The sequence below is a fragment of the Anopheles coustani genome, chromosome X (assembly GCF_943734705.1).
Source record: "Anopheles coustani chromosome X, idAnoCousDA_361_x.2, whole genome shotgun sequence".
Taxonomy (NCBI): domain Eukaryota; kingdom Metazoa; phylum Arthropoda; class Insecta; order Diptera; family Culicidae; genus Anopheles; species Anopheles coustani.
This window is the reverse complement of record NC_071290.1, coordinates 12,966,584-13,038,672: the sequence shown is the minus strand read 5'-3', so window position 1 is coordinate 13,038,672 and position 72,089 is coordinate 12,966,584. Positions and strand designations below refer to the sequence as shown.

Below are 72,089 nucleotides of genomic sequence, written 5' to 3'. Positions count from 1 at the left end.
TCATGAAACTCAAAAATTCACATTTATATCAAAGGAACCATGAGGGTTCATTAGAAAAGATTCGAAAGATTCGTCAAAGTTAGAGTAGTACCTCATGACCTTTTGTTCATTTTGGTGAGATTCATTGATATGAACCATTCGTTCAAGGTTAATTCAAATTGATTCTTGAATCCTTAAGGATTCGAATCTCAAAACATTGAAGAATCTTCAATGATCGTTGATGAATCTTTAATGAATCTTCTTGACTCTTTGATGTGTCCATACACATGTTTGCAAAAAAAAGGAGAGGGGAGGGGGGGTGTTGCGGATATTAATCAATCTATTATACGAAGAATTATTAAACTTTGTGATTCATTAATCTCTCATTCAGAGATGCATAAACTCGAAATCGAAGTAACGAGTCATTCAGACTCATGAATCTGAGTGTCAATTATTCTCACTTTGAATCTCTCTAATCAAAGGCTTGGCATTAAAATTTTCAAACAATTTTGAATCAATGCGAATGAATCTTACGTAAAACATTTATAAGAATTAGGCACACTAAAAGATTCATGAGACATAACTCTAGCAAAAAGGGCTTTTTCTATAAAATATATTAGAGTATTTTATAATATGAAACGAAATATCCTGTGTACACACCAAACAAACACACACACACAGTTAGCATCGGAAATGTGTAGCAGACGAGGTGTCCGCCGAACGCGCACGTGATTGATGATCAATTTGCATCTGAAAGCGCGTCTAGAATCAAAGTGAATAATCTACCCTACCGCGAGGTGGTTCGCGTCTTTCCCCCTTCGCCACCTCTCAGACCTGTTTTTTTCATTCAAATTTTTCCATTCGAACGACGCGACTCCGTGTGTCGCGCCCCTGCGGGCCCTTGAGACGCCCGGAGGGTTTGGAGGGATTGGAAAAACAAATCGCAATTTAGGATTTCCCGAAAGTAGAACGATGCGAGCGCAACGCGAGCGGCGGAAAAAAAGGAAAACAAAATGATGCGGGACACGAGACGAACAATACCAAAAAAAAGTGAACAATCGACAGGGTGGGAACAAGCAGCATTTCCCGCTCTTGTCGACGCCGATCCGATACCGGTCGGATCTGTGCGTGTGTGTGTGTATGTACTCATGTAATTACAATATCAAATTCAATGGTTGACAAGTTTATCGATTACGAATCCTTTTATTTAGGCACCGAGCGGGTGTGTGCTTTTGCGTTTTCTATTCCTTTCCCGAATGGAATGCTTTCCACCCCTCGAGAGCAATTGAGAAGGGGTGGGAAAAACGCGGTTCAGAAGTCAATTGCATCTCGTTTCGGAGTGTGGATCCGTCACGGGTTTCGGGTTCGATTAATATATTTAAATGTTTAAACATGATATCGAGTGCATAATTTGACATGGGAATTAATCAAGAGAACAAATCTGTAAAAGAAAATTTTACCAAAATTATAATAAAATTTAAATGCAAAAGTTTGTGGTTAGCAAAACTAATCACAGGCATGGAATACAAGGTGTTATTATCTTATGTTTTTCGGAAGTTTTCTTTTCAGAAATCACGTTCGTTTGCTTTTCTATAATAGTTGTTTTTTAAAAGAACAGATATTTGTAAATTTGACTAGCAAACGTTATGTTTTCGATATGCATGCACTTTTTTTTTGCTTATTAAAAATCATTGATTTTTTTAGTTGGGTTCTGCTTTGTGAACAATAATTATTGTTAATAGTTGTTTTTTATAAATTTAAAATAAATATTTGTTTTCAAAATGAACGACAACAATTAATTTTAACTGTTATTTTATTTACATAGCAATATATTGTTATTAATTTTATACAGAAAAATATAAATATTATGCTTGCATTAAATCAATTGACCAATACGTATTTTGGTTTTGTTTTTAAATCTCAAGTAGAAATACTGTATCAGTAATTTCTCATTTATACAAGTTAATGTGGAGAAAATTGATAAATATTAAATTAGCGAACTTTGAATTCGGCAATTTAACACGTTGACTGATTTATAATATTTTTTAATGTAACTGATTAATCAAACGATTTTAGAAAGCAAAGCAAAGTAAAAGCTCCTTAAAGAATATATTTTTGTAATAACTATAGCTTGCTAATAAATTGCACTTATACATCAGAATTAAATGCTGATGAGGATTTTTTGGTTATTGTTTTATCCTCTTCTCTTCTATCTTTTTATGTTTTGTTAAAAGCAAATTAAACCAGTTTTCAACTGTGTTTATTAATTCGGTTTCGAAGTTTAACGTTGCCTAAATAGTGCCCCAGTCAGGTTTAACGATTCTTTTCGAAATTTATGGGAAACACGACATGTTAAAGTTTGGTCTATGATTTGTGTTAAACATACTAAATATTAAATTAGTATTATTAAATGTCGTTGTTTATTTCTTCGTTCGTTCGTTTATTTCTTAACTGACCTCAACTGTGTCATTTTTTAAAAAGAAAAAAAGCAAAGTTCACGATTCAATGTTTTACTTCTTCTTGTACTCGGTGTTGTGAACTCATTGATTTTCCAGCGTTTTAAAAACCAACCAAAGCTGCTTATGATCCATGGTCCCGGGTGTCCATCAGCTCGGATTGAAAAGAAACACTGGTTGATAAACACATTGCTAAAGATAAATGCAGCCCTTTAAAGGGTTCTCACAGGGTGGCATTTTCGTGCTATTTGTGTACACACTTTCGCGCACAAAAGAACCTTTCCCTTCACCGTTTGATCTCCCACCGTGCGTGCGTTTCACCCGTTTCGTTCGCCCGCCGGCGTAAATCGTTATCCTTTTATTCCGGAAAAATCACGATCGAACCGCCGCCTGATTGCTACGGCCGATTGTGTTATGGCCGTGCGTGTTTTGTTGCACCGGTTTTTGTCGTTTTGGTTGCGTTTTTGTTGTTTTCCCCGAAACGCACCCTCCTTTCATCTTGAGGGAGCTTAATATTCGACGGAGACCGATGACCGATGGAGGATGGTTTTTGCCACCCGCCCGGATCGATGGGATGGGTGTGTGTGTCGAGTGGGCAGCGTCGTGGAAAATGGGACCCCCGCCAGCGTGAGCTCATTTTCTTCGGAAGGCAAAAAAAAGGGTAGCTTGAATGCTTGAACAAAGCAGAAGCGGAACAAGAAAAAGAGAAAGGACACACTCCTCACGGGGCGGGAAAATGCAGCAAAACCACCGTTTGACTTCGGTCACCCGAAAATAGGGAAAAAAGGACACACACACACACAAGGCAAGGGCCGCTCTGCCCGGGGAAGTTGTTGTACATTTATGCTGGTTATTAAAATTCAATTCTGCCACTCGTACTCGCACCGAACACGTGCAGTTCATCACGCCTCACTACCTCACTATCTCGCGCGTCCATCTCGCTCATCTCGCCCTTCCAAACCCCTTCTACCCCTCCCGTGTTGTGCGAGTTGGTTTTTCCGGTTTCCTTTTTTTTCCCAGCCCGTTCGTCTTCTGCCTTTTGGGAACTTATTTCAAATTAAAGAGTCATTAACATCGAGCCGCACAACAAACGTGGGGGAAGGAGAGGGGGAGGAGAGGGTGGAAAAACGGCGAAAGGATGGTATCGGTTTTCATTGTTCTTGGAGGCCCTGTGTCCACCACGTTGGCACAAAAGGGTCCTTGAACGCTTTTCGTCGCGCCGAACTATGATTAGTGTGTGTGCGTGTGTGTGGGTGTGTGGGTCGGGAAAAGTGTCTCTCCCGTCGTGCAATAAAGCAATCGCTTTTCTTCGGCGTCAAGTGGCTGGCATTAGTGTAATTGCTTACCCCGAACAGCGCGAAAGAAATGGAAAGCGAGAAATAAGAGTGGAAAGCTTAAGTGAGTGCAATCCGGAGCAGATTTTCTTTGGAGGAGGCAAGGATTGCCGCTACCGGTTCATGCGGGCGGGAGTGGCTTTGCGAAGGACTTTGCTAGCCTTGCCTTTGTGTGCCTGGTGTGTCCTTGCGGTGACCTTTCGGGTGGGGGAGCTTAAGAGGAAGCCCGTCCAAGCGGGAAAACACTCGCTTCGGCGGTCCGATTCCGTCATCCTCGCCATCGGGCATAAAGCTGAATCTCCTTTGCATCCTTGAAACCGGCCAAGTGCGCCGTGTGCAGCAAGAAAAAAGCCGAAGGGCAATAAGGGAGGAAAACTGCAACGGTGCAAAGCTGTTTGGAAAAACCGTCCTACCACCCGTACATCGCTCGAGAGCAGGAAATCCGCACCGGGCTCTAACAATGGAACTGGAAGCTGGCCGAAGCCGTCCGCTTTTCCGCCACGGGGAAAGCTGCTGAAAATCAAATTGAAATAAAGTACGATGGTTATAAATAAACTAAAGTGCCAACCCGGTTGCAGTTTTCCACCAACTGGATGGGGAGCCGGTTGTTTTTCTTTATTTCTTTCTTTTTTCGATCCCCATGACTCACGCTGGTGTAAGGTTTTTTTTTGTATCTGGCATCAAATGAGTACCCTGAAGGCGTTCGGGAATAACGGGAAAATCGGGAAAATCGGGAGCTCTGGCCGTTAAAGAGTCTGGGGCTTGCATCCGGGGTTTTCCAGCAGCAAACGATCCCGTCGCTTCCGGGTTTTGACGAACGGGTTGACACGCTTCAAAGTGACTCGGGTTTTAGCTCGAGGAACATCAAACGGACACCTGGGAGATATCAAACGCAGCGGCAGAAGCTCAAAAGACGTGCGTACCACGGACGCCACGAACAGCGTATTGGAGGCCTTCCCTCCCCCGAGGGACCTGACGAGTGTTGCGTGTGACATCGATAGGCTTGCTGTCTGCCACCTTTCCCCGCACTATGCCCCGGGCGGAGTTGCCTTTACGTTTGTACTCAACGTTGACCAAGGTTTTGGTAAGGCTTCTGCTGCATCTGCTGTCACCCCGGGAGATATTCCAGTCCTTTTGAGTCACAGCATCTGCTCGAAGCCCGTGATGACATTCAGTTGGGGATCAATTAAAATTCTACGAATCACATCAAAAACATATGCAACTGCAGAGAACCAGGGAGCGATGGGATAAGAGGAATTAGAAATGGCACCTAATTAGTTCGGCAAAGAAAAGCATGAACTAGGCGTGGAATACTTATACTCACTTAGAATAAGTCTTGTCAGCCTCATATCCAAGACTCCAATTTCAAATCTAAGCCAAACCTAATTTGACTAACCTAAAAAGAGTCTTAGAGTATAGTTCTAGTGCGTATAATACCGACCACTAAAACGGAATATTAAAGCAAGATATGGTTTTATGGTTAGATCGGTCTCTAGAGTATAGACATTCGCGTTTTGATATTTGTACAATCAAAACAAATTTAACAACAACTCATGAATTAGATTGTAAAAGCAAAAGATTTATAGCACTTCAAATATTTATAGGTCAAGTGAGTATCTTGGATGTATTTCAAGCCTGATGGATCTCACGTGTCAATATGTCAAAGCGTACAGACGTTCGTATACTCGAATAGCAAAGCAAGGGGATTATAGTTGTTAAAATATTTAAGATCAGATTAATCTCTTGAATAAGTTTCATACTCGATGAATCTCACGACTCAAATTTCAGATTAGAGAAACTCATGACTTGGATTAAGTATTAGTTCCTTCGAGTATGTTTATTTTTTGGTTTTCTGGACGGAGATACGCTAATTAGAGTAAGGTTTTGGATACGGAGAAAGAGTTGTGAATCAGTGCATCTCTAGTCCGTAAGTTTCAGTACATGTTCTATTCTTTTCCTGCAGGATATTGGGACTGAATTCATGGAGAATCCAGTATGAAAGGCTAAATTGAATTTAGGACATATTGGGGGAGTGCAGGCGTGGACCGGATCATTCTTTTCCGGGTGGTACGGTGGATGGCTGACCGGAAGGAAGTGCATTGAAATCTAGCCCGTGTAATTTGTGCCCCTTTTGCGTGCACGTCGCTCAACTCAGCTCCAGTTCGGGGCACTCATTTCTTACGCCCGTCAAAAGGATCAAAGAACAAAGCCTTGCGGACGGTGGAGTTTCTGACGTGTAGGGTGGAACTGCAGGAGAACTACGGAGAGAGTTACGGAGATCAAATAATGATAATGATGGTCACGTCATCGCTTCTTCCCCTCAACACTCCTTCTCTTCTATCCTCTTTAAAGGTCAGTTCCTTCGTCGGCAGACGAAGGGCCCTTACGCCCCGGAAACCGAGGCGAGCGAACGCGGGGCAATTATCATTATCCGCACAATTGTTTCACCGGAACACCACCTCGTTTCCATGGGGTTTTCCTCTTGTTGCTCCCACTCCTTTGCCCCTCTTCTACAGTCGCGGTTGGCTTGAACTTTATTCGTCGTTACGATGACATCCTGAAGAATTCGGACTTCTGGACAACCGTACACCTCGGGAGTTCGCCGGTAGGGTCCGGTGACTCTCTTCTCCCTCTCCCACTTGCCTTCGTGAACTGATAGCGTGAGCTTAAAAGGTCGAAGAACCGTTTTTAAAACCGGCATGGCGTCGGAAAACTCCAGCGCAGCGGTCAAGCGTTAATGGTGTTGTTTGATCTCGTTCTGGAAATGTCAAACAAAAGACAGACTCGCACACACACACCGGAAACACCCTTACGTGACTTTTGATGTTCTGTGCGTGTGTCTTTTTCTTTTTGTAAAGTAATTTACGTTCCGTTAATCCAGTTTGAAAGAAAAGTCCATAGCAGCGAGGTCCTTGCTCGTCCCAAGCGGAAATATAAACCCTTCTCATCGTTGTTGGGTGTGGATTAGGGTAAGGGACCACCTGTTTGGGGTTATAGAAAGTGACTGGTAATGGTAGTAACGGATCCACACATCCTTCCCCGCCCCCCAAAAGCAATCCATCTCCATTTGGCTCGCTTCGAACGTTCGATTGTGTCGATGTCGTTAATGACTGTGTGCTTCACCGCACACGATGGTAGAAGGGGCATGGTGGTGAGGGGGATATGGGCATCATATATCATTTCCCGTTCGTTTGGCCTTTTCCGCCGCGCGCAAGGTTTATTGATCCGGAGGCCAATAAATGTCGATATTTTTCCGACAATGGAGTGCGTCTCCGAGTGGAGTGCGAGAGGTGGGGGGGAGGGGGGGGGGGGAAATAAAGGAAAAACATTCCATGTCGTGCGCCTGCGAGACTCCACCGTTGGCAAATGGGAAAGTGGTGAGTGTTCATCATCGGAAAGACGGCGAAAGGAAGACGCGGTAGACAAGCGATAGACAAAAAGTAATAACACACATCGAGACGTATCAATACATGCATTATCCGGCCACGAGTGGCCATCGGGGTGGGGTAGGGGGGAGGACTAAAAAAATGTGCTTCTTCCGATCCGGGCTTTTCCGGGGAGGTTTTTCCCCATTTTTCACTGGCACTGGGGCGGCTCCACGGCCAGCTTGTGCGTGCGAACCTGGACGCTCGAGTGGCTCGACCCCCTCCCCATGCCCCTCCCCTTCCTCCTCCCTAAGAGTGGCGTGTGGCGAAGATGGCGGCGCCAATGAATGGCGCTATTTTTCAAACAAAATTACCCAATAACTGTCAGTCGGGCCACGGCAAGGAAGTGTGCCAGAAAGCGTTGCATTTGCACATACACACACACCGGGGTACCTCCTCGTTTTTTTCCCTACACCCTTGGTACCACATTAAACCATGAATTTGCTTTTTTATGCGCCGTCCGCTCGCCAACGGTCTATTCGAATGCGAAGATGCTGGGAAAAAAAAAAAGGCTTTCCCAAATTTACGATTAGCGCCCGAACGGCGCTCCTTCCGGCGCGGGGATTGGGGGTTCAACCCAGGTGCCTAAGCCCGGGTTCACTCGCCGTTTTCACTTCCGGGGACGGTCCGATTGCTTCAGTTAATTCGAATCATGGTTCGTTGTCGTTACAACTTCACGTCGCTACGCTACATTGCTTTTATCAATCGGGAAAGGGTACGAATTTCCCGCCCACTCGAAGCGTCCATCAAACGGGTTGGAATGTCGTGGAACTATTTAAGGATGCAACGAATGGAAGACAATGTGTCGAATGAGTCAACTCCGGAAAACGCCATTGCCGTTTATAATTGCAATCGCAGGCAACGAAGGCAGTAAAGCAATTCCTTCGTTTATTGCATCCAACAGCGGGGAAAACTCCACCACACATCACGAAAAACTTCACCAGCGCACACGCCGAACTTCAACATCGGGATGCAAACCGTACCGGAGCAAACGCTTTGTGAACTGTTCACAATCATCATTGTTACTGGTAGTTTGGTTTTTATTTAATGTGAAAAGTTGTGCCGGGAAAGAGCTCGTAGAGTTTTCCTCGCTCGTACAACCGCCACACACGGCCTCGATCTGCCAAGTTTCCTCACATCAGTAACAAGTTACTTGTAAATTCAACAATGCAGCAAAAAGAAGCAAACAAAGATGGTCAAAAGTGTTGGATTTTGTTATGGAAACGAATTGATTTCCATCAGTTTAGATAAAAGTAATGTTTTTTTTACGTCATACCTGCTTGTTGTGGCTTACTTTAATAACATACATGTACCTACGTAAGTAAAAAAAAGAATCTGAATTGAGGCGGAAAAGTGATCAAAACAAAAAAGCAAATTTAAGACAAAAAATAGGAGGGTAAATTCTGACCAAAATAAAAAGGGAAAAAGCTACCAAAACGAACTTAAAAGGGTTTTGAAGGGTATTTGAAATTTGTTTTCATTTCAATCATTCTAAACAATATTTAAACATTCTAAACGTTATTTGAAAATCATACTAAACATTATTTAAACAAAAATTATGAAGTCAAGAATACAAAAACAAATGTAATAAAATAAACCTGCGTTAAAAGTACCGTATTTTAGCGTGTATAACGACCCTCCTGAAAAAGGATTCAATGTTTATGAAAAAAAGTTTAATTTCTAATTTATTTCTTTCTATTATTAAACTAATGTTAACAGTTTAATTGTTACATTTCATAATTAACGTTACACGATTCTTAGTATACTTCCATTTTGTCCTCACTGGTGATTTCTTGTGCAAGTTTTGTGCAAGTGCAAGTTCTCGTGATTTCGACGGGGCCCAGCGTAGCCCGGCAGGCGATAAAAACACCACCACCACCACGAGTGTATGCGCTGTTGTCGATGTTTCTATCCTGCTGATAGATCGTGTACTTATCGTCGCTGAATAGGCTCGTAGGAATGCTGCTATCAAGCCATATCTCGGTGAAAGCAATGATATCAAACTCATCCTCCGAAAAAGCCAGTGTCCGCTCGGTTAGCTTCGGGCGCAGACCCCGTACGTTCGGGTAATATACATTCAGTGAAGCTCGATCATCCGGCTAGGGACAGGGCGGGGTCGGGATAGTAGGAGAGGCGAGCATTACACAAACAGACGCGGGACAATCAGTGCGTGTAGTTGATCGATATTCAGGAACAGGATCGGTAGCAGGTGAACGTGTGGCAGTCTCAGTCCAGGCGTGATCCGCTCGAGTTCTCTTCTTGGAAGCCGCTAGACTTTCAGGTGGTGTGCGCATTTGGTTCGCTTTCAGTTGGCAGAAGAGACAGCGGGCAGCGTAGTGGTCTCGATTGGGGAAGGAGTAACGGGGTCGCGGTGCGTAGAAGAACACGCGGACAGCGAGCCCGATCCCGGTACAGCAGGTAAATGACTCGTTACGGTATCTTCGAGCGAGACCGTGGCCACGGGGGGTTGACGTTCCCGGAAGATAAATTCGCGTCCCGTTTCGTGGCAGGCACCGCGACGTTGAAAGAAGTAAAGTGTAGCGTGTTAGTGTCAGTGTCCCGTTACACGAGCCTTCGTACCGTAATTTCTTCCCTTTTCAACGACAAACGCGTCGAGACCATGGTGATTACGTGGTCTTTTGTTACGGTGGACACAAAGCGGGATAAGAACAGGCAAATGCGCGGTGTATTAGTCGGAATGATCATTGGATCATTATCAGTGCTGTGCTTTTCTACGCCATTCCGTAGTAGTGGTAGTATCCCGGCCGGAGTGCGTGGTGTGCTGTGAGTGAGAAGGCTCAGGTGGATGCTGAGAAGAGTGCGAGACCAGGTGAGTGAGAGACGGCTCAGGCTCGAAGCGAGCCATGGTGACATCAGAGTACCGGCCGTGTCTGTTTATGCGTGAGTTGGGAGAGAATTTCCACTCTCAAGGAGGAGATGGCGGCCATTAAGGAGGTCTCGACGCCATTCAACGCTTTCCGAAGCAGTGCTTCCAATTCCCACCATTCCGCACTTCAATGCACTCGTTGCACATCCATAGGAGGCCGCTGCCTAATTCCAGCTCGTTCAGGCAGCTGTAGACATGATCGAACAATGATAAACGCACGGAACGAAGCAGTAGCCAGAAATGAACGTTGGGTCCCTTCAGGAAAACGGAACTCGTGTGAAATGATAGATAGTAGTGTTAACTGAAGCGCGCAAGAAAAGCAGTACAAAAGACCGACAACTCGAGAACAGAACAGATACGACCGTTGTGGTTGATTGGCAACTGTCAACTTTTCTTTGGGAACACTCCTTCCATTTTCCAGTATCATCTGTATGGAGGCCCATGTACCGGACTATCTCTGTTTTTCTGTCTAGTTGTGCAGTCTTTTCTCCAGATTTGGCCAATCGGTTAGCTTCCTTCTCGTTTTCTCCACTCCATAATTATAGTTCTGCCTGGAGGTGATCCAAAATGTTTCACTTCCGGATGATTTCCATTTGCTTTTGCGTATTCAATCACTTCCATCTTGAAACTGGGCGGATATGATTATTTTTGTTTGAATGCCTCAAACATGCCGTTGCTTAAGTAGCACGATTTGGAAGACCAATACCAAAAGTCACTAACCAATCAATCAGTTATCAACAAATTAATCCGGTGTCAAAAAAAAATTTAGTCATTAAAAAAGTCTCGAAACATGTGAATTTAAATTAACGATTTAAACGGTAATTTTTTAACTAGAGTTGAAAAGTTACTACCCGTGAATAATCTGACTTTGGTCATTTTTCAACTTAAAGGGGGTCGTTATACGGTAATTAAAATCAAATTTTGTTCTTTGCAGTTGAGAACCACACAGCAATTTATTAAATAACAATTTTATCATTGCTTAATACGTAAAATGAGTTAAGCTAAGTAATTCAATGGTAAGCTATTTTGTTCTTAGCTGCGCTTTTCAAATTGTTGGTCACTAGACTGATAACAAGGTTGTTTATATACAGCCAAACCGAGACGAGGCAGCAAGTGTTTTGCTTTCCGAAGCAGATTGCAAATGGAAGCCACATGTTTCCACGCCAAAGATCAACCGAGCGTGAAGGGAAAGTCGCCGCCGGGACGACGTTGACCTCGAACGCTGGATGTAAACCGTGCGCCACGGTACACGAGCACACGAGCAGACGCTCGTACGTATGCAAAATTATGAACAACTCTCACAGGGCGCCCCGCAAACCGTAGGACTATCCGTTGCGTTTTCCGAGCTTTAACGATTCGTTCGTTCTCGCCAATCGCTTTTCACGCTAGATAAATTCCAACCCTGGCCACATTTGTCACCCAGTTTGTTGCGTCCATCGACCACCACCACCACCAACTCCACACGCGAATGCTGCTCCATGTTTTGTGCATGCATTTTCCTTCTTTAATATTGCAAAAAAAAAGAAACATGAAAACTGTTCGTTTTGGCGGAATTAAAAGCTTTTAAAACCGTTAACCTCAGCCGCGTTTTGCGCTTCCGTTCCAACCCCCCACCCCTCACCACCCCTCCATTTTCCTCTCCCGAAACGTTCGACAGCGCCCGTCAAGCGGGGCATGATTTGTCGCGTGCAATGCGTGCGTGTGTGCCCGCGCCGAGTTTTCAATCGGTGGTAAAAGTCTATAAATTTTGCCATTTTTTTAATGGATTTTACATGCCCCCACACTGTGGGTGAGCGGGTGTGGCTGAAAGGAGAGGGGGTTGTTTAAAACGAACTGGGCAAATGATGTTTTCGTAAAAGAACAAAATTAAAAAAAAGAAAAAAAACAGGAAAACTCATCCGAAAAGCCTGGGAAAAGGTAACGCGAGAGGATGCGGAAGGAGTTCACGTTGAAAGCGGAAAAGCATTAACAAAAACAGGAGCAATGAAGTACGAAAAAAGAAAACGGTAAAAACGAATGGAAACAGCGAGTGGAACCTATAAAACATTGAAAATCTGTCAGTGAGATTTCAATGCTGGTAAAATATTGATGTAAAACAACGGAAGTTTGGTGGAAATGCACACGCGGAGAGGAAAACACAAGGAGAGAGAGAGAGAAGCGACCATCAGATGACAATCAAATCGAACCATTACGGAACGGATAAAAGCCATCGACTGTCCGACCACTGACAAAACGGCTACCGCTAATGTTTGCGTGTGTCTCGTGGAAAATGGAGGGAAATAAATCTAACCACTCCATACGCAAATCCGTTTGCGGAACGCTTCATCTTCCACTTCCGAATATGTGCGCGGGTAATGGACCAAGCGAAAATGCGACGCAGAACAAAGTAGTTTCGCCAAAACACACACACACACAGAGCTGGATCATTTCGGCTTCGCGTGAGCATATTTTAATTTTCTTCCACCGTGACGTGTATGTGTTTTCTACTTTCTCGCATCCCTTCCCGGGTTTTTTTTAGTGTGGATTTGTTACATCCGTTTTTTATTTTCCCAATGTAACAATAGACATAGCGACACCGAGCATCCATTTCCGGCGACTCATAAAACATAACCTCCTAAGCATAACCTGCGCGCGGAGAACACACGTGACACAACGCGTTATGGGTGGGTGGGGGTGGTTGCGCGCCTCACACGTGAAACATGGGTTTTCCCGCGGTGAGGGGAAACAGGATACGGCTGTTTCTTCACTGGGGTTAGCATCTTGTTTTTCCGCTTTGCTTTTGCCGGGTGCGTATATGTAAATAATAAATTATTCGCGAATCAGTGCCAAAAATGTACGACCCTTTTAGGGACATATATGCGAAATTTTATCCACTTTTAATGCGCGCGGTTACTTCACAAATCACTTGTGCGAAAACCAACCAACCAACCTCCCCACCCTGCTCCTTTTCTTTCGGAGCAGAGTGCAATCACTCCGTTGAAAGTGATTTCGTCCGTTAATTTATTTTTTACGCTTCAATGGTCCGGGTCTCGGTGTATCGCGAAGCTCGTCGAGCTCGTTTCCGGGGGTTTTCCGGCTGCTGGCGAGAGGAATTAGGAAAAATCGGTGACTTGTCATGAATAAATGAATATCTCTCGGTGGTAAATGTGCTCCGATGGCCGCGATGTTCACAAAAGACATTCGCGTAGCGTTGTCATAACATAAAACAACGTCCATCTTCAACGGTTTGCCGGGTCCCGAAGTGAACCGCACAGTGAACCGGTAAGTTTCACTAAGAAGGGGAATATTTTATTTCAATATTCAACAAAATATTCACATATGACTAAATGATGGTCTTAACATTGGCAACTCTACTTTAATTTTGTTTTATTGAGCAAAGATTCTGGATAGTCCAAGAGTGTAGTTATCTCTTAAGCGGCTAGAAGACGGATGCAATATTTCACTGGAATGAAAAAAAATTGGATACTTCTAAAAATGACAGCCATTGCAATATTTCGATGCTTAACTACCCATCAATATATGGCGAATTGTCATCCCTTTGGAAATGGAGTGTATTTACAATATAATCGTTTATTCTTTTTCAGAAAAATTATGATGATTTTTCACGTTCTTTGCCGTTCTAGAACTTGGTTCTTGGTATTCGCAGTACGGCCTTACCGTTTTAAGATTCTTCCGGCTAAATACACGTGTTGCAATATCCTCTTATCCGTATTTTCCTGACTGAAATTGGTTTACAATGAGATAATTTTGTAAAGGCTGGATATTTTATTGCTTTGAGGTATTCTGCATCAACCGTTTGATGCGATAAACGGTGCCCAAATGGCATCCACAAGTGCATTATCAATTCTTTAATGTTAATTTTCACAAATAAATACCGATGTTATGATGCAACGTTTTACAATCTATTAGATAATGCAGTTTAATCAATTTCGGAAGGTTTTATGCCGTCACCTAAATTCCTAAACCTTTGGGAGGTGTTGGAAAATAAAGAAACGCATGATTTCATACTTCTATTTTCTATAAATTTAAGCAAAACACACTCTGCTAATTATTGTAAGTAAAATTTAAAAATAGAAAAGTTGTGGGTAAAGCCAGAAAAATTAAATGAAATTGATAAAGAGTTACTCTTTTTTGCGTCACCTCGCTCACTGTGCGCTGGGGGACAAAGAACGGAAGGCGCTTGTTGAGCGCTTGCCAAATTAGCGTGGACGAGATTGAGACATAAACCCGGCGAAAAGGCGAATGAAAACCCCAAGTGGCCAGCTGGCCGGACGAACTCCGATCGAGATTGTGGTCAAGACGAGGGCAATATAACTCGTCTAGCCGCTCCGGGAGCTTGGCCGCGCGTTTTTATGGTCCGCGGGACCGTTTTCGTGCGGGGTCCGTTTATGTCCCCGTTAAGCTCGTGTGGGGACCACTTAGCCACCGACGAAGGACACAAGAGACCATTCATGTTCTTGGCTGGTCGAACGTAAAAGAAAAAGGATTTGATTGAATCTTTTCCGGAAAGTGGAACGCCACCGGGGTGAACCTCATCACGCGATGGAAAAGAGTCTGGCTATAGTGGCTCCAATTCCGTGTAAATCAATCTCTTTGCAGTGGAGAAGGAAGAAGCAACTCGACACACTTCGTTTGTGTGCCCGGTGAAGGTGTTGCCAACCTTGTTGAAGGGGTAATTTAGACAACGCCAACTCCAGCCGCTTCCCGACGGTTTCTGGACGAAGGGTCGCCGGTAATTACTGGGCGATTTATTGACAAACAAAAACACGAGTCATCCTAAGATCGTCCTGCGCACGGAGGGAGGGTGTGTATTGATCTTCTTAAGCGGCACGGCACACCTCTCAACAAGGGCATGTCGACACTCCAAATCCTTCACCCCAAAATTGCGACATGCGAGAACCAAAACAAAGGCCCCCTGGTGGGGACATGGACAATGGGAGAATCTTCCAACTCCAGCTTTGGCTGTGAGAGGGTACGTCGGTTGCATCCACCACGGTTGCCACTCGGGGAACGCTACGGAGCGACTAAGCCAGATTAATGTTTGCTTCGAAAGTTAATTAAAACCGAGTCCTAATGCATCCGACGCAAGGGGAACGTCGGAGGGATTCATCGTTTTTCGCTTTTGGTCGCCACGGTCCTGTTGCTGTGCGTCCGGTGTTGTGTCCGGATTTTGCAATTGAATTAATGGTCATGTCCCACGGGAGTTTGGAAGTGCCGGACAATGTCCAGCGCGCTGAGCCCTGTGGAGTGTGTCGCACCGGGCACCGTCTCCGGGGAGTTCGGGACACGTTGTCATTTAAGATCGGTCACACGCTGTAAAGACAGGGCGGAGGCTAAATGTCAAAAACCTGGTGGAGGAGCTGAGGTGAGTCTGTTGCCATTTCGGCCATCGATAAGGCGCCTGTCAACGGGTTTTCCAGGAGTCGGGTGTCTCTTGAACTCCAGCCTATCGGACGGGTAACGTTGGGTGTGGTGTGGTCATGCAGCCGGAACTACCGAACCACCTCCAACTCCGCCCCATCCCGCCAGCAGTATTTTCGCAAATGTTTACCCGGAAGATTATATTTGCATGCCGAGGCGAAATTACCGGAACCGATGCCGGACCGTGCAGATTTCGGACATAGAGCCACACAACGCACACACCCACACGTGCATAAAGACGTTCGTGCGCCGTAGTGCCGGCAAAGGTCCGGCAGAGGCTTTGTTTAAATAACGTGCTGCATTTGTAAGATGAAGGTAAATATTTGCCCAGAATATCGAGCTTAATTATCTGCTGACACTACACCGGGCGATTGGATCGAGCGGGTGGAGGACGGAAGATGGTGCGTGCGCTCTTAGTAGGTGACAGTAGGACACCAGGTAATGACCTGGGGGCAAGAAGGGACGTCCAGTCGGCGTCGTCCACTTGCAAATGAATAAATACTTCAATGGTCTCGGCCCGGGGTAAGCGGTTTGTTTGACTTCGGAGCTGAGCTACGGTACACCTTAATGGCACGCAAGGTCCATCCTGGAGGACCAGCTCCATGATAAGGATTTGGAGTAACATTACCCCGCACACACACACATACATATCCGGCACAGCAGGGCGCAACCTGGGCGAGCTGATTGGCACTTGTCATTACGTCTCCGAGAGTCTCGGAGGCTAGTCTTCCAACCTTTTCCAATCACCATTAGTACAAAACCAGGTTCACCTTTCGCCGAACGCTTTTGGGGATACCGTGCGGATACTTTGTTTGCACCCGAGAACGATATCCCGTCTCGGCAGGAGATATGACCGGGCAGAAATGTGTTCCACCTTTCGCCGGCACACTCAGGAATGCTCAACGTTGTCAACGATCCGTGCATAATCAGTCTGCCAAACAAATGCTTGCCTGCATTTGCCGCCCTGCAAGTCTAGGACACGTTGGTTTTCCAACAGGCTCCTCAGAATTTGACCAGAAATAGTTTTGCATTCAATGTTGTCAATCTTGTGGACTGAAAAAAACTTATTCATTGCAAACTTCGGTTGGTTACAACATGGGAACTCAAATACTGAAGTCTGTGCAGAGGGTTAAGCACTCTACTGATGAGGATGAGGACTATATTAAAAATGTAAGTGCCGAGAAAAGGACTTCGGTGCAATTCCGATCTCACATAGCTCTAGTCTTTGTGCTAGTGCACCTCGTACGTTCCTTTCACTGAACGATTTATTTCGAACGTATAATACAAGAAGTCTTCATCGATATTTATTTCGTACCCTCAGAGAGTTAAGATAAACTTTCTGTAAATAACTTTAATTAAATATATTAACAGGTTCAAGAATAACTTTAATCCTATGTATCTTTGTAGAAGCTAAGCCTGAACCTTCAAAGAATACTGTAACTTAGAACTTGATTTGTAGCAAGTTCTTACATAGGCCTGATTTGCCGATTTGCTATTGTTATTCCTTCTAAGCTTAGCTAAGGAGATACTAAGATACTGAGACCAGATTCTCCCCTGTACGAAGGGACTGACTATCCACGAGGCAAAGGAAAGAAGTCTAGAAACTCGTTAATGGGTGTAGGTATGACTGAAGACGGTCGTTACGCAAAAGAAATTCTGGTTATGGAGTTGCCTGTCAACTAAATAAGACCTCATAAGCAAATTGTCCTAGTAGAAAGGTTTGGGATTTTGGGATTTTTTATTCTTGGAATTTTGATTCAATCTATGAATTAGATTGAGGACTTTTGATGAGTTGCCTTTTTTTTATCTGCCTAATCGACACCTGTCAGAATACTTCACATGGTAACACCTCCACCGTAGCTTAAAATACATCCTAATCCTATCGGATTGAATTTGGAATGACGAAATTCTTACCAGAGGTTGGATTTGGATCTTTATCTTGTATTAAACTGCATGTTACTCTAAGGGTTCTAGAAGTTTCAAGTAAGTATAAGTTGAAGACTTCAGAAACTTGCAATACATTAACCATTTAAGTTTTTGTATTGATAAAATTTCGATTTAGATAAAACCACAAATTTATAATAAGGAATCAAATTTAATAAACTTTGTTGGAAAATGGTAAAAGTAATACCAAAATTGAAATTTTAAAAATAATGGACCTTGATCCGCATGTGCAACTGAGTCTTCAACAGTTCTCACAATTCCTGGGTCAGTTATTTTGGTAACTTTTATACTTCACAGAACATGGAGTTGCTATTCGGCTATATAAGACTCTTCTTGAATTTCTCAAAATTTAATTTGAAAGTTGCCTTCCTATTTCTGATGGTGGTCTCACTCCAAAGTGCGAAAGACTAGATCCCCGGATGACACCTTCATCCAACCTTTAGTAGTGCCCAACATCCCCCCGCCTCATTCCCCCGTGGAACCGAAATGTCTAGGGTTTCGCAGGATGAAACAATCAGCCTGGCTACGAAGCAATTGACTCGTTCTGTACCATTACGCGCAATTCGCCAAACCGTTCGCCTTCCGGGGACATCCCGGGGACGCACTCGAGCATTGGAGATTCCGATCCGGTTTTTCCTGCTGGTTCCTGCGAAAAAAAAACTATCACACACACACACCCGAACCAAACGGCGCGGGTTTTCGAAGAGAAGGTTGAGTAGAGTGTAAAACAAAATCACCGCATATTCCGCACGTTTTCTACTTTTTCCGAGGGAACATCCTGGCAGAGTTCGCCAGTCCAGGGAGTCGGTGGCGTGACCGCATCGACCACCGTTGGCCGCAACGACTTCCTAGCTGGCGCGGGCGAACACAAGCGTGTTGCGCTACAGATGGTTTTACATTGTAAATATTTGCCCCGAAGCCATATTACCGGGGTTTTGCTTCGTCCGAGCGGGAGCCGTGGCCTCTTTGTTTGGTCTGTCCCGGTTTGGAGTTGGGGGCGATCCATAGCGCCATGTGTGGGTGTGGATTTTTCCTTTTTTTTCGCACACGGGCGTGTATCGGAACACGTTGTCCTTTCGGCTTGCTTTGCTGGAGTTTCCCTTCAGATGGACCATAGCCAGACCGAGTGAGCCCCGGGAGTGACAGTGAGTTTGTCACCCGGTTAGGGATTTTTCAACCCCTCCCTCCCCCCACCTTTTCTCCTCCCTGGAATGAATTTCCATCGGCTTTTGTTTCTCGAATCAGGAAAAGTGGCGTTTTTAGCTCGTTGCATATGTGTCTCGTCCTTGGTTGATTATTTGAATCGTGTGTCTGTCATGCGGAGTGAAGGGCGAGCGATTCAATCATTGTTGTACCCTTCCGCGGTTGGTGTTTTTTTTTTTACTTTCGTGGGCATAGACACACACAAATAAATTAATACAACCAAGGAGAGCGTGGCCTGGACGACACGTTAATAAAATTGCTCCAGTTATTTGCCAATCCCGCACCGATTCCGATGGATGTAATGATTGGTGGAGGGGGGAAGGGGTGGGGGAGGGGGGGGGTGAAGAGGCTGACCAGTGACGGGGAGGTTGGTGTAAAAGGACAAGCCAAAGGACACCGACGACGACGACGGTGATGATGATGATGTTGCGATTGGATGGACCGGACCTCGGCACCGATTAATCTTTCGCTTTTCCGGAGGTGAAAGTGGTCGCGGGGTGGAAACCCCCCTCCCCCAAGGAAACAATGACCTCCCTCACAACCTTTTTTTGACACGCGGAAAAAAGGGACAGTGGAAAAGTGCACCGGTTTCCCTCGACTTCTCGTCGGCTCGGTTGGGGAAAATGAGGAAAATATTTGCATAAACAAACGCTGCACACGAGACCGGTACGGAACCGATGGTTTTCGTTTTGATGGTTTTGTGAGATTGAGCGAATGATGGGATTTTCCTTCTTTTTTTTGCCTTTTGCTTTTCCTCTTCCAGAAGTCATCATTGTCCACGTCATACTCATTGTTTCATTTCAGTCCGGGTTGGGTTCCTTTTTTCGAATGTTGTTGGTTTTAGGCGCCGGGAAAATGGTTCCCCCACCCTGAGTTCGGTAGGCACGGGGACGGAAGCTGAATTTGGCAAAAGGTAGCATTTATGTTGCTTGTCCGCTTCGCTGAATCATTTCAACCTATACAGTTTATGTGTTTTACCTCAACGGACGTCTGCTATATATGCCATCCTTGAAGGTAGACGACGAGTGGTTTGAAGAGAAATAATTTTCCAAATGCATCTTTAGAGTTAAAGGATACATTGAGGATCTTATAGGATTTTTAAGTAACCAGCGTGTATATACTGATTCTTCTTCATTTTTAGTTGGCAATAAGCTTATTTAATGAACTGTGTTACTGTGGCCCGGGAAATTTTTTGAGCAACATCCAAAGAGAACAGATCTTAACACTAGAATATATTGAATCCTTTTAAGCGGTCATTTTGACCCCTTTTTAACACGATATATTCTCTAAATTCAATTCTTCTTAGTCTATTTTTTGATGATCTTGTGGGGTTTTTAAGTTTTTGATGCATATCTTCGTCATTCCATTATTAGATTTGAATTTTAAGTATAGCCTTGTTGTTTTTTGGATGTTTGTTTTAATTGTTAACGGATTTTTTCGTGATATCACACTTGTTTTTTCGTAACAACGTACGTTACAGAACTGTGGGAGGAGATATTTTGCTATGTGGTCACTGTTTTATACACTTGAATTATAATTTTTAAATTGTTTTTTTTTTTTTTATTTTGATTATACTGAAACAATGCATAATTTCGTGAATGTCTACAAGAATCAACCAATAAAATAACATATTTACTTTGAATTCTTAATAACTGCATGCAGGGAACACAGCTGTCTAAATACAACACACCAGCGGATGATTAATTTCAAATATTATAAAATCAATTAGTTGAATGTACAAACAACGTATAATATTTTGGAAAAGTACAAAATTAGTAATACTTTCAAAGCATTAAACCATTGTCACCTTTCACGAAACGTCTGCCGAGCCCGGTTCTATCGGAGCGTAGCTAATCATATGAATTATTATCAAATTAGTTTTACTTTGTTAAAAAATCGAACAATCCGAAAAGTCGAAAAGAAACAAATCAAACATTTGTAACATTCAGTTTTTAAAACATAGCATTATAGATTTAAATTGAATAACTATGAAAACTAAACTGTTGTTTTTATGATGGGCCTCTCATGTTTTTATAAGAAATATGGCTCATACCAGTAAGACCGCATCAGTGATGCATCTTAAACACTGGAACAACCATTCCACAGCTAGAACAGAGCAAACGTCCAGACAAGAAAGGACACCGCGAAAGGAAAAGCATCTCTCGGGTGTGTGAGGAGGAAAATTAAAATGCAACATAAAATAAAGCGAATAAAAATGTGAGCTCACAATTGCTTGCAACCGACCAGCAGAAGGTGGGGTTTGTGCAATGAAATTCCGTTTGTCACGTAGCGTGCGACTTGTTTCAAATATTTTGCGCTGTATCTTCCGGGGTTTTCCTGTTTTATTGTTTTGTTTCTTTTTTTTCGTCAAAGTCCGGAAAATCCCGGTACGTGTTGCGTCGCGTTTGCGACTCCTCGCATCTCACTCCCTTTTCGACATTTTTATCCTATCCCCTCCGCGTTGCGATGTAACCGACGCCGCCTTCGACCGGTGGGTTTTTGTTACATCCTCCAAAACGCCAAGGTGTGTGCTGCTTTTAACCCGTTATTTTTTAATTTAGTTCATTCTGCTCCGGTTGCCGTTTTATTTTACATTGTTTTTAACTTTCCTTCCCACGTTTCGTGCTCGTGTCATTTTCATTTTCCGCCAGCGCGATACGCTCCACGTTCGTCGGACAGGTTACACGCTTCATATCTTCGTTCCAGCGAATGTTTCACTCAAACGTTCCCCGCTTGTGTGTGTGTTTTCCTCCACGGTTTCTCCCCTCAAGGTAAGGGGCGAAAGGTTACAGCTGTTAGTTATGTGCTTGGTTTTTTCTCTCTTTGTTTTAGGCGTTCTGCTTCATCCTCGCTCGATGGAGGATGGCTTCTTGTTTTTTTTGTTGGTCGGTCCCCAACGCTTCCCAAAAAGCCATTTCCCGGACGTGCGTAGGTTTGTGTGTTTCCCCCCCCTTCACCGCTCCCTGTGTTCTAAGCTTCCCTACCCCCGTTTCTCCCACCAGTCGAGCGTGGAGTGGAATTGTGTAATGAATCTATTGTCCGAGCAGAAGTTTAATTAATTTTCATCCACACATCATCGAATCGACAGCGTTGGTGAGTGGGTGGAGTGGGTGGAAAGGGTGACGGACGGTAGCGAAATTAAAAAATTTCATTCCCATTTCATAAAACGCCGGCTGCGAGGGTGGACTTCCGATTTTCCATTTCCCCAACCGAGCGCGGGCAGCGATGCCGGGAAAATGCTGCACCATTTCCCTGAAAGGGTTTTGAGGTGGAAATGGAAAATGGTATTTACTCCGTTCGGTGCATGGGGAACGGGGTGGAGGAACGAGATTCGCCGTCGCAATCGAGACGTATTAATCGGTCTTTCTTTGCACTTTTCCCGGGGTCTCGGTGGAAAACAACGGCGAGTTGGGTCGTGTGTGTGTGTGTGTGGTTTTTTTTTCTCTTTTTTCTAAAGAAATGAAGTCAGTGAAGGATAAATGAACAAAACAAAAATAAAACTGGCAAGCTCCAATCCCCAACTATCACCTCACGAAACACGGAGATGGAGGGTGGCGGTGCTGGTAGATGTAAAATTCGTTGGGTTTTATTATTTCCAACCCACCGCACAACCCCCCGCTCCCACCCGGCCCCCATTTGCCATTTTCCAAACAAAGGCCTCACCATCCGAAACAAATTCCCGATGCCGGTTGCCCTGAGAGCTGTCAAAGTCGCTGGCAAGCGACCCGATGTCCGACATGCTAAGGATGCGATTGCGACTCCTGCGTTTGCGGGGATGCACTATAACGACCACCACCACCAAGAGCACGGGAAAGTGAAAGCACATCTTTGTTCATTTCTCTCTCTCTCTCCGTCCCTGTTTTATTCCGAGTCCTGGTTTTGGGAATTTGGCTCGCGTAGCTTTACCCGCATCCGGAACGCCGTGACTGGAAGCTGTCTACGACGTGTCGGAATGGCATTCCGTCTCCTCCATCCCGCCCAACTCGTCTGCCAGCGCGCGCGTGTGTGTGTGTGTGGCCAACGTAAGATAAGCCATAAATAAACACCAAACAAACCGGTTGCTTCTCGCACGGAGGCTTCCGGCGACCGGGAGACTAAGTGCCACATTGTCTGCACCGGAAGGGCGGGGGGAGACGGGTGGGTGGCTGGGAGGTGCATCCTAAATCGAGTTAATTTGTGCCGATCCCTGCCCCCGGATCGAGCTCGAATGCAAATGAATGTGCGAAACTCCGAATGCGGGGCCAAAGTCCGAATGATTGGGCGCCTCCATCGCAGAGTTTGTGGGCGTTCTGAAGAGGGGAAGGGGTGGAAGGGACAGAGACGGTTCCATGGCTTCCATAAATCCGATGCCCGTTGCTTGCGTCGGTCTCACGGCAAAGCTTTGTCGGGGTGACACACTAAGCCAAACCTTGCACTGCGATTATGTAGCGAAATGGGATGCAATACTTTATTCGTTTCCTGGTTCCTTTCTCTCTCTCTCTAACACACACACACACACACACACCTTCCTTATAATCCGATAGCACCCCTTCTTCCCTCTTTCGCAGCAAGCTGAAATATGGACATTAGTTTTCCACGCCGGGTGCATATCTTTCATGTGAACGGCTGCACTTGCCTTCTTCAAGCAAGAGGAAAATGTTTTCTCTAGTTAATTATTTCAGTGTGTTTTGTTTTCCAGTTGTTGATTAATGGGAGTCTTTTTATCTATTTGATTCAACTTTATCGTTTGGTTTTACTTGGGTGTTTTCCCTTATGATATTTCAATACTATAGTTTCAGCCTTTATTTCCATTCTTTCCCTTTGTTTACTATAGACTAGATATAGTTTGTTTTTTTGTCCAACAAACCGCATTTAAATTTTTAAATTTTTCTTTCATTTTATGTTTCACATAGTAAGATGTGATTGTCAAATGCGTTTGTCTAGCATTTTTCAATGACCGTTTCTTTGCAATTGAAATATTTTTTTATTTTTGTACTTTCTTTCTTTCTTTTATTTGTTACTCTCTCTTTTTGTAATTTTCAAGTGATTTAAAATATTTCTTTCTTTTTGTGTTTGAAACTTCAACATGAGATGACCAAATACGCTCTACTTGAGCATTTTTCAACAATCGTTTCTTTGAAAATCGAAACACTTTTTGACTAGTCGTATCGACAACTTTTCTCATTTTCGTTCGTTTCGTTTTCTTTCCTTTGCTTGTATTTCCCTCTTTTGTTTTTCGAATGTTTTAAAATATTTTCTTCTTTTTGTGTTCCAAACTTTAAGATGAGATGAGTAAATGCGTTCTTGCGTGTATTTGTTGATCATCGTTTGTTTGTAATCGAAACGCTTCCCAACTTGTGGCTTCGAATACTTTTCTTAACGTCTTCAGTCCTTTGTTTGTTTTCTTTCAAATTTAATCTGAGCTGAGCCACACCAAAGTTACTTTTGTTTCAGACATGAATCTGCCTCCTGAATGGCTGAAGGGGCTTAAGCTCCGCCATTCATGAAGAAGCAAAGCCTTATCGCCACTCCTGATCCCGACACCCATATCCAAAAGTCCAAGGAAGCAAAACGAGCAGTGCCCTAATCCTTTTAGCTGAAATGTCTGCATCCTTGCTGGGATTTTTCGGGCAAAAGCAACCATCATCGATCACAGCCCACAGCTACCTGGTACCTGGCACCCTGGAGGATACCTCTCCACTTTGGGGCGGACTGGAACGAAGCGTAAATCAGCAGCGCTTCGTGTCGTGCGTTTTCATTAGCTTAATATTTGCTCCATGTTTTCCTGTTGTTTACCGCTTTCCTCGAGACTCCGGGATGTTCTTTACATTTTCCCACTGTTCCTCTGCGCCCCGCACATGATTTTCTTTGTTTCGGAAGCGCTGCACTCCTTGGAGTGCAACCGGTGCACACTTTTGTCCGTTTATCTATCCGAATGAAAATGTAATTTGAATAATTTACTGCACCCAGATTACGGGAGGATTAATTCATCAAAAGACGTACGGCGACTACACGAACGACCGCCGTGGGTCGGAGAACTCGCCAGAGATTCCAGACGCAGGGGAGAAGAAACGCAAACGGTCGGAAAGGAAAAAAGAAAACAACTAAGAAAACTGGACGCCACCAATTTGCCAACAACCCGCCAGACGGGATCGGAATGCATCCGAACCCTTTTTCTGGTTCCCGAAGGCTGCAAAAAGGGTTGCTCCAGCACGGGGTTCGCGTGTTAAGCACCTGTTAATTATTACACCACACCAAACGGGGGAATTTCGCTAGGGAAAAAGGGGGAAAAAACACGAAAACAACGCTAAAGCAAAACGACAACAAACCAAAAAAAAAAACCTATCAACAAAGAGCAACAACTGGACCGCGTATCGTTAGTTAATTTTTAATTAAAGCTCACCTCGTTTGATTTCCTGACTCATGGCCTCCCCAATGGAGTGCGTTTTTCCGGCTGGGCGGGGAAATTGTGTCATAATTTTCCGCGCTGCCATGTTTGTGGCGTGCCCGGGTTAGGGGGTTGTTTTTTTAACCCATGTTTCCTCGGACGATTTCGATTTTTGCTGTAAAAAGAACGTGCATGAATGTAACAAATTGGCAAATTGATGCACATTTGTTGCTGTTTTACCATGCAGTTGTTTTTTTTATTTTTTATTGCTCGATTTCATCGTTCGTGTTCTTTTTATTTGGTCTTTTTACCAACATCAATTGAAATTACATGCTTTCACTGTTGTTTTTTTGTGTTGTTTCATTTTGTTTTGCACAAATGTCACTTTGATTTTGCATTCACCCGGCATTGATTTGACGCGACACCGAAACCTATAGTTAGTCCGATTTTTCACCGCTTGATTGCTGGGGTGGAGCTGTGCCAGAGGGTTAAACACATGTTGCCTTGTCATTTGTGAATGTTGTTTTTTTTTTGTTTTGTTTTATTTTGACCCGCACTTCAATTCAATGGCATATGTTTAGTCAATTTGTTACGGTTGCCTGTTGACTTAGAAAAAAAAACAATATATTACAAGTCGAAACCAAAAATAAAAAAGCAGTAAAAGAGATATTTTCCATCCTTTGATGATTGAAACTGAAGCAAATTAGTGGAAGTGCTCGCAATGTTTGGTGAGATGAAAACATTCCTCGGTAAAAATGAATGGAAAACGATGGCAAAATATTACTTTTTATGTTCCGATTTCTCTTGAAGAAATTAAAGATGAGAATGAGAACTCTTCTTAAAGTGAATAAAACTGTTACTAATTGCCATAGATAATTGAATCTTATACAGAAATTGAAAAGATAATTAGGTTTATAAAAATCATTAAGACATATTCTGTCTACTGTATTTACTCTTTTGAATACTATTTTCGTATTCGATTCCATATTTGAGATTCAAATCCCTGATTCACTCGTATCAATCAATTCAATAGTTAAAGTCTACTCACTCACTCGTTCATATTTAATACGTAGTTTTTGTCATCAATCTAATTAAACATTTTTTTATGAAGATTTTACACTATTTACCAATTAGTATAAATAAACTTTTACAAGTGTGTGCTTATTTCTAGTTACAGACTAAAGATTACTTCATTGATTTAGTTAAATTTAAAACATCCAAACATCCTACTAGACCACAGGTTGAGAAAAACCAAACATCAAAATTTGTTTACCGTAAAAAAACCCTCGTTCGTTGACCTAGGTTGGCATTTTACCTCGTCTCCCCCTATTTTTCTAACTTTTGCATCGGGCCACCGTGATTATGGAATAAATAGCGATTGAATCTTGATTCGTGGAAGATTTAAACAATTGCTCGTGAAGATAAATTAGGCGCCATTCGAACTGATTCGTATGAAGTGGGAAATTATCGTTCCACCAAATTGCTCCTTCAGTTCGCGGTGTGGTCAATTGGAAATTGCCGTGAATTAACGGGAAATGCAGTTAATGTAATTTAACCAACCAACAACCATTTCGTTACGCATCAACCGATTCGGAACCTGGGGAGGTTTTTCCAAACGGGCGTCATTGTCATTTGCATACGGAATGGGTTTCTGACCTAACCTTTTTTCCCCCCCCTTCTCCTCGCCACCCCTCTCCAACGGCATGGATAACCACGCGAGCGTTGGAACTCCCAGGAACTCATTTAGCAACATTTTTCACAATTTCGAACCTATTACGTTGGGTCGGGGCCGATCGTGACCGCAGCCCTTTCCCGAATGACTTGTCACGACCCCGTGCGGAGGTCACCGCCGGTAAAATTATCCTTTATTTTCCGTGCCAGTGGTATTTTCCGATTTGTTGCAGCTCCAGACAACGCCACTTTAATTTGATTTTTCTTTCATCGAAACGAAAGGTTATCAGCTCCAAAAAAAGAAGAAAACTGAAAGCACCATATCGGCACAAGGATCACAGATGGTCAAATTGTTTGACCCTTTCCCAGTCCCTCACCCCCTCGACGCCTATCAGCTCCTGCTCGTAAAACCTTTAAATAAATAAACGAATAAATCTTCCTCCGAGTAATGTCAGATGTCAATAATAATAAGGTTCCACATGCGGGGGAGCATGAAGGATGGAGGAGGGGCAGGGTTGGAGGAAGCGGATATCGAATCGAAAACACGAACGCGTGCCATGACGTCACCGTCGAAGGCAACAAGGACACATTTGAGCGCGTGTGTTTTCGGGGAGGTTTTTTCACGTTTTTTTTTTGTTCATCCTTCTTTTCCTGTCCTTTCGTTACCAATTTAACCTGCTCACCTTTTTTGTTTTAGTTCTTCATGTGTCGTCAGCCGGCAAAAAAAAAAAAAGAAAACATAGATAGTGGAGGGTTATTATGTTTGTTTCGAAATTTTTTTGCATGCATTTTTCTGGTTTTGCGTTTTTTTATTCTTTATTTATTTGTTCCTAACGCCAAAAGGGTGTTTCTTCAATTACGAAGGCATATGGCTTCCCAAATACTGTACGCCATCGAGGTACTGTTTATTTATTGCTCCTATTTAACCCTCCCATCATGTCATTACACTATCAAGTGAAGTGGATATTTAAGTAATAGGCACACAAAGCCCAATCAATATGGAAAAACATATAAAGGATGCACGCGTTACAGAGCCAAAAACCGCACAGTTGGAACTTGTTCAGGGAACTTTTTCACCTTCGACAGCCGATGATATGCTCGTTTTTCGTTCGGAGAGAGGGGGGCAAACACACGATCCTTCCGTACTGGATTGGTTTGGCTGCCAAATGGAAGATTTATTTGTTTAGCGAGTGAATGGACTGTGTGTGTGCGTGTCGGATGGTTTTTGGGACCATATGTGGACACTGTGGACTTCCGGAATGAGTTGTCAGTTTTTGGGGAATGAAACTCGAAAATGGGAGTTTTTTTTTTATATTTTGACGACATACGAAATTCAATATGTTCAAATTTGAGGCTTTCCGCTTTGAACAGCCTTTTTCTAATTAAAAAGGTGATTGGAAAACAGTGGACAGTTGGGTTTTTCTTGCTTAATAAAAATTATATAAATACGCTTATCTTGCTGCATGGTTTTTTTTAATGTTGAACCTGAACGAAATCCGAGCTTTAGCTTCTGTTGGCAAAATGGGTGTTTTGTTTGGTAAATAGTTCAATGATTTTTCCACCATGGAGTCGGGGGTCACGCAAAGAACCCCCCTTACCTTCCCTATCCTCCCCTTCCTACTCCTTCCCCACAGCGCAAGACACGCGAGCGGAAAACATACATTCCACTCCGGCGACAAGGTGGCTGACGAAAAAAAACCCCAACACATCGATGAGTCCTAGCGCGGTCAATGGCGCGAACGGTGCATAGTTTTCCACATCGCAATGTCCGCCTCCTTACCTCCTTGTTTTCCTTTCCTCTGGTCGTGGGTTTTTTTCCGGTTTTCCGGTATCCGTCGGGAATTTTTGCCGCCGTTAAAGATATTTCCCCCACACTCATCGGGTTTGCGGGTGGCGAAGGGGGGGGGGGGGTGGTTTGGTGGTATGTGTGTGTGTGTGGATGATACAGAAAATATTCCAGCGAAACAAAAGTTAAATGACGAGAACCAACTGGTGTGTTTTCCATCGTCCGAGGTGGGAAAAAATTCCCTATCGTAGACAAAGAAAAAACTCCGAGCTCCACCAACAGGGTGGGGGAAGGAGATGAAAAGGGGGGCAAAGTGTGGCCGCGTTGGTTTTTTTGCGCGCCAAGGTGAACGCTTTCCCGGCAAACCGCAAACACACTGTCGGGGAACCGGGGGAAGAAAAAAGGAAACGGAAAGTTTAATTTAACTGACACCGAGCGGGAATTAGGATCAGGAAGAAAATGGAGGATAAGGAGGGGGTAGGGTGGGTGGATATCCACGTTCCGTGACATGATGATGGAACGATGCAACTCGTCGTGCACGGTCCTGACACGACCCCGCTGCACGCCGATGGCCCTTTTTTCCGGGGGGAAAAATCCGAGGATAATGTTGCAACACCCGTCCAACCGCTCGTGAAGGGAAAATGGGCACTGTTTTCGCTCCCGAAGCTCGGGCAAGGTGCTTTATGTCCGTTATTATTCAGCAATAATTCCGGTGTCTTGTTGGTTTCCCCCGTTCCCTTTTTTTCGAACACTCCGAAACCTTTTATCCGGTATCATTTTTCTGCGAGAAGAAAGAAAACAACAAGCGGGAACTTGTTGGATGCGGAAAAACGTCAGCTTTTCCCTAGTGAAACGCACGGGGGCATGGTGGGAGATAAGCTTAATTTTTGCAAGCTACATTCATTTCGTCGACAGGCGAAACAGCAGAAGTTGAAAATCAACGATTTTTCAACCCGAAATCGAAAGTCACTCAGTCTGGCGGGCGAGCGCTTTTCGCAACGCTTTCCGCTGGCTTCCTTCTGGGTTTTCCTTTTTCCCTTTGCCACCTCCACCACCATGCACTGATTATCCACGCCATAAGTCAAGCTCATAAATCAGTCCATCCTGTTCAGCCCGACGACACGCGCACACAACCACCCGGACTCGGTGTCATAAATCATATCAACTCACCTGTCCGCGGTCGGTGCGGACCTCGAGATGGATGATCCCCTCATCGGAAGGCAGGCTCCCGGAAGGCCCCTGATACGGCGGGATAGGGTTGTTAATTTTAATTTAATTACAAACCTCCTTAGCCATACCAGACTTGTGAAGCTCAAGTGGTGGTTCAGGGCTAAGCGGTGCAATTTACATCCCATACAGTGGAGACGTTCTCCAGATTTACTAGAACGGTTCTGATCCACGGACCGAGTTTTAACCTTTTCATGTAGGACATCATTATCTTAGTTGTAGATCTCGCAATCATCTATTAGAATTGGCTTCGGCGAATGTTCTAGATAATGATACTCCTCAGGATGTAATGAGATGTAGAGTGTGGTATACGATGATACCCCGAGCGGCCCTTACAAGAATTATAACTATGAGTACTTTGTTTGTTCCTATAACACCCATTTGATAATAAAAACCTTGTAGCGTATATTATGAGAAATAGGAATCTATACTTCAAGTAGCTCTTTCAGGGATTCAGGGTGTAGAGTCTATGAACACTAAACTGCAATTTGAGAACGGAAGGTTTAGGATTCAGAACTTCCGGAAGTGAGGTTTTTTGGATGCAGAATAGTCAGACACCGTTTAAGTATGTATGCAACAATTTAGAAGTCCTATAGAAGTATTGAAAAGACTAGCTTTGAATATGGATTTTATTTAGGAACTCAGAGAGGTATCAGAGATGGTATTTTATTAGACGCGAATGAATCCTGATATGTTAACATCTTTCAGTCAGATAACCAGTAATTTGTTTGACAAAATCCTAGTTAACTCCTAGTTGATCCTATGTTTTTGAGGTTCTAAAAAGAAGACTGTCATCACGTACAACGTTGGGGAATGGTATATGCAGCCAGGTCCATAAATAAACACCATATCCCGGTGCATAATAAGGGGTTTATTAGGCGCATCGCTCTTCGTCCCATATGGTGAGTCTTCCCAATTGGAAGACGTCCTCCCGGCTACCGCTGTGCGAAGACTTTGCATATCGCGTTTGCAAGCCGTAAATCGTCCGGCCGTAGTTCGTCGGGCCGGAAATTGACAATTTGCAGTAATACCGGTGCAATTTTTTTTAGGGACCAATAACTCTCGGCCCAGGGTGGAAACGCGGCGTTCGGGAAATAAGGTGCCAAATGGAGCCAAGATGATTGAGCCATAACCTTGGGAAATGGGTGCCGCCTCGCGGGGGCATGAGCTCCCGGGCATAACTTCCACATGATTTAAAGTGTTTTTTTTTCCCCCGAAATGGCGCCGCTACCTGACGGTGTGACATGACGCGAACGCGCGGCTGTTGCTGTCACTGCTCAGTTGTTCTGTTTTTTTTCGTCCAGGACGTGATGGAGTAATAAAAAAACAACGCGCCAGGCACAGTGAGAGTGAATCAAACTTCATCGCCACCGTCTGTCATTCCACTCAGAGCTCCGATGGTGTCTTCCGGCGACTGTCTCCCCTGCTGGGACGCTGGAAGTGGTCCACGGCAGCGATTGACATGATTGATCCACACTCGGCGCGGGTGATCCTACCGAGCTGTACATCGACGCCGTTCGGTGCCCTGTTCGTCTGCACTTTACGACCGACTTTTATTTTCTCCCTTATCCGCCTTCACTTTCTCGAGGCAAACCATCCTCGCGGGTTCGCGGGATTCCTGCCCGTCCTTTCTTTTACGGTGCGTTGCAAATCTACCAAATGATAACTCGTCATTTGCATCCACCCTCAGCGTTACGCGATGCTCCATCTCGTAAAAACGCGTAACGGCGCGATGACATTTGCCTTTTGCTTGCGTGTTTAGTTTTTTCCCTCCCGCAACTCGGGCGTGTAACTTTCGCTCCCGAAAAACTGCACATCGTTTGCAGCGGTGCGGAATTTCATTTTTTCGGTTTATTAAGCCGCCATCACCATCACATACCCATACCAATTCGTTCCGATGCTTCGCCGATGGAGGGCCGTTTGGCACCGATTGCGATTTTTTCCGTCCGAGGGTGGTAGCAAAACTAACGCAGTTGGACAATTTTGATTGCGTCACAGATCAAAACTAGATTGGATAGTAAAAAGTATTTCCGGTTTGAGAGGCAGCAACCTAACATTGCATACTTCTGTACTTCCTTCCCAGAATGCGGAGGAAACAGTTTGGAACATTCCTCGGGAACAAACCTAGTGGGTCATATTGACCCTTTGAAATGAGCTCCTATTCGATCAAACCGTATTTCTGATGATATATTTTAATCCAAAATCGATCTCTGGTTTACGATATTCCAAAAATAAACTCTCGTCTAGGATTACGTTTAAGTCTTTAAGTACCTAACGAGCAAAGGAACTTTGAAGCATCCGATGAACGAGTGAGTCATAGATCCAAGACTCCATGAGGAAGCTATGCACCTCCCAAATGAAGTACCCATTCTTCCATGTTGTGATCCATGAATGTACTATAAGATCCATTATGGTATATGGTACAAGATTTTTACGCTCCAGCAGATGTCGAGCAGGTACAACACACAGTTGTAAATAAAACCTCGAGAGTCAGAGACTTTATGACTAAGTTCGCTGACTAGGTCCAATTTTTAATTGATTTGCTCTGTTTTCCCTGAACTAGACTTCCCCTTTCTGAGATTGTTTGAGAGTGGGGTTGTTTACCGCGTCCTTATAAGCACTTTAACGCATGTATCCCCAGACAATCCTGTCATATTTGAAAACACTGGTAAAAATGATCAAATCAATTTGAGAACCAAACGCTGAACAGCAAGAGCGAATTCCAGAGTTGAATTTTTTCAAGATCATATCTCTTCTTCCATGGAAATTAAACATGTGGCATTGAGTAATAGGTATAATGGTGGATAAATGAGTATTTGTACTGATAATTATTGAAGAATGAAGACTAGCGCGTATGAAGACTCTGCACAGGCTGGACAAGTTTCAAAGACAACTCCAAGTCAAAATCTGTGTCAATTTGTTATATTATTATTGTTATCGATATTGTTCATGTTATAGAATCCAAAACGGACATCAAGCCAAGGCGATTCTACCTATTAACGGAATGAGTGCTCGCGAAAACCTTAGAAACCACCGATATTATTTGTCACTTTTATTTTTCACTTTTTTATGAGGAAAGCGAGCGAGAGCAAACATAGTTTTCCTAGTCACATTTTTGGTATACTTTAAAATTGCATTACCACTCTTAATGTTCACATTCAAAGCGAATATGTTTTCTTTTACCTAGTTTCGATTTAATCTCTGATTTCTTCTTTCTACATGTTGGAAAAGTTAGTATTGTTAGTCATGCAAATTATTTTCCTTGTCGAAACATCAAGGAAACAGTGGATACGAAATTGTGAAATTCGGATGTTATCGAACGGCTTCAAACTATACAAACGGCTTCAAACTTCAAACTAACTATTCCCCTTGTAGATTAATTAACATTTGTTATAAAATATGTGTCGGAGTTGGTAAAAGTTACAAAATACTGTAATTTTTTTCAGAATTTATTCCTTTTGATGAATATAACAAAGCTATATGACTACAGTTTAAACTTGTATAATGGAAAATATCTGCTCTTGTAAAACAAATAAGTCCTACTTCGGTATCGAAATATTTAGGGTAATGGTAAAAATCTCTTGAAATTTCTCTTATTATCGGGTAAATAAATTCTTTGTACCATCAGCATCTCTCGTTATTGAAGTTGCGTTATTTTCTTCCATGTTACAGCTTGTTATGTGGTGCATTTCATGTTCAATATTCGCTAAAAGGTCACTTGTTTCGTTTATGATGACTTCGTAAAGTCTAGATTTACTTTCAGCTGCGACTGAACCATGATTTTTCTTCGTCTAAACTTTCCAACGGTGGCTCGGTATTGCGAGGGTTTATTGAACCGAAAGCCGTCGCTCAATCACGGCCCGAACTCTCCGGAGGAAAAAGGCACCCTAGAATGCCGTTCGCCAACGTTCAGGACGCCGGTGGACAAAAAAAGGATGCGCCACTCAATCACCGCAACGCAGCTGAAATATGCAGCACCCAGCAAAACTGCAGCGGCACGGGAAGCTGCGGAAAGTAAAGTATGCGGCGGAGGACAGAAATGAGGCCACCAAAAAAAAAAAAAAAACAGGGGACACGAAACCGGATGGAAAAGGCATCGGAGAACAGACAACAAAGAGGCGCACGGAGTCGAAAACAAAATACCGAATCAATCAAGCCGGTTCCGGTCGATAAATCATCGGTCCAAACTGGGACATTCGTTTTTACCGTACCCTGGGTGTACGCGTGGTTGTGTGCAAGTGTGACAAAGGAGCCGATTCTTAGAGCAGGCTTTTTCCTCGTCGCTTTTCCGGAGGACACGAAACGGATGAGAGTTTATTTACGCTCGGTCCAAAATAAAGTCCACGAGTGAATATGGTTTTCGAACGGTTTCCTGATCGGTGGTGGTTTTCCCTTTCGTCTCACCCAGCGTCCTTTTTAACAAAACCACTTCTGCCCCGCGGGTTTTCAAGATTTTCCGCATGAAAACCATGAAGAATAGTCATCTAATTAATATTAATGTCGCAATAGTTTCGCATCGGGTGTCTCATTGTGGTTTGAGCGATGCATGCTGGACACCCACCCACACATCACAATGTACTTTAGCTTCCATACCACACACCTCCCTCTCTCTCTAACTCCGCCAAATTTTCCACCCTCCCCACCCTTACCGGGCTTTTGCGTGGATCAACACAATGGCCTCTTAAATGTTTGATGGATTGGACGGACACCGAAACAACAACAAAAAAAAAAAATGTCGGAGGAAAATTGACCCATTCCCCCCCGGGGACCACCCTACTCACCCCTCAACCCCAGGGGTGTGGTAGAAATCAATTGCGGAAACACTTGCAAATGTTGTCCCTTCAACCGAACTTTGTTGGAAACGGTTGATGGTAGGGGGAGAGTGGGGGAAGGGGATGGAGGTTAACATTTTTGAGTATACAAAACCAACGCACACCAACATACGCATTCGGCAGGTAATGAAGTGTACATGAGCAACGGAAAATAAATTCAAATTAGAGTAATCTGTCACCAATGGAAGCAAATTCTGCTGGCGCGGTAGAGGGAAGGGGGAAAAGGACTCATACACACAAACATACACATACGTACAAGCATCGCAAAAAAAAAATAAAACAATGGAAACAAAATGTCAGCCACGGCGGGACGAGCCGTGGGTTAATTTGTTGGCTTCGCGAAAACAGGACATCACAATGGCGCGGAAAGCGAATTCGCTGCGAGGGTGGATTTACGAGGGAGGGAGATAGACAGAGCGCGGGAGAGGGTGGTAGGGCGGAAATGATAATTGCTTTGTGTGTCCTTCTGGCGGTGGCAATAAATCATGTAACGATTTGTTTAAGCTCTGACATCCTCATTCGCTGAATTTGCCATTATGTTCCGCTTCCATTGCGTTTTCTATAAAACCACCCCACCCTTCCGGACTCCCCTCCCGTGCCTACCCTCCCAGCTTCAGCACCATTCACCGGCCGGGCGGAACCGAGTGATGCGATTATGATCGTTCGCTCGGAGCTCGTGTTTCCCTTTCGTCGCCGCGGATGGGTGGATTTTCTCGAGCCGTGCACTCGCCACTGCAGTTGCATCTCACAACTCTCCCCCCACACTCCAATCCACCCCCGGCCGTTAATCAAAAACCATTGGCAGAGTTAATGAAAGCATAATCAAATTACAGCGAAATTGCATTGCAACGTAATTAAAAGCGGCAGGCGCGGCCCGGAAAAACCCGCGCAACGCTGCACATGCAATCTTCCCGCGGCATGCATTCGATGCACCTCGCCGGCTCGATAAGACTCGCTCGAGATAAACGAATTACCGATAACGAACTAACTTGCATCCATCACAAATCACGGCGAGCGATATTTGAAAAGAAGAAGCTGCATCCTTTCTGGGTTTTTCCTTCGGCTGAGAATTTCCCATTTTGCGGCAGCTAATATTATTATGTCCACGTCGCGACACAAAAGGATGCTGAGGCTTTCCCTTGTAGGCTTTTTTGTGTCTTCTTGCGCAATATTTTACGCAGTGTGATTTTGTCCCGCGAGGATCCCCCGCTGGGAAACGGGAGCGGGTAGGATTTTCCCCAGAGTTTAGGGGTGGGGAAGCAAAAAAAAGGCCTCGGGCGTTGACATTACAGCTAATGGTTGCGTGGAAAACCGGCAACCAAAGGGTTGAGGAACAAAAACAAAAAAAAAGAAGAAACGGAACGCCTGCAGGTGCATCCGGCCAAATGCATTGAACAAAGCGCCGCAGAGATAACGCAAACGAATGAAACAGAAAGGAGAGAAGCGAAAAAAAAGCAAGCCGCCTAACGAGCAAATGAATAATGCACTCGCTGCATGCGTCCCGCGCGCAACTGCAGTCATTTAATTAGACATTTGCTGAACGCATTTTCCTACGCATCGCAAGCTTCGCCGATGGGGATGGTTTGTATCCATCAGGGGTTTTTTTATTTCGTCCGTTCGTTTTAAAGTCCGCTTAAAAATACGAAAAACTAATTTTTTCTTTTGTCTCTTGTTGAATTAAAATATTAATCATACGACAAAAGTATTTTTAAAACATAATCTAACATGTTGTAAGCATATTAGAAATAAAAAGATTAATTTTTATCATTGTTTGATTCTTCTAATATATAAAAGTCAACGTTTTCTGTGAAAAATGAAATGAATTAAGAAAAAGGGATGAAAAACTAACATGCTCCAAGCGAATGCAAAAGGAGGAGATTACATTAATTTATTTAATTTATTCAGCAATTGCGAATTGGAAAGCACAAATGGAAAAGAAAAATCATTTGCGTCATAAAGTAATTGTTTTAGAATCATGTCTTTCGATATAATCTTTTAATTAGTGACTTTTTTTTCACATTTATTTCACCTTTTTGGAAACTTTTTGTTGGTTCAATCATGTTTTTGTTATATAATTGCAATTGTAAAAAGCTGTTTTCACTTTTTTTTTCTCTTTTGTGAATTGTTTTTATTATTATTAGTCTATCGCAAAATAACGTTTTTGTAATGTAATTAAAATTCTTTTATCACGCTTCAATCATGTAAATAAATTCGAAAATTTATAGTAAACTGAAAGATTAACTATGTAATCTCAGAAAAATACGAACATTCATAGTGATTCTAAATTTTCAGTCCAACAAACACCGTCAAAATAAGTCCTCTCTTTTCCTTTTCCCCTTTTCAATCTGTCGGACGTAAATTTGTACGTATTTTACATTCGCGCCGCGATGGAAAGCCGGTCATCGACGGGACAGTGGAAATGCCAAACCATCACATTGCCCCCTCACCCTCCCCCCCATCTCACTTGCTCGAGTCGGAAATTCTACGCCTGCGGTTCGCTGCGTCTGTCGTCGGCGAGCGAAAGGAAAACGATTACGAAATGAGACACTCATTTGTGAAACTGTTGAACCGAACGGTCGGGAGTTTCCGCAACCGAGTCATCTTTCACTTGATGGAATAAAAAATGGACACACGAGGGCATCTCCACTGCCGCCGGTTTTGGGTCGAACATAGTGCGAATTTATTTCCGCTATTTCCCGAAGCACGCGTGAGAGAGAGAGGGAAAACGAGAAAGGAAAACCGAACGGTATACCGAACAATCGTAAAAATGCGCGCGGTCAACGAGGGACTGAAAAGTGAACTCCGGGATGGGGGAAGGACATGCAGGAGCAGTGTGAGGGTGGTTGTGGAGGGCAGAGAGGGGGCATACAGTACAATGGAATTGAGTTTTATTGATGAGGACATATTTATCATGTTTCAAAAAATCGTTCCATTGCGAAGACATAAATCGATCGGCGGGGAAGGTCGGTGGGGCGGATTGGGGGAGGGGCAGGACTCGTCCCTGCACGGAATGCATAGCACAGGGGAAGTGGAGTGGGAGTGGAACAATGGAAGAATTTTAACAGCAACAAAATTTTCTTAACAAACCAGTGGACATCGTTCTTTTGGTCCTTCTATTTTCATAGCAGTGTGTGTGTGTGTGTGTGTGTGTACAGGATTGGTTTATATTAACAAATCGGATTTCTGCTCAAGAGCGCTAGAGTGTCCTGTTTTCTATTTTTTATTTGTTTTCATTAGAAAGAAGCCATTTTATTCGAAGGTCCTGTTAAAGTGGCTGTTCTTATCACGCATCATGAAAAACTGGGATAGACAAATTGATGGTTGTGTGTGTATAGTAGAGAAGAAAGGAGAGGAAGATACCGTGGCTGGGGGGGGTTTTTTATGGCTCCCCATTTGAATGCGCATAGCTGTCCTTCAAATTTTACGACCGATTCTACCAAGCGAACGGTTCAGTGGATGGAAGAAAAAAAGACGCGGGGAAATCTAACAAGCAGACCCCGGGAAAACGCTACTTATTTCGATCATCCGCCGGCTGTTGCGTTCCCCGTCGTATCCTCACTCGCTTTTCCCATCTCGAACACGAAGGGCATTGGCTAAAAAAAAGGAAACTTGATGAAAAATGAAATTATAGTACAACATCGACGCGAATGGCCATGATTTTCCCGAACCCAAACTTGTGCGCGGAAAACACGATCGCGGAAGTAATTTTCCGCTAGAGTGGACCGCCCGAGACGTTTAATTTGGCGAACATAAATATCAAGGCTAGTTAAAAAGGCTGGAGTTATCAAACTGTGACCTTTAACGTCATTTAAGAAAGAAACATAATAATGCACTATTGCACAACGTTCACATTTCCCGATTAAATGCAATGATTAATATCGGTCTGTTGGGCGGAAAGGAAACACTTGAGTGATCCATTAGGAAAGGCTCGAAAAAAGGGGAAAACAAAATTGGCCCTTGGCATCCGCGGAAATGGACCCCACAATGGCCCATTTTCCAAGCGCCCATTTCGTTCTCGTTCGGGCACAAACATCCCCATTTCCGGTGAATTACCTCAGCGAAACGGGCGAACGGATAAAAAAGCGACTTGAAAATGGCCTCTAAAAAGCGGGTTTGAAAAAAATAGTGGTCAAAAAATGTTAAATTGTTTTACAAAAATAAAACAAACACACGCGTTTCGTTAATGGAAAAGTAAGAATTGACAAAAAAAACCCCAATACGCAAACGCCCAGGGAGGAATAGCAAAGCGTATTTTAAAGCACAAATGCTGCTCATGACATTTGCAAAATCGTTGACAGCTGAATGACGAATGCATTTGCAAACAACGCCCCACACGCAACACACACACAAAGAACACTTTCGATGATCGAAATACGTTGCAAAAAGTGGTACAATTGTCATAAAAATCGTTACCGCGGGTAAACCGGGAGCCGGGAAATTGACAGGAAACTATGGAAAATCGCGCGGAAAAGGGAACGAACGATCCTGTTGCATACGTGTGCGGGTGGATTTGGCCAGAGCGAAAACAAAGAAACACATTGTGTTGTTTGTACTCCCTATGCAAAACTGAACCCAAAACACAACGAAAAAAAAAATAGAAAGGAAAAGCCCATTAATCGCACTCGAGCGTGCCTTTTTCCAATTAAATCAATCGAACGTGTTAAAATAAAACCGATGGCCAATCCTTTATCCGTTAGCTGCACCGGTTAGGCGACCACTTCACCCCACGCATTTTATGACTGGTTCGTGTATGTGTGTGTGAGTTGTGGTTTTTTTACTGCTCCCGTGCCTTCTTTTGTTCGCGTTAGTCTAATTATGTTTCGTCGAAGCAATTTAGCAAATTAAAATTCCATTTACTCAATTTGACGGCGGAAAAGCCCTCGCAAGAGGCCCGACGGTTCGGGGGAGGGGAAAGCAGACGGCAGGGTAAAGGGAGTTTGCGAGAGGACAACCCGTTCCCGAAAGGACCTCACTTTAAAATAAAAAAAACGGGGACACACTTTATGCCATTTATGAGCCATTCGTTCGCATGTTTGCATTGAACGATTGGTTGGTCGGGTTTTCGCCGCTTCTTATTTCGTTTGGTGCTTTGCTGCCTTCCCTTTATTGTACATTTTTGATACGATGCAACGCTAACGAGGGGGGGAATGAGGCATGGATGCAGATTGTGTCCCTGCCGGAAGCCGACCCCAAATTGATACCGATTGTTTCGCATTGCAAATGCAACAGCAGCACGCTAATGTGATTTGTGAAAACTAATGTTTGTCATTTTTCAGCTTCAATATTGTTTGGCTCGTTATTTTTTATTGTTTCATCGGTACAAACGACCTTGTACTTATTTTTTATTTTCTTTTAGCTTTTTCGCATTATTCATTTTAAAGTTGTTACGTTTATTTGATTACTTTCAGTTCCGTTTAGGTTCAATATTTTATTACATAACATCTATTCTACTTATTCATTAGCAGGATTGTCATATTTACAAGAATTAGATTACTTTATTGTTTATACATTATATCTGTTCATTGCATAATATTGTTAATCATTCTAAAAGTATGAGTCAAAATATGTTTGCTTTATTTTACATAAATTCATTGAATAAATTAATATACAAGGTATACGTCCTTGTTTCTTATTGATTGCGGATTGATTGCTTTATTTACCTTTTTGATTTGTTTATCTGCAGGATTATCTTATTTATTAAAATTTTACTACTATATGTTCTGCTAGTTTACTAAATTTATTTGTATATTGTATAATGTTGTAAGCGTAAATCATCCTTATAGCATAGGATCTTAAATATCTATTTTATTTCATAAAACAATAATAAATTTATTTTTCAACTTAATATAAAAGTTTATTGTTTTTTTTGCGCTTTTGTAGTGTTGTAAATCATCCTTAAAGCAGATGATATTTAATATCTGTTTTATTTGACAATACAATTATAAATACATTTTATAAATCAATATACACCCGTGTTCTTGTTTCTGATTGATAACGGATTGTTGTACTTACGTATTTGATTTGTTTATCTGCAGGGTTATCTTATTTAAAAGAATTGAACTGCTACGTTACCTGTAGTTTATTAGATTGATTTGTATATTGTATAATGTTGTAAATCATCTTAAAAGGATTCGATTTTAAATGTAATTATAATATTCATTTAATCAAGTATTCGAATTCTTGTACCATGATTGTTTATTTTCAAGCATGATACTAAACATTCAATCATTTCCCGACAGGAACTTGTGTCCATTGAATTAGATTAAATGAAACGTACTTCATCGTCCGTGGCCGGCACGGGGCCGGAAATGAATCGTGTTTTTCGTTGCTGTCATTCTCCCACCGGTTGAACAAATATTGACGGGATCATGCAGACCGGCACCACCGGAATGGACATTCGGTGTAATTGTTTGATCCTACGCCGTAATGTTTTCCCGCTGCTTTTGGGCAATCGCGGGGCACGAGTCATCGTCGCGTGCTGCCGTGAAAAGTTGGCCCTCCCCGTATGCAAAATTAATCGCATTTTTCCTTTCTCATTTTCGCTCCCCTGCCAGTGCCCGTGTTTTCCCAACCACAGCTCAGGTATTCAGAGACGCACCCATTCGGACCCGGATGCTCCCTAGGAGGGGTCGGTGGGAAAGAAACAATCAGGAACGGCGTTTAGTAGTGTGGGAAATCCGGTTGGAAGTTATTGTGGGCGCACACTTCTGCCCCGTTCGCTATCGGTGCGATCGGTGTGAACCATTTATTAATCGGTTCAATCAAGCGGTCCTTCCTAATCGGGTTCGAGTTTTAACTCGAAATTTCCTTCCCTTTTTTAAAAAAATAATAAAGGCTCGCCCTTTGATCGGCTCTCCACTCTCAACAATGGTTGCTTCATATGAAATGTATTACAAACAACTCCCGACCATTCACGTCCTTTTTTCTCCATGCCTTCACTAACAACTCGGGCGCGTACGTTCGTCATCGAATTTTCCTTCCGGGCGTACGGCGCGTCGAGGGCGCACGGCGGCAGCATCCATTGTGGAAATCGAAGCCTCGATGTCGATTGTATCCGTACCGGGCCGAAGGACCCGCACTCTCAATCAAAACCCCGGCAAGGTCACGCGCATTGACAGCAAACAGTTTAGTCACTTCACATTTTCCATCGGCAAACATGCCTGGGAAACGCGTTGTTCAGAGTTTTGAACGGTAGAGTAAAGTATCAACACCCGTTTTGCAGGTGGAAAACACGACCCGTGTGCGTGGAGGAAGGAAAAACACTACACTAACAAGCGCTATTTCCACGTCGCCGAACTTCTCCGGGTAATTGCAAGTCAACGATGGGCAATTAGAGAGGGTTGTGAGATGTTTTGTTTACATTTCTTTATTTTTGCTGCATGCTTCAGCTTCCTTCGAGAGGCACTTTTGGGTGACGTATTTTTTAATCGGATTATTTGATCGAAAACATTAACAAATAGAAAAAAAACACTCTTTATATTGCTTTAAAAGTGGTTCTTCAATGAAGCATCCTTTTCTTGAACAGTTCATTAGAAATTAAAATGGTCTCGAAAATATTTTTAAGGTATGGTTATCACGTTGACTGCCAAGCGGTTTTAGCACACTGTTTTAGTACAGTCTTTTTTAATAAAATTCTAACATGACATTTATTAAACCAACGATTTTTGAAGGCTAAGGAAAAACTTAGCTTCTCAAAGAATTGATATCAAATGTTACTATAATTTTTAGGTTGCATTTTCAGTTATTTATCGGGTAAAAACTTTTTAGAACTAATGACAGCTGGCTATCAAAAATGAAAGCCATGGCTCCATTAGTTGTAAAAAGTGTTTGTCTTATAAGTAAATGGAAATGCAACAAAAAAAAAAAGTAATATTAAAAACTCATTCTTTGATAAGCTAAGCCTTTGCTTAGCCTTAGAAAACCGTCGATTTTATAGGTTGTATAAATAAATTGAATAAAAAACAAGTGTACTAAAAAAGTGTGCTAAAAACGCTTGGCAGTCTACGTGTTGAATAATATTTTAAACGAACTATTAACTTCATCTTCCATGTTGTCTCCAAATCAAAATACCAAACATTTCAATATGTTTGAGATTTGGATGGAAAAAGTAAATTAACAAAAGTAAAACCCTATTTCTTTTTTTTCGCAGACGGCCAAATTAAATACTGAAAAGAAAGCCTTGGATCGAACGTCGTGTGGCAAACGAAGATTCCTAACCGACCGGATGCCGGCGCACATCCGGGCGAGACGCCAGGGATTTTCTCGCGCCGACGAAGAACACTCCGACACGAGACACGGTCAAAACCGAACGTAACGGTTTTCGCCACCTCATTTAACATTCCAACACGTCGAGCGAGTCGGTAAGTTTTTCCTACACTTGGTTTTCCCGCCGCCAGCCAAACAACTCAATGCCAAGCTGGTGCTCTTCCGCTGCCAGTGGCATGATTTGTGGGAAAATTATTCAAATGTTCCATCCCTCCAACACCCCGTGTTCGTTCGGGTTTTGCGGAGTGCGTCAAGCAAGTTGCAGCTTTTGTTTCCCCTTCCCGAACGATGCACATGCACAGCGTTGAGTACTTGCCAAAGGAAGGAGAAAAGAACGCTGGAAAATCTGTGCCAAATCGGAATGGATTAGGAACGTTGCCGGAGGAGGATGAGATGGAGGTGGAAACTTGCATCCACCACAAGACGATACATTTCACGTCGTCCTCCCTTCAGCACACGGTTGAACGGACGTGGTTTGGCGTCGCGAATGTTGGCTGGTGTGTGAAAAAGCTGTTCGTTTTATGTATTGCTTTTATGTTAAAATATTCACAGTCGTTTTTTTACCTCCTTCGACCGATTGTGAAAGACACAATCACTTGTTTTCGAGGACGTTTAAGGAAAAAGATAGTATAGTAGAACGTGTTAGTTCAATCAAAAATGCAAAGTGCTTCTCTAAACTGTAAGAAAAGCATGCAAAAGAGTAAACGAAGGGGAGAAAGGTTTGGATGCAACTATCTGAATATCTGCTGTTTAACAGAATGCATCAGAAAAGGCAAAATAACACCACACCTCAAACTTAAATGTCTCTTAGTTAAGATCTTTTTCAAACAACTCACTTTTAAAACAGGTTGACTGCCAAACGTTTTTAACACACTTTTTAAGTTCAATCCGTTTTGATTAAAATTTATTGACAACCTTTCGCAAACTGACGGTTTTCATAGGCTTAGTTAAGAGTTAGGCTCCCAAAGATTGAGTTTTTAATACTACTATAGTTTTTATGTTTCTTTTTGATTTATTTGTTTACGGGGAAACAACTTTTTACAACTAATGACAGCTGGCAATCAAAAACGATTCTCTGTTTGGGGTTTGCAGTTTCATTTAGTTTGAAATCATGGAACAGGAAGTGTAGTAACGAGGTCCAGGAAGTCCTTTTTAATCCTTGGCATGGAGCTACTCAAATGTACGAATAGTAAGAAACTTACAAGAACAACAAATTAAAAGAAACTGTTGCTGAATTTATGGGTTGAGTGTTTTAAGAGTTATCAAAACGTTACTTGAATGTTTTGAGCTCGAAAAAAATTTTTTTGTTCGATGTAAAAATGAGCCAAAATAGATGCAAGGAAATCTGATTTTCACTGAAACAAAATTTCTATGCATTCTGACGTCAGAGTCAGATAGCCTGACTGTCGGAGACTTTCTAGACGAAAATGTAATCATGCCAGTGGATTTTAAAACATCAAATTGGGCATTTTATCTCACCTATTTAATAATTAAAAAGGTAAAGAGCAGTTTCTATATTATTCAAAAGGATTTCTAAACCGTAATACACCTGAAGTAAGCAGTTTCTTAAGTGGGATAAAACTGGTACACAGGTGAGCCAAAATAGAAACAAAGTGTGAATAACTAATAAATTCAAAAATTTGAATCTATTTTTGATTGAAAAATAGTTGAAATTGATCAACATTTTTCAAAATCAAATGTTACTCTGTGTTTTGATACAACTACAAGTACTTGAGCTTTCACTCATTACACTGTGGTATATACAAAGGGTTAAAATGTGTACAAAAAGTAAAAATTATCCTCGCAGAAATAATATATTCGGGACTAAACTGTTAATTTTCAACTTCACCTAGCGAGGGTGCGTTTAACCCCGTACTTCCCGACTCGGCCACTATAGCAGATAACCCTTATCGGCTCAATCCGACGTTGCCTTATAAGGAGAACGGGGGGAATATAAAAAAACGACCCCGTTTAGGTATAACTATCCGTCAATCTCCTGTTGCGTAACATTTCCACAACGAATGTGTGTGTGTGTTTGGGTCGGTAATCCCAGCAAGCGTTGCCGTAAAATCTCGTCAGCTGTGGCTTACCGAAAAACAAACCCGGGAGGGGGTGGGTTGGTGGAAAGGGTGAGCATATGCGGAGTTAAATTGATAACCACTTGCAGCGATTTGTAGCGATGCGAGTTAATACCCGCAATAGTCGGCGTCAAACCAGCGTACTTCACGGATTACTCGCCATTGCCATTGCGGGGTGTGGTGCTGTGGCGGGGGATTTTTTTTCACTCCCGTCAGTTTGCTACGTCGAGGTGGAAACGTCGGAAAAACGTCAAACCCGGCTGATGGGTGCTGATTTTTGACTCGCAGGCCGCGGAGAAGACGCGCATTTCCGGCAGTCGGAAAAAATAAAGGGACGACCCCGGGTGGCATTAGCGGGGATTAACGTTTTAAATTATTTCAGCTTATTGGATGTCATAACTGTCACGGCCCCGGGCCGGGAACCGAGAGGGAGGGCATTCGCGCGGGACCTGAAATTAAATCAAACGATTGGCAAAGGCACTCATTTGCATCACAATGGCACAATCGGGGGAAGGGAAATGGGGGGAGTGGAGGGGTGGCGAATGGTAGCAGGTTCGGGCAGCAGGTGAAGACATCGTCAAAGTTCGCGGGGACATCCCGGATCCCTTGGATAGAATTACAATTCGCAAGTATTCGGCTGCAAAGACATCATGAAAAAAGAGTCGACTAAAGAGAAAAAAAAAGGACACAATGAGTGGACGGGAAGGAAAAAGGAAAAATCCACCACTCCCAGTCCACAATTCCATCGGACAGCGTCCTGGCCGATCCTTCCTCCCTGCGTTACAAAGTGGTTCCCTTGTTCCCTCCCCTCTCTCCCTGCATGGTGTTGCCTGTTATTACTTATAATTTACGAATTTTCACAATTTATTGACACTATTATAAACACAATTTGCATAGATTTGCATGCTAATAGTTTCAACAGCCAGACACCCCGGCGTCTCTACGTGCACTCGGTGGTGTGTGGAAAAGTGAAATGAAAATGAAGAAAGAAAGAAGGAAAAACGGAAACATAGGGATCAACGAGAAACACCCTGCAAATGCAACACAGGTCCGGTTGGACGGAGGGGAGGAATTGTGGTGTGCGCGGACACCCTTACCGAAATCGCAAACAGAAGCACGGATACATACACACACACACACGCCAACCGCTAGGGTGAGTTTCGACCCTTTGCGCCCGAAAAGTCCCAATCAGATCATTATATTAGTGAACATTTTCATCAGGGTTTTGTTTGGGCAAGGTAGAAAAAGGCAAAGGTATCAGAAGACGTATCAGCAAGGAACAACGAGTAATAAGTTTCCGTCCTGGCTGAGAACCATGTTTATTCTGTAAGCGTCAAATGTTTCTGCGATATATAATATCAAAGTTCTTTAAAAAAAAAGGAAAGCACCTGCAACAGAATTTAACTACTGAAGTAACTCTGCGAATAGCCTTGCAATAACAATTTGTAACTATAATATAGGAACGATACAGCTGATGTGGTCCAACACCCAGTTTGCAGAAAAGGCAGTCGTTTGGAAGCTTATTGCTTAATCGGTTGAGTAATCAACCGTGTTATCTTGTTGCAGATGGCCATGAATATTTGGATTGATGAATGTAAACAATACTTGAAAGGTGTATAAAGCCTTTTTCATTCAGCTTATAGGCAGCAAAGTCCCCGGAAGGTGTCTACTGATCTCCGGTTTGATGGTCCGGCAAAGTTTGCCTCAAACCGCGCCGCAGCCTTTTGCGAGCCTTCCGTCGGAGGCCTTTCTCCTTGACGTGCTGCTTGCCCCGTTTCGGCTTGAGCTGGACCTGCTCCATCAGCGTTTTCATCTGCTTCTTCAGCTCCTGCAGTTCCCGGTGAACGTCGTTAAGTCCGGCGGCGAACATGTCTACCCGTTTCGGCGCCGTGGGAGTGACGGGCGGGCTGGGCGTTCTCTGAGGGCTGAGGCTCGACGCAATAGACGTGGAGGTAACGGTGGCCGCTAGTGGGGTTCGGGTGAACGGATGTCGCTTCTCGTGGATCGCCAGCGCATCGGTCAGAATGGACTGATCGAGCCGCATGAACAGCGAGATCTTAAACAGCCGGAAGTTCAGCAGCACGTTCGAGCAACCGTCGCCCAGCAGGGGAAAAATGGAGAGCGGCTCAAAGGCGGTGGTGTTGTGCGGGCGAGTCGGTTCGTCCTTCCGGTGCACCTCGATCTTGCGGAACTCCTTGGCCCGCACCTGAATCCAGCTGTTGTGCTCGGCAAAGAACGGCTTGGGGAAGAGCTTGTGCAGGTAGGCCGGGCGTACGTTCGCCACGCCACGTTCGTACTGCTCGAGCAGCATCACCTTCTTGCTGATGCTGATCAGCTCCGACTCCTCCCGGATGGCGGCGATATCGCTGACCGCGAGACCGTTGATCAGGTTCATGATGACGATCGGCGCGATGAAGAGGAACAGCAGAAACAGCACCAGCTTGCCCTCGTCGAAGTCCAACGTGGACGCCTCGAGCTCGCCGGACGTCATCACCAGCGTCTTGATGGTCGCATTCCAGAACGTGTGAAAGCTGTTGAAGTTCTTCTCGACACAGTCATCCTCGGTGCAGGCATCCCGTTTCGCTCTCTCGATCGGCGACTCGTTGTACGTCAGGTAAAACGCGTAAATGAACGCCCCAATAAGCGGGATGAACAGCCCGAAGCTCTTGAGGAAGTTTATCGATACCGTCTTGAACATGTACATCATTGTCGAGAGACTGTTGAAAGGGAGTGAACCGAGTAGGAAGGTCACCTGCAAGGCTAGGCTGATTACCACTAGCGAAGAAACGAGTCCCTTGCAACCGTCACACAGTACGTAGATCATCGCGACAATGTTGGCAATATCTAGGGCATTGTCGAACGACATGTACGACTTGCGAAGGAACAACATTTGGAGTATTTCGCGGAAACCCATCAACAAGGCCGCTAGAGCGCTGAACCATAGTAGTATTTTGCTCGGTCCTTCGTGCGAACAGGCGGTTAGTGAGAAACTACCGAATAGTACGGCTGTAAGAACTGTCAGGACGAGGTTGAGGTAGTTCCAATGGCTCAATCGCATCCACTTGACCATGATGAACGTGTGGACGACGGGGTGGATAAGGAGTGGCTTAAGCTCCTTGCTCTGCGCGATCTGACGCACGGTGGTCATCTCGGTGACAGTTCGCTCGTACCGCCGTGGTTGATGGTTGGCACTGGTAGCGTCCTGCACAAACTTCCACTTTCGCGTCTTTCCACCGCCACGATGCGTCGCGGACAGTGCCGCCTTGCCGTGCGTGAACGGTGCGAAGCAGTTCAGGTTGAAGCGTAGCATGCGCTTATCGTTACCTCGGTCCGCCTCCACCTCGATGCAGCGGTCCAGGTAGCTCTTCCAGAACTCGTACGTCCCGTAGTCAAGCGGGGTAAGATTGTCGCGATTGCGGAGGCCTAGGTACGCGTACCGCTGCTTCAGCAGGGCCAACGCCACCGACTCGAAGCCATACTTAAGCGCCAGATGAAGCGGTGTGTTGCCAGAATCATCGACCTTTGACATGTGGATGGTTTGCGTGTCGGCCAGGTACTCCGCGCAGGCCAGCAGGTCCGCTCGATCCTCACTACGGCGCTTGGTCTTGTGCGCCTTGGTCAGCGTGACGGCCAGCAGTGGATCGTCGTTCAGCAGAATCAAATCGGTTATGTTCTTCACCAGCAGCTGCAGCACTCCCAGGTCTCCCATTTCGCACGCCTTCCGAAGCAACCCTTTCAGCTCCACCCGATGTTCCATCTCGCTGCTACGCTGGTCAGCTACCGCGCACTGGTTCTTCGCACGCTCTTTTGCTTGCTTCTGTGGTCGATCAACCAGTTTAAATATCATCTTTTCGTTCTTCTCCACCACCAACCGCAGACATTCGGGCAGCTTCTGGTCCAGGGTCGTATGCAGCAGCAGACGGATCACCTTCTTTACGTTTTCTCGCGTCACCACAAACTTGGGCCAGTAGTTTTGAAACTGCTCCACGTCCTTATGTCGGAGAAATATCTCGAACAGCTCCACCGTGAGGTTCACGTTAGTTGCATTATTGAGGAACCTAGCGAGACGTACGTTTCCTTCGGTTTTGATCACCACCAGCGCATGCTTAGCCGTCTCGATGCACTGGTGGACGAAGTCCTTTGTGTCCGACGCCAAGCTGACTTCGGCCGTTCCAACGGACTTGTAGAGCATCTCGATCGGGAGCTTATTCCTCATGCTGCAGATATTAAAGTCTGCTCCTGCCGTCAACAGGCGCTCTATAAGCTTCCGAAGCTGTGGCAGTCGGGCGTTCGCATCCTCGGGTTGCTTGCCCTGGCGTAGACATTCATCGTACTTTTCACACAGAATCGCCAACGCCGTCTCCTTGTGGCTGTTGCGCTGGTTAACATCGGTTCGCGAGCGTCCCAGCAACCACTCCAGAAATCCTTCGTTCAGCTGCATCACCGCAAAGTGTATCGGGGCGTCGATTTTTCCGGAAACGTTCGCCTGTCTGGGCTCCTGGTTCTCACCCTTTTTCCCTCCCGTTGGCTGTTTCGGTGCAACCAGCTGCAAGCAAGTGAAACAATGATCAGTTTGGGGGATTAACCTTGATCACGGGAATTTATCGCAAGCTATGCACCTCATTCTCCGCCTCGAAACGCTCGATGAACAGCTTCAGGTACGGCTCGTACTTGCCGATGTCGGATAGCATATCCGCCAGTAGCACCTGGAAGCGTGTGTGGTTGAGAAACGTCTTCGGCTCCGGGATGGTCGTCTTCACGTCCCACGTTTTCATCTGATTCACCAGCTCCATCAGTTCCGCCCATTTCGGGTCATCCAACAACGCTCGGAACTGATCCAGGTTGGTCTCAGTCGGCGGTACACAACGTAGCAAATTTTTCAGGCCATTCTCCAGCTCTTCCTGCAGTGTTGTGGAAAAAAAAAACAGCCATTTACAACCTTTCGCAGCAATGTTGTGCACGCTGCACAACATACCTGCAATTCACAGCGCCTGGACCGCAGATCCTTCCGTTTCGGCTCCTCCATATTGAGCAGTGTTGCCCCTTAAGGTATAGAGAATAAGAATAATATCTCTAAGATCAGTCACGAACACACATTGGCATGCACATTCCTATGGAGGGTGCTTGTTTGTGCCGAGCTCACCTTCTGCCATCGCGGAACTGGGGGATTTACGACGATTGATGGCTAACGACGCAACCTGTACTGCCTTCTCGACAACTCGCCCCAATATTAAGCCCACTCAAGAGCGCTCCGTTTATCTTCCACCCTTGTGTCGGCCAATGTGCCCTTTTCTTTTCTATAGTTTGCCTTGCTTCCCGCATTCACACTATCTCGTATCAGTCGCTTGGAGACAGCGTCTTGGGTGAGCTGTGACTGTATGCGAAACGCGAACGCTATACGGACATGCGTCTGTCGGGGGGGTTTTCGCGCAGTCCGCGGTTTTTTAGCGCCGCGGTCGTTTCTCTCGGAGAATGAAGATCACTCCGGCTCGGAGATGAGAGCGTGAGAGGTTTTGCCAACCGCGTGGTTGGGGAATTCCCGTCGCCGGGTACGTCCAACCGGCTTCTGCACGCACTGTTCCGCAAGGTGAGTCAGAAGGGGCTCCCGAAATCAATCATAAAAGTTTCACTTCGTGGTTATGAACGGTGTTATCTCGTACTTCCGCGAATTGGGCAACTATTCTTCTACCGATGGATGGACATTGTTGATCACAGCACGATTATTGTAGGTCCTTGACTACCAACCACTTTGGGGAGCTTGCACCAGTGCTGAACACAACCTACCGCGTTAACACTCGTTGGAAGACTCACCGAAACAGTTACTCGTGGTGAATGTGATCTCCCGACCGCGGCCTGAAAGTTACTCACTCCACTCTATATCTGCTCCCCAGCAGTGTGAATGGCTCTCCGGCACGATCCGTAAACGTCGCCGGCGTCAGAGGAGAGCCAAACGCAGAGAACGCGTGCTGAACGCGAATCTCGCGTGTCAACGGCCTAACGCGAGTAACAGCTGGGCTCCAAAAATACTGTCGGGGTCCAAGGTCACTGTTCACTACCGCTAACACGCCATGTCACAACGCCATTTGAATTATTTTTATCTTCCTTGTTTTACGTAGTGAGTGTGCTTCAATACCTGTTGCAGGCAAACGTCAAGTTGAATGAAAACGATATTGATGGACTATCAAATTAACGTTTGCGGCAAATGCAAATGAATCGTGAATGGCGCCGCAGATGACTACAACCGGTAGACATCATTGACAAATCGATGTCAATTGCTTCCTAATATGATCGTCATCAACACCTCGATAGTCTGTTGTTACTTAGCTGCTCGCTTCTAGCACTCACCAGTGATCCTGAAAAACTAGTCCGTTTTCTTAAATGTCAAGCAAATCTACTGGTGACAACATCGGCCAATGAGTACTGGAACGCCTCAACTCCGCCGACGGTTCGAATCGCATGTCCAAGCGGTACGATATGCTATCGCAAATTACTGATGTAAAAGCTAAATTCAGGAAGATAGACGTGGTACCGCACCGAACCGATTGGGCAATGTTTCCTGATAATTTATGTTTGATGCATGACCCGATGATTTTTTCATGTTTCAGTTGGTGATAAACGTCATTATCACTCGAACCAACTGAGTCAATTAAAACCTAATCGACGAGATAAGGGTGTTGCCATGAAAATGCTTCATTTTTTCTCTAATAATGCTTAAAAGCGGTTATGTTGGGTTACGTTCTCTTTGTGACATATTTAGTTTCGATATAAATCGTTTAAGAAATCCGAATTCCCACAGGACATATGAGCTACGTCATATGAGCTAAATCAGGAATCAGGACATATGAGCTACGTAGCCAGTCCTTAACCCAAAAGAGGTCTGTGTCTCCAGGTTAGCTTGCGAAGGCCCAGGAAGCTGGATGCAAAAGCCGTACTGGAGTAAATCCTCACAGAAGAAAAAGAAGAAGAAGAAGAAAGACTTGCCATGGTTGAGAGCAATTAATTCTCTGTTTAGTAGTTGTTTAGCAGTATGTCTGACGCTGTATGTCACACTGGTTGGAATACTATTACCCAACTCGAGTTATTAGTTACTCGAGGTAATCTGTTTGCTCTTGTGGAGGTTCGTGAGCGCTTCTAGTAGGAGCGATCAGCAAATAAAAGAAAGATGGGGAACGGCTCGCCTTGTACGCGTTTTGTGTTTTCCGAGTTGGTCGATTCGTGTACCACGTTTCCTTGAGTTCCGACGAAAGTGAAGAACGATATGTAAACTGCATTTGCACCTTTCCTCAATATTGCTAATCTTCACTGTTTTGTGCGTAAGGCGCATTCCTATCTTTGGAATCTGCTTCCGGATGTTGGGAATCGGAATGGGTATTATCGTGACCCCTGAATAAAATGGGGAAGTATAGGAATCTCAGGTCTAGGACATCCACCTGACGGAACACTCTTTTCTGATCGTTACGCTTCCCGTTTGCCAACGTGGAATAGATTTGTAAAGTATTTTGGTTTGTTTCAAACACAGTTTCCAACTCACCACCCTAGCCAACAACACCATCTGAACTACTTTCTTGGCTCGTGCAACGAACCCACGGTGGGCAATAGTGTTCAGCTTATCTACATATATGTGAATCAACGCTTGGATGTTCGGGTTCCTCCGTAATGGAAGCATGATTCAGTCCTTCCACTTTGAAAAAGTTTGTGTTGATAATTTTGTTTGTTGCTGAAAAAAAATTCCTGCGCATGCAAGAGGCTTTCAACTCAGATTTAGATATTCATAAGCTATTTATAGAGTGCTCTTGCTTAATGTTTCTTTTATTACACGCGTAAATTCTAAAAAGAAAACCACACAACATCGACGCTGGCCGATATGCCTTATCAGTTCTTCCTACTTTGGAAGAGAAAGATTGGCAATTAGATCACCTTTGGGAGTGATGAGTCAAATATAAGGAACATGTTCCTAAGGTTTGCACATATTTTATTTTATCCAAATAAAATTGCAGACACAAAAATTGCTGTAGGGATAAACGATTTCGTAAAGCTGTCAAGACGCCGAATAACTTAAAATTAAAACGTTATGGCATGGCCAGTGTTGTAAACTGTCGACATTTTTTTTGATATTCGCTGTAGCCTACTTGTCGAAATCATTGTTTATGAACGACAGTGAATTTGATCATGAAACGAATTATGGGTTTGTGACATGAATCGTCTAAGACTATCACCGTAGCATCATATGAATGTCAACGACATTCAATGATACGACATTCATTTGCTGTAGTTACCGCCATCGAATCCTCGTTCAAATGAATGTCTTGTGAATGTCAATTTTTCGTATGTAATGCATATCACTTTAATCGATAGTCAAATTTAATTTCGTAGAGTCAAACAACCGTAACATATAAAAATAACTTATAAAAACGGTTTTTAACACGTTAACCGCCATGTCAGTCCCTGGGGACTGACAGTGAAGTTTCCGTTCACGCCACGTCCGTCACATCGGTCCATCAGTGTCGGTCCGCCAGTTTCAGTCCGCCAGTGTCGGTCCGCCAGTGTCGGTCCGCCAGTGTCGGTCCGACAGTGTCAGTCCGCCAGTGTGCTTCATTTTCATGCACTCTCTTCATTTCTTTCTGTCCACTTCATTTCGTTTTACCGCTGCGCGGTTAACGTGTTAATCACAACACACATATTTTTCTATTTCAAAAAGAAATCCTTAGCACTATCGCTGGAAACGCACAAAGAATGAGACCAAAACAATTGTATGACAGGTTTTACTGAATGTTGGATGGTGGATATTCGTATGCTAACTTGATCATTTGAATCCCTGAAAAATTAGTGTCATAGGATTTCACCAAGAAAATGTCGTCGTATCAAATGACATTTTTTGACGTGACGGTCAAGTGAATGAACGAAATTTGAATGTAGAGCTTCAAGCAGAATGAATGTCAGCAATTGAATGTCAATGAACATCACCGTTCTCAACACTGGGCATGGCACACCGCTTCAACTATAGGAGAATCATTAATGGGTTAGTTGATTAAAGCATAGGATTATCAACAAATATTTTCTATCGTTTATATAGTTGGTATGTAAATATTTTATCGTTTCTTTTTTAACTTTTAACTGTTGTCCGATTGCGTTAACACCACTTGATTATGTTTTAATGGCGTCACACCTAAACAAGGTTTCATAGTAGTATTTCTAAACTTTTTGATGTCCCACTGCTCAGCTAAGGTACTGCGGTATTCTGCTTTCCGTTTTAAGTCAGGAGAGTGAGCTGATCAATCAAGGATATCTTCTTTGTTGGACTTGATCCATTTGATGATTTACGAATGAATGAAGGCCAGTACTAATATGCAGCTCCGCAGTTTTTAGTCTAAAAGAGTTCCTTTTTGCCTCTGTTAATAAATTTCCGTTTGACTGGTTGAATATCGAATACTCTTTTAGTGTTGCGGCTTATATCTTCTGGACTTATAGGAACTGGCTAGTAGTTACATTGATTTTAAACGTTTTGCGTAATATTTCTGGCGTCTCGTGATGTACTACATCTATAGGCGTGCATACACGGTAATTCAATAGTTTCAAACCAAATTTAATAACAAACATTTGAACAGACAATAGTTTACATGTTCTTTCAAACTCTAGAAAACCTAAATAGTCTTATAGAAACTGAACAGAGTTTATATCGTATATTTGTTGGTTATTTATAAATGTGTCTTTTCCTAACGCTTTCTCGCCATTCCAGTCGTAGTAAATTCCAGAACAAACCCCGTTCGGGCACCCTCCAACTCTTTTTATTACCCATCTGGTAAACCACGCCGTATCGACGCGACGCTGAAATCCCTTATCGGTTTCTGGCTTGGCTTGGCGCGGCCTGGCGATGCAACAGCGCAATTCCTGGCCATTCTAGGCCACGGCTTTACGATCGCCTGCATTCGCGACGGCGTTTAGCAACCCATTCGAAAATTATTACCGTCCAGCCCGCCCCGGCCAAACCCCCCTAGCTCCGGTGGCTTAATCATCATTAGCGAAGTGAATTTCATTACCTCGCCCATTGTGCGCGCGGTCCAGTTTTACGAGATCCTCGCCGCCCACTTGGGAGCAATGCTGGGGAAATGGGGTGGCGGGAAATAAAAAAATTATATGTATATTATTTCGACACGCGGCCGGCTCGGTCCCCATCGGGGATGTGCCGATTGTCCTTCCGATCGCGAGCCCATCCGTCGTCCTTTTCCGTTTGGTTTTATGTTCCTTTTTGTATTTGCAGTTTCGTTCTCTTTTTTTTTAACTCGATTCCGGTATGCTTTACGGTCGTCTGCTGTTTTCCACTACCTTTCTCGGCTTTCTAGTAGTCCCTGCCTAGTTGTTCTCCGGTTTTTTTTTTATTGTTTATTTTTTACTTTTATGTCATTACTTAACCCGCTATCAATGCGAGTTTGTGCGCTCGCCCATATTTAACCAGTTGCGTCTGCTTCCGTTTTCATCCGTAGGAAGCCGATTGTTCCACTCTCTCTATATTTTGTTGTTTTTTTTTTCTCTCGTATTTTCCACTTCCCCGGTGACGCGCCAGCATATTTACATTTTGGCACTGAGAGTCGTAAAATTTAACTCATTTAACGTTCCACCATTGCACTGCGTTTGGGTGTTTTTCTTTTCGCTTTCCCCCCCACATGTCCCTTTTCGGCGCTTGGGTACTATTTGGTCCTTTTTCTTTTCTTTGCCGGCGAGAAGACGTCGGGCGACGACGTGTCATTTATGTTTCCTCCTCGCTTTCCCTTATCGTAACCCTTTTTTGTTCTTCTTTCTCGTCGACGGACAATACGCACCAGCAGGCTGGATGGACAAAAAGCAAAACGGCTCATTTTTATATCGCTCTTTAGGTTGGATGCACCCGCCGAACGCAACCCTTTTCGTTGGCTCGCTTGGTTTTTCTTTACCCGAATCGTGACAACTGGGGAAAATGCGTTTTTTTTTCTTCTTGGCTTGGTTGCTCGGACCATTTCCCGGTCGTAAAAACGATGATAGCGGTGATGAACGCCGGTGTCTTTTTCGCGGAGGGAACGGAGGGGTGCGACCGGCGACCAGTATGGACGTTCTTAGAGCAAATAAGAAAAACAGTTGCCTCAAACCGAGCTGGGAAAGAAAAAGGGGGAGAAACTTGGCCGTACGGAAAAATATAATAATAAAACGCATAAAACACCGATCGACCACACCTCAGGCGAAGTGGGTAAGTGGAAAATCTTGGTGGATATCCCCTCCGTGGTCTTCACCATAAGATGCATAAACATTTCATTCGATGGTCAATCGAAACGAGTTAAGCTCGGCGGGCGAACATAAAACACGACACGTGAGGGGCCGAGGAAGGAAGTGAAATAAAAAGGTTGTAAAAATCTTTACCTTTGCCAGTGCATTGTGGACTCGGACCCGTCGATTACCCTCCCCAAGGCTCCCTCCACCCGTGTCTTGTTCGCTTGAGGACGCGAAATAAATAGGACACTAAAATTGCTCCATAACCTATAAACGCGTCCATTCGAAGCATTTCGTAGGGGTGAAGAGAGGGAAGGAATGGTAGTGTGTCCAGGGGCAAATGGGATTATCTTGAAAGCAACGCCATCGTCTTTGTTCCCGGCAATGGTTAATTTCAATATTCTGGAAATGTTGATAAGCAGGATTTTCTTACTCTTTTACCCACTGTAAAGTGACACTTAATCGATTTTTATAAACTGTTGTAAACATTTATGCCAAAAAGGGTACCAATAACCGTTTGTATGGAGATAAATTGTGTTTTAAAAAATGTAGTAGAATATTATTCCATACTTCTGGGGATGAATAAAACTAAAGGATATTATAAACGGTGATTTTTGGGTTCGTTTTCCTTACTGTTTCATCTTTTATTTGCTTGCTTTTATTTATTTACTTTTTAAAAAGTATTTTCTTATTTGAATTAGGCCACTTAAAACAAAATGAAGTGATTAAATATGGTCATTCGCATGTTTAAAATATCCTATGTGAATTTCACGGCTATTTAATATGGTTTAAAGGAAAAAAACAGGATTAAACTAATTATGCCAGATACAATGTTAGATTTGCCAACGATCGTTGCAGCTATAACAAGTGTTAAATAAAATGTTGCAGTAAAACAGACAATCATAAAGTATAGAAATATGTTACTTAACGGCTAACGATCTTAATTAAATTTGTTATCAACACAGATTTCATAAAAGGCGTTTTAAACGTTTGACACATTCACTTAACAGCAAGTGTCAAACACTCATTTCACACATGTGAAACCCAACTTGACTGATCTAAACGCGAAATAAACAAGCCATGCCAGCAGAGTCAACAATTTTTCATTCAAATACATTGAAAATGATCGCCAAATGAAATAAACCACGTCGTATTATGCGATTTCAATTCGGTTTCGCAATGGTGAATTAATATTATTATCAATTCCAAAGATGCAATAATATCGCTTTCCGACAAATGAAAGTTGCTGTCATCTATCTGAATCTTTATATATTTTCCATTTGCAGTTTGCAATTGTTTAATTTTCGAGTTTTCATACTGTAGTAGATATTGAAAGTTAACTGTAACATAACAAATTGTTGTTTGAGGTTGACAGCACGTTAAACTATATTTCTTGAGAGAGTTCTAGTTTAATAACATCAAATCAGAGAAAATATCAAATCGCGATAAATGGCTCTAATTAAACACTATCACAGGCAGGTCGTGCTATAACAATCCTTGTTTTGATAATAATCTGATAGTTTTAACGTAGTTATAATGTTTTGGTAGCAGAATAGAGGATAGAGAATCGATTAAAAAAAAAAATAGTATTCTTCTAGAATGGCCTGGAAATTTTTGTATGCTGCTTTTACCTTTCAATCTTTTTACATACATTTTTATTGTTTAAACGAAATATGGAATAATAAATTCAAGAAATCTTCCTTAGTTAATTTATTTTACCACAAGCTTTTGGTTATTTGTTTGATCAAAAAAGTTTGTCTTTGTTCGGCGGTCCCGTTCGGTTTGCATCCGAAGGACTTGGTCCCGGTTTTCCGTCCCTTGGAGGTGCTCAAGCTAATAAGTCTAATAGTAAGAGAGTAGAAAAGGTGAAAGAACGCACCTCGGGTTAAAAATTTCCCCACACCGAGAGTTGTTTGTGCCCGGAGTTTTTAATGTTAATAATTTCAAAAACTTGAAAAGATGCACCACTTGCCGGTGGCGGTCAGGGTCGGTCCCCATTTGCCATACCGGTTCCGTCCGTTCGTTCGAAATAATCCTCGGGTGCGTCGTACCGCTGCGGGGCTTAAAAGTCGGTAAAATTTTACGACCCTTAGTGCTCCCTCCCGAGATCGACGGTACGTCATTCCCGGGGTTTTCCCGAACAAGTGTAGCAAGTGGTGGGCCCCCCGTTCTTTCTTGGCCTCTGAAACCAGACAAGGGAGTGGAGGAGGAGGCAATCTCTCAGTAGCAAAAGGAAGGTGCGAGCCAAGAACAATACAAATCTCGATCCCTGCGGCAGAGAAAAGGCTTAAAAAATCGGGTGCGCCTAGCGTTTGGGGTTGTAAATCTTACCCCCGCCAGCAACCAGCAGGGGGGGATGGTTTTGATGAGAAATGATTTCATTACCAAGGTGATTGGCTTCCCGGTTTTAGGGTCACCTGGGGGCCTGCAGTAGGAAAACTTTGTTCCCTTCGACTTTCGACCATTTTTATTTCGTTCATTATGCTTCACATTTTTTACTGCCTCCTCGTCAGAACGGAAGGGGGTGTTCACTGAATTCATTTTATTTTATTTTGCTTCTGGTTTTTTTTTTACAGAAAACCATAGGCAACGTCGGTTGACTTAAACGTCAAATGACCACTTTCCAAGTTTCTCGCCTATAAAAGTGTGATTTGAATTAATGTACGGGTACTTGCCTTACCTGCCACGAGTGGGTGGGGGAAAAGGCGGAGGGGAGGGAAAATCATTGCACGGCACCACACGCCGATAATTGATAGATCCTGCATAATTTAGTGGCGCACGGTGGGCAAGTTGGCGAAAGGTCCCCTGCGCCCATTTTATTATTCATACTCACTTGCTTTTTTCTCGCTCGGATGAGGTTCTTCGGGTCGAGGGCTTTCGGACGGGGGAGAGAAATGAGTGATGGAGGGGATGTGATGTTATGAAAAACACCAACTCTTTCCTCCACCCAGGTGTCGGCGTACAAAGTATCGTTTTGCGAAAAGTCCAAGTCCGGAACTTCATCCGTTCGCTTTCTTCCAATGTTTCTGGCGTGTTGGCCTCCTTCAATTGGCACCCGAGAGCGCGCCATTTTCGGCACGTGCCCGTTTTAGTGGGACCGCACGCAGCGCTAATTGCTGCTTTCTCGCTGGGACTCGACAAAAAAAAAAAAAAAGAGTAGAGTAGAAATTTCCCCTTTCGCCCTCCCGCGGGTCGTGTTGTTTCCGTTTTCCAATATTACCAATTGCAAAGGTTTGCAATCATATCGGTCGGGACGCGCCGGGACACATTTGGAAAGCTGGTGGAGTTTTCAACGATGAGCAACGCGAGCGACAAAGGGGGCTTTAATTGGATGTGTTTTATTGGCATAACAAAGCTGACAGCAGTGCGTTTGTGGTTTGACATTGACAAGTGCGACTTTGTTTTCATGCATGCATATTCCACTCTTGCGTTGTGATGCTCATCATGAAGTCAACGTTCCCTAGAAGCGTTTTACATTCCGCGGTTGGTCTGAGAATTGTTTCAATTGACAGCAATATGCCTTGTTTCTGATCTTAACCTCACTTTTTAGTCTCTAATAATCCTTTAATCCTTTTTTTCGTTAAAGTCTTTAATAATCCTTTTTTTCGTCATTCAATATCAGACTAGAATAAACCTCCTGTCCTGTTTGGTTGACTTTAAAATGTGATCTGTGCTTGAGATGTTACAGTTTTCATCATCCTATGTTCCTATGTGGGTGTCTACGTAACTTCTGATGTAGTCCTCCTCATGAAGCAAAAACTATTTGAAAGTCTTCTTTATCAACATGGTTTTGGCTTTAGAGTATTACTCAGAATAAACAATTTCATCTCCTCAAATATATTCGATTGAGTAGTAAATCCCAACTGTGCATGAGTTGTTACAGTTTTAATCTTCATCTTTTTCTTTGCGGACGTCTACGTAACTTCTGATGTAGTTCACCTCGTGAAGCAACAACTATTTGAAAGTATTCTTTATCAACTTGGTTTTGGCTTTAGAGTATTACTTAGAATAAATAATTTCGTCACCTCAGGTGTAGTTAATTGAGATGTTACAGTTTTCATCATCATTTTTTTCTATGTGGGCGTCTACGTAACTCCTAATGTAGTCCTCCTATTGAAGCAACAACTATTTGAAAGCCTTCTTTATCACCTTGTTTTTTGATTTTGAGTATTACTCAGAATAAACAATTTCATCTCCTCAGGTGTAGTCGATTGGGGAGTACATCCCATCTACATGAGTTGTTACAGTTTTCATGACCATCTTTTTCTATATGGACGTCTACGTAACTTCTGATGTATGTTCGAATTTTTGTCAACTTTTTGGGGATTTGGGATTAGAGTAGTACTCCAAATAAACAATAGCATCACTTCAGGTGCAGTCTATTGAGGAGTACATCAACTGGTATAAGACCTCTACAGAAATAGGGGAGTAAGCTTCAAACCGTTGACTCTAGTTGGGATGCTGTGTGTCGCGCAGAAACATGAGCATCGTGTAGGTCAGCTTGACCAGACTGGCGAACGCTTCGCTCGACATCTCGAACATTCCGCCACAGGTGATGCCAAGGCTCTTCTGCGTCATGCTCATCATGATCAGGAGTGAGGAACGCGCCTGTCGGTAGCGGTGGGCGTTAGGCAGCGAGTAGCACAACTGCTCCGGCCACTCGAGCCCGTACAGTTGTTCACCGATCCTGTCGTTCTGTAATGTTTTTGAAGGTGTGGTCAGTGGGGTGGAACTGTTTCTTTACCTGTTCTGAGCATACCTCATCGTTTAGTCGGTCCACCAGCTGGCAGCACCAGTAGCACTCAAGCAGCAGCGTGACCAGAAATCCGCTGAGGATGATGTCGTAGGTGCTAGGCCTTTCGTTGGCGCTGATCATGAACATCCCAATGGCCAGGAAGATGACCGCGGAGTAGAACATAAGCAAGAAGGTGGTACGCAGGAACGGTTTGAGGAGGTCGAGCTGCTGCAGGAACTGCTCGTGGCGTCGTACCGTACGCCGGATGTTGCGTTCCAGCTGAGTCCAGAAGTCGATGCCAGGCTCAACAACCAACAGGTGTCGGTAGTCTTCAGCGATCTCAGCCAACTCGTCCGAGAGGCCAAGCATGATGGAGTTCATGCCGGTGAGTGAGGTATTGTAGGCCGCCGCCCAGCGCCAAGCAAAGTCAAATGAGAAGATGTGAACCAGGAGTTCTGCCATCCACCCATAACGCGACACGTTGGCCGGCATCTCGTATAGCTCTCGGCGATAGGTGCTCGAAAACACAAACACAGCCCGATCGGCTAGCCCGATCAGTTGAAAGATGATGGCAGTCTTGACGATCTTCCGATAGGAACCGGTCGCCGGAGGCGTCGCGGCTCGCTGCCGTCGGATGTACTGCTGAAGACGCTCGACGTCCACCACGTACCACTTGAACACCAACATCCGAGCCACCATCATCGACAGCACGCCAAACGTGTTACTATAGTGCAGCGCCTTCCCAGGATTGGCGGATGCGTTCAACAGCGCCAGCACGAATCGGTCGGCCCAGATAAGGTAGGAAAACAGCTGAATGGCTCGCATCGCTCCAAATACCAACCTTACACGCAGACCGTGCCACCCGCGAGCCAGATGAAAGCCCGGCAGTATAAGCAGCAGGTCGAACGGGCCGAAAAAGTCCTGCTCGGTGCACACGGTACGGTAGAGTTTCTTCAGAGACATTACAAGCGACGCCATTGCTACTCCAAGTCCTGCCGTTGACTAACCGGCCGCTGGTCGTGATTTCTTGGTCGAAGACGTCAGCTAGGGTAAAAATAACAAAAGTTTTCAAAGTTCCCAGGAAGTTTTGGCCTGAAATATTCACACCACCGCACGCCATGGCTTTATGTCACTTCCAGAACCTACCTGGTGGGAACATTCTGCAAATGTTACGGTAGGTAAAGGTCCGGTAGAATACGTCATAGGTTACTGGTTGCTATTCACGCCATTTCATTTGTTTGGTATTCGCTGAAGAGATGCGCAGTGGGATAAAGTAGAACAATTGAGTGGACATTTCACTTTGTTTTACTAATTTCTCGATGATCTCGAACCCTGCATTGTATAACCAGATAGTGCTAGTGTTATATGAACAAAGCTTGGTACTAGAAATGTATGCTGTTATTATGTGACGTAATGCAATATTTGATTGTTAACCTTTCCAAATATCGTATTAAACATTTGAAAAAGCTTCGTTTCTCACATTATAGAGATTGCGTTGCTTTTAGCACCTACTTTCTGTTCGATTGATACGCTACCATAGCTTTAGGGCATGGAATACTCAATTTTTAAACAGTTGTATCTGAAAACGTACGAATTCAGGTTGCTGAATTTTTCAGGACTCATTGCTTATGAGGACTTTATTCTTATGTAGTAAACATTTTCTAGGAGGGTTTTAAGACTCTTTCTTTTATTAAAAACTAGATTTTTCTTAATGTTTCCAACTGTTTACGCTTTGTAGAACTGGTTGTCCAGTGACATAAATCATATCAACAAGAAGTAGGAACACATTTCGCCATAGAAAACTATAAACAGGAGTGGTATAAGCCTCTCACATTTCGTTGTCAGCAGTTGGGTAACTCTTTTGTTTCAATTTCTTGTAGATTTTCAAATTCGCAAATTGTATTTACATTCTTACAATATGCCTTTTCGAAGAAAACTTTGAATTTGTCTTGAACAGACTAAACCACATGTTTTTGAAAATCGTTTATAAAAAATTGAACGTTGAATAATGCATTAATTTGAAATTAATGGTTTTTCTCAGTTAACTTTCTGACTACAAATTAAGCTTGTTACTTCTAACATACATCTATTTCGATTTTTTCTGTAATATCCGCCTCCTATCCCACCGTGGGATGGCTCGTCACCATCGTCCACATCATTAATGGATGAACTAAACAAAGTCGCACAAACTTGTCCCGATAAAACGGTCGGAGTAGGAGTGTGATCTTGACCTTGAAACGGTGAAACTGTTTCACCAAGGGGGGTTTCGGTTTTTCACGGACTGGACATTATTTTCCCTCCTATGCAAAACACTCTACCAACTTTGACGTTTACTCGTTTCTAAATAATTTTACATCGTCTTGTTGAGAAAAATATAGCACTGCAGTTGGAGAGAGTTGATGAAAAGCAAAATAAATGTCCTGGACCTGCTACCCTTTCTTTCTTCAACCTTATTTCCCTCCCTCCATGGCCCGCAACTCGCCAGCCAGCTAGATCGCCATGTCCGTAGCATTCGATTTTATTTCTTTAGAGCAAATCAAAGCATTAAATCTGATTTGTTGAAAGATTTCCCCCGCCACGGCGAAACGCTGCGGCAAAAAAGGGATAGGTTGGGGGTGGCACGAGGGGTTTGGCGGGTGAAGGATAATAATCTCAGAGCTCCACACACACACACACACATGCTATGGGGGTGGGAAGGGAAACGTGTGTCGTAAAACCGAATCCAAATCCTCAACCCTTCCTGTTCGAGCTGCAGTATGTGTGTTTGTTTGTATGCATTCGGGTTTGGTTTGTGCTTTTGTTTGCCAGTTATTGCTTTCAGAAACTGGTCCTTGTCGTTGAGATTTCCCCCCTCTCCTTTCCAGCCTCGCTCAAACCCTTCCCGCGAGGAATCAATTTTCCCGATCGAGCGCACACAAGAACTCGTGTTTATGGGGTTTTCCGTAGCCCCAACCCCCGGTGGCGCGGGTTTCCCACCGTCGGAAAACCGGCACCACCATCATTTTCGGTTGGCTTTTCCGACGCTTTGTGCCAGCGGAAGGTAGCTTTTTTTCTTTTCCTCCTCCTCCGGTCTACTGGATGTTGTGCCTGGTTTTAAGTGCACGTACGTGCTTTCGAGTGTTGTGTTCATCCCTCCCTCGGCCCCTTTTCCCAGCCCACTCCCGCTGTAGTTTCGGGCGCGGGGCTCGGGAAAAGCATAAAAATCACTATAAACTGATTGGCGGCATAAAACTGGCGCCGTTAAATTTCCAGCGAACGCTGGTGTCGGATTGGATTGACCCGAAGCGTAACGGGGTGTCATTTTGTTGCGCCAAATCCTAGTGCTCTAGCTCCCTTACCCCCTTCTCCCCCGCTCTATCACCTCTTCTATTGCAACTCGGTATCGACGTCGGTCTGGTAAAATCGGGCACTAAATCTACTTTGATGGAAATAACGAAAATGCGAAATCTATTAAAGTTTGCCAAACAGGCATCCCAACACCCAACTCTAGTAGTGAAGTATGGTGCACTCTACCTACGACTCACCTGGACTAGGCTGGCTGCATTTTCATGAAAAACAAAAAAACAAACTACCCTTCATCAGCAATCGATACCTTCAAAAATAGGCCCAATAATTCTCTTCAAACATAACCTAACGGTGACGATCCGATCGACTGATCGGAATGATTTATGAAGTGTTTTTGCGTTAATTGTTTGGTTAATTGCGGATTGGCGGCGTCCCTTTTGTTGCGCGTGTCGGTGTTTTTTTCCCCCGACAAAACACCACCTTAAACGACACGGCTAATGGAGTTGAACAAAGCGGGGTACCAAATGGGAAAAAAGGTTTTTGAAGTCAGAAAGAAACAAACCTAAAGCCCAACAATACATTTTAAAAATATATCTAAAAAGGAAACTCAGCTTCTTGAAAAGTGAAGTACAGTTTGGGGAAAGGCGAGAACAAGAAGGGACTACAACGGGAGGTATCCTTCCGCTAAACTCGGTAAAGAAAACAAGGCGAGGGAAGAGAAAAACTCAGTGCTCAGCGAGGGGAAGTGAAAAACAATTACTTTGACACGTGAAGTTTCATCCCAATCGATAAAAAGGATTTTCTTTAAATTCAACGCACTTTCACACAATAAAACGGAGTGAGGAAAAAAAACCTACCAAACCGAAATAAAAAGCCTCGGCCATCCATCGATCAAAACCTCGGTTGTAACGAGCAACCCCTTTTTCGGGCCGCGATTGCTCACCGATAATCGATTCGAACTTGCCCTCTCGTCCCACTTTCCCTTTCGTTTCCCACCGCAAACCTGCCCCACTCAAAGAAGTCGGGAAAGCCGAGTAGCGTTTTCCTCCAAAGTATTGGTTTTTTTTTGTGGGAAGGGTGTGTCCGTTGGTGAAGTCAAAATCTCCTTCTTCCCGGACGTTTCCCCAGAAACTTTCCCGAAAGAAAAGTACCAGCTTCAACCCCGTTTTGAGTTTTCTTTTTTTCAAAATGCGCCCTACTCGGTGCCTTCTGTAGTTCAACACGGTTACAATTAATTTCAAAGGAAAAAGTGACTTTTATTTCCTTAACTACAATCGGCAGTGCATTATGCGAAAGAGTTTCTCAAGATCTGTTTGGTTTTTATACAAAAAGGGGCAACTTCGAAGTAACAAACAAAACTAAAAACTACTCCTTTTTTTCTGTAAACAATGTGTGAGCATGTTTAAGCACTGACATTTGTTTTCATTGGTCTTATTTATCGTCTTTTGGCATATATTTCATGATGAACCATCTAACATAAATCTTAAAAGTAAGTAAATACATTTTTTGCAAATTTATAAGTTTAAACTGAAACCGTGCAGGGCGTAGTTGAAAACATAGTTGCCTTGAAAATTTTACAACAGGAGGCCCTTTGGCTCTTTATTTATAGCCTTTGGATGTTCTACGATCACGTAGTAATTAAGCTTTGTTTACAGTGAGTAGTGACTTCAACGCTCAAGTCATAATGTTATTATCGCTGTTTTGTTTATGCTTATTCTAATTATTATGCTTATTCAAAATATAATGTCACAAGCAACTTTTTCTAAGATCCCTTAAAAAAGGAAAGCATTTTATCCTTTTCCAAAACATTGTTTGTAACGCTTTCTTGTTTTCGATCAGTTTCTCCGATTCTATTTTGTTTATGTTCATTCAAAACTAATATGTTTATTCAAAATTATTATGTTTATTCAAAATATACTGTCACAAGCAACTCTTTTTAAGATCCCTTAAAAAAGGAAAGCATTTTATCCTTTTCTAAAACATTAGGTGGAATCGCATACGGATTTGTTTATTTAACCATGGTTAAAACTGCCGTCTAGCGTTCATTTTGGATGAACCGCGTTCATTTGTCATTCATTTGTGTCAAATTAAACCATGGTTTAAAACTAAACAAACCATTGTCACGCACCCTAGGGTTCTGCGGGTAAAAATTTCGAGCAGTATAATAAACCATCGTTTCTGGCATCGCATACGCTCTGACTTCAGCGTTGAAGATGGTTTATTATATGATGTGTCTGGGGTAGTTGTTTAATAAACAAATCTTCCGCGCAAGATATTTTATTGTAAAATATCCTTAGGGAAGTCGATATTTTTGTGAAACTAGGCACACGAATATACATTTTTAAAATTGAAGTGGATGAAAAAGCATTAATAAAAAAGTAAAAACACAAATAAATACCGGTTATGTCGCTGATGGGCAAACGAGTGTTTAAAGAACATTTGGCAATTTAACACCTAAGTTACGAGGGGTAGGATTAGTTATCGAGCATCTTTTTTATATTTATTAGCTTAACGAAAAACACATGAGTTTTTTTTTAAACAGATTTGGTTGGATTACGTGGCTTAACGAACCGAACCATATCCGGTTGTATGGCGAACGAAGGCAAAAAATGGCGTATTCCTCCTAATTTTTATAATAATTGAGAGATGTGTATGTACGTTATATATTTTAGCATTTATTTATAATTTGAATGTAGTTTACAGTTGAGCCAAATGCCTTGCTTCGATACGAATCAGTCGTTATAATTTTCTACGATATGGAAATTCACTAGAATATTTTCTGTGGCTAGAATTAGTGGCAGAAGATTTACTTTGCATTAATTCCCGTTGTAAAATGTCCCACCTCTTGTGGGTCAATGGCCAATGTTTTTACGAATTACACTAGGTAAAAGATTTCACAGGTTTGTGTTTTCCTTATCGTGTTGTTATTTGTTCATTTGTAGTCAATAAAAATGTACCAATGCCAAGAAAAAAACTAGTAACAATTTTAATTAATAATGAATAACAAAAAAGGAGTTTTTTTTATCAAAAATTGTTTTGAAAACGTTCAATTCAAATTGTTTGTAATCAAAGCGTCAAAGTAGGCTTTGTATCAATGGTTTAACATTTAACCATGGTCAATTGAAACAGTACGCGATACCAAATTCGAGCGGCTAAAATAGACCATTGCTTACTTTAAGCCATGGTTAAAATTAAACAAATTCGTATGCGATTCCACCTATTGTTTACGACGTGTTTTTTTGTTTTCGATCAGTTTCTTAATCCCGAAGAACGTCTGATTTTGCTTGTTCCGCGTGTTAACTTTGTTACGCTTTAATGAGTACAGCTAAGAAAAGAAACAGAATACGATCGAAAAACAAGAAAAGAATGTTTTTAACAACAAATCAATCATTTCGATAATTTCGGCACCCATGAGGGAGGGGGAAAACGAAAATCCAACTTACCAGGAAGACATCGTTCCGTCGTCGGTAAATTGTTGCTAAACGGTGATTGCCAATCCAATGGCAGAGCACAACGGTAAAAAAAAACCCTATGAAATTTGCAGCAACAATAAAACATCAACTAAACAGGCTGGAAAACACGAGCCTAACATGGTGGTTCATTATGGCACATCGAGGTTCGATGTCAAAAATCACATCGTCGTTCGATTTCCCCTTCTTTTCGGTTTCGAGGGATTTCGATGGTTTTTCATCCCTATTGTTCGCCGGCAACCCTTTTTCTCATTCGGGTGATGGGCTGTTTTTTAGTTTTCAACGCAAAAATTCCCGCTCGAAGGATGTGCGGTTTTAAAATGGGCCCCGAACGGCGTTCGACATTAGCCGGCCCAAATCGATCGGATGACAAATGATTTGTTTGAGAAATATTTATGACGGTTGCGAAGGGAAATAGTCTCAAGAGAGAGAGGGTTTAAAATGGGTAGAAAAAAAAGGTCCTGGTCGAAAATTCGATAAAATCAATGGTTTGCTTCGATTCGTTCGGGAAGGTGGCAAAGGCTGGCAAATGGTGAGCTGGGGGAAGTTTTCAGCCCAACGTTGGTCTTTCCAACCAAAGGCCAATGAACACTCGATTGGCGTTACGGTGTGGTTGGTTGAAAATTTCTTAAGTTAATATCAAGGGGCTCGGCGTCAGTTTCAGATATTTCACCGTCAAACCTCGCGCTAAGCAAACGATTTGTATCATTCCAATCGGCGGTTTTTGCTGCATCATCAGATGTATTGTTCAACGGGCGTGCAGTCACGATTAATTTTGTCCCGTCCGAGGGCATTAGAAGCAACATTTTGAACAACTCCGCACCGTGAAGCAGCATAAATATGAATTACCCTTTTCTATAAATGTTTCTTTGCAATGGAAAAACAATCCATTAGCAGCATTGAAGTTGATCCGACTTGGATAATGTTTGCATTGAAGACAGTAATTAAATTAACCTTATGCTAGTCATTTCACCTTTGCATGGTTGTCAATAAGAATGAAGATAAGGGATGTCTGAAGGTAGATTGATAAAAACCAGTTAAATTTAATCCAAAAAGAATAAAACAGAATAAGTTTCTTAAATGACCTGGGTATGACTTAAAACAAGAAGTAATATTTAGAGTTCCCTAAGTAAAAAAACAGTTAATCTTTCTTTAAATGTTTTCAAGAAATTCTATAGAAAAAAACTAACATAAAAATTAGTAAAACTGTTTGATTTTGTTACAACCATATGAAGAGAAACCGAGTGGCCAGGCAGAATGGCTGCCTACCGATTAACTTAAACGTCAACTGTTGCGAACGAACTTCCAAACGGCGGAGAAGCAGACTTTCAATTCAAACTGTTGTGTAGGCACCTTGGGCGCGCGCGTAACGCTTCCGCTCAACCCTGTCCTTGTTGACTGGGTTTTCGATGTGGAGAGTCCTTGCCGTGGAGCGCTCGAGAAGATCGGCCCCGAGCTCTCTCGCTTCCCAACCTCGCACGGGCACGGACGTACGGCAGCGCTGGCCGCAATACACCGGATACACACACACGCGCGTTATAATTTTAACTTGTAACTTTGTACGTAATTAGTAATAAAGTTTTAATCATTTTATGTAAACCAACAAACCATAACACAAACGCAACAACGATCTGTTCTTGATATCCCTAGCACTTCCAGGTCAAAACTGCCAGCCTTTATTACCAAGTTTTGGTTCCTTACACGCATTATTTATCTCAATCATGAAACTTGACCTTCTTCAAATAATCAAAGTGAGAAAAAATTAAGCACTGACCCGGTTTAAGTTGAAATAGAAATCAAAGTGGAATCTTCCTAATAGTTTCGTAACGTAATCAATTCTTTAATAAAAGAAAACTGTGACATTATTTCAACCTACTATTTCAATTTGAAACACATTAAAAGTATTAACGTAGATTCAGATGTTAACAATTAATTGGTAAACGAGTCCGTAGAACCAGTCAACACAACATGTAAGAATAAAATGTGCTAGAGTGAATGATGTATAAACCTGACTTAGATTAAAAGGTTTTTGAACTGAAGTACAGAATAAATGGGAAAACCTTTGTGGGGAAAATAACAAGGGTTCAAAAACGCATACAAATCTACTCAGTTTAGTTTGATAAAAATAATAGACGAAATAATTCATGCTCTTTGTCAGAAAACAAAGCCTCAAGAGTTAACAAGAAGTTAACTGCTTTTACATGTTACTGTAATGATTTGTAATCAGAGTCACCTAGAGCTCTGGTAAACAGCTTTATGATTGTTTATTATTTTATTTCATATTGTTTTTTATTTAAAATTCGTTTGAAAATCTTCCTGACGGGGCAAGCCTGGTTGTTCCTTATCGTTTGCGTGGTTTCAGCTGAAATACGCGATAGATAAAATATTTTAATTGGCTTCAGCTCGCGCTAGTAAACAGTCGTTTGTGCTTGATCCCTTTTTACGATCGCCAGAAGCAGCGAACATGCCATCCTAGTAGCGAAGGAGAGTGTCTTAACAACCCGCCAAAACTGTCCGTTGCAGAGCGTCCTTAATGTCTTGCACTCCCGTTTGCTGGAGTACACAGGGCGTCTCGTCGGGTAGGGAATCAGATTAGCTGTCGGGCGAACTCGACCATCTTCGCCGGCGGCACGCACCAGGTTCGCCGTTTTTTCATTACGATTACGAGCTGAGAGAAACTGAGCCGTGGTTCCGCTCGAAGGTCCTCCTCCCCGGCAGCCATATGCTTTCCCGCAGCAACCTCTGCCGGTGACGCTTATGAAGACGCGGTGTGATGCCTGATGATGGGAAACTAATCCCAGCCATCCGCGAGGCAAAACGTTACGGACTCGGGAGTGCGGGGCGAGGACGATCAAAAACAAAAATATATAAATGCCTAACAACTATGGCCCCGAGGCACCCGTGTCTCGGATATTAGAGTTATTAAAAAGTAGCCTTCCTTCCCGTGCGCAAGAAGTTTTATGGCTTATGATGGGCCGGGAAAAGGGGGCGCCAACCGAAAGGATTGCCGCGCTTAACCGGAAAGAGGATTACTTACTTACTGGAAAAAGGGGCTGCCTGCTCGAAGCGTTCGGGAACCCAGCTCCTCGGACGTCTTTATAGCCGCGGAGGCGGGGGCGCGCGAAAAAATTAGATTCAATTGCCGGAGGAGGAGCTTGGGGGGCTGGTGGAAGCGGACCTGTTAAATTCTCCCGAACTCCTTGGGCTCCTTTGAGCAATCCTTTCGCCTCGCGCCGCATAATGCGCTTCGTGGCTTAGGATGAAGCACGAGTGCTCGCTGAGGCCACGACAGGAAGATGCGTTCGGTAATAAAATTTAATTAAATTTTGTTTCCATTCCAGCGAGCGCCTTTTCTCCAGCCGGGCCGGAAGTGTCTTTCGGTGGACCTTCTGGTTCTTTTTTTTTTCACCAGCCCAGAAGTTCGATGTGGGCGGAAATTATGACTTCAAAATGGAGGTGCTCGAACGGCACTCGGGGTTTTTAATAATTTTCACCGAAGCCGTCGTAATAGATAAGTCGAGCCGGATGTTAAGGACTCGGTTTTTATGTCCCGCATTGCAATGTTCCATGCTACTAGCGGTTCACTTGCAAAACGGCGTCCTGGTAGGTCTGGAGAATTGAGGTAATGTCGAAATACTTAAAGCCATAAAGCGGCCTCTTTGCGGAGCAATTGACAAAAAGGCGGCAGTTCCTAGCAAGGAGTTGTGGAAAGTGAAGAGAATTGATGTTATTATCAAGGACAAACGCTATTCTGGACTGCAATAAACTTTTGTGCACGAATCTCTGATAAGGGTGTCGTATGTCTTCCATCGTTAAGTGAATTACATCTTGGTATATAAGAGAAGTATCCTGAAAACAGTATCGCTGTTGGCCAAAGCAAGTTCCTGATTGTCTATAATTGAATGTATGTGAGGGTCTCCTAGAGACCTACCGCACGCAAAATAGTTGAAGAAATCAACAATCGCCACAGGCTCGTTAACAGCTTCGTGTCCTTGGGCAAATGGGCACATTTCAATCAACATATGTCGACAGGCTGTTGGGATCATTCCATTTAGTTGCTACTAATGGCCCGATTTACTGGAACTTTATGCGTGAGCTGGTGGCCTTGAGATCAAGTTATGTTAGTTAAGTGTTGGTTCTCGTTCACATCTTTTTTGGCATCTTTTATGAGATTCCACTGATGCGTGAATAATATTATTGGTACATTATGGGGTAAGGATGTTTGCCAAAAAAAAGGTGCCTCGAAGATGTTCCGCCCCGGTTCGTTACGCTTTCTTCTGTTTGTTGTCCAAACGCAACCTCAACCGATGCTGGGACAAACATCAGGGTCTTGGTTCATCTTCCGGGAGGTCCGGATGGCGGCAAACACGGAGGACAAGAAACAAAAGGACACGAAGGAGGCGTAAAGGGATCAGACCTCCGGTTTTTGTTGCAAAACAACCACAAACACAAGCTCCGGTCCCTTTTGCCGGAGGCCTGCTTACCT

At 43.4% G+C, this 72,089-nt stretch overlaps 2 protein-coding genes across 2 annotated transcripts; both read right to left on the bottom strand.

The window, feature by feature from the left end:
• Positions 1–46,541: 46,541 nt before the first annotated feature.
• LOC131269307 (transient receptor potential cation channel protein painless-like) lies at positions 46,542–50,028 on the bottom strand. Its single transcript, XM_058271658.1, has 4 exons — positions 50,019–50,028; positions 49,851–49,918; positions 49,495–49,776; positions 46,542–49,421 (listed from the first exon to the last, which is right to left on the bottom strand). Exons 1-4 carry the CDS (start codon positions 50,026–50,028, stop codon positions 46,542–46,544), a joined length of 3,240 nt encoding a protein of 1,079 aa, XP_058127641.1.
• Positions 50,029–60,562: 10,534 nt separating this feature from the next.
• On the bottom strand, positions 60,563–61,826 carry LOC131269306 (uncharacterized). The gene is made up of 2 exons (XM_058271657.1): positions 60,873–61,826; positions 60,563–60,808 (listed from the first exon to the last, which is right to left on the bottom strand). The coding sequence occupies exons 1-2, from the start codon at positions 61,824–61,826 to the stop codon at positions 60,563–60,565; spliced, it is 1,200 nt and encodes a 399-aa protein (XP_058127640.1).
• Positions 61,827–72,089: the final 10,263 nt, after the last annotated feature.

What these genes read in the sequence shown, in the direction of transcription:
- LOC131269306 (XM_058271657.1), bottom strand. Translation starts at nt 61,826, where the DNA reads ATGGCGTCGCTTGTAATGTCTCTGAAGAAACTCTACCGTACCGTGTGC. An exon ending in TGGACCGACTAAACGATGAG is followed by an intron (nt 60,809 to 60,872) that starts GTATGCTCAGAA and finishes AAAACATTACAG; the next exon opens with AACGACAGGATCGGTGAACA.
- LOC131269307 (XM_058271658.1), bottom strand. An exon ending in CCAGGCGCTGTGAATTGCAG is followed by an intron (nt 49,777 to 49,850) that starts GTATGTTGTGCA and finishes ACAACACTGCAG; the next exon opens with GAAGAGCTGGAGAATGGCCT. An exon ending in GTTTCGAGGCGGAGAATGAG is followed by an intron (nt 49,422 to 49,494) that starts GTGCATAGCTTG and finishes ACTTGCTTGCAG; the next exon opens with CTGGTTGCACCGAAACAGCC.